The sequence below is a fragment of the Manduca sexta genome, chromosome 21 (genome assembly GCF_014839805.1).
Source record: "Manduca sexta isolate Smith_Timp_Sample1 chromosome 21, JHU_Msex_v1.0, whole genome shotgun sequence".
NCBI classification, from domain to species: Eukaryota; Metazoa; Arthropoda; class Insecta; order Lepidoptera; family Sphingidae; genus Manduca; species Manduca sexta.
In genome coordinates this window covers 13,654,997-13,727,085 of record NC_051135.1, presented here as the reverse complement: position 1 = coordinate 13,727,085, position 72,089 = coordinate 13,654,997, and the positions used below count along the sequence as shown (strand labels likewise).

At 35.5% G+C, this 72,089-nt stretch overlaps 3 protein-coding genes across 3 annotated transcripts; 2 read left to right on the top strand and 1 right to left on the bottom strand.

The window, feature by feature from the left end:
* Positions 1-24,041: 24,041 nt before the first annotated feature.
* LOC115442249 (carbonic anhydrase) lies at positions 24,042-39,614 on the top strand. Its single transcript, XM_030167257.2, has 8 exons — positions 24,042-24,267; positions 29,651-29,683; positions 30,483-30,650; positions 33,137-33,260; positions 34,519-34,621; positions 35,320-35,432; positions 36,766-36,889; positions 37,127-39,614. Exons 1-8 carry the CDS (start codon positions 24,222-24,224, stop codon positions 37,379-37,381), a joined length of 966 nt encoding a protein of 321 aa, XP_030023117.1. The 5' UTR covers positions 24,042-24,221; the 3' UTR covers positions 37,382-39,614.
* A 4,751-nt stretch (positions 39,615-44,365) lies between these two features.
* On the top strand, positions 44,366-54,304 carry LOC115442250 (carbonic anhydrase 1). The gene is made up of 9 exons (XM_030167258.2): positions 44,366-44,750; positions 46,747-46,794; positions 47,097-47,273; positions 47,510-47,636; positions 48,098-48,200; positions 48,954-49,066; positions 52,354-52,477; positions 53,633-53,805; positions 54,162-54,304. Exons 1-9 carry the CDS (start codon positions 44,714-44,716, stop codon positions 54,190-54,192), a joined length of 933 nt encoding a protein of 310 aa, XP_030023118.1. The 5' UTR covers positions 44,366-44,713; the 3' UTR covers positions 54,193-54,304.
* On the bottom strand, positions 54,277-64,178 carry LOC115442258. Its single transcript, XM_030167268.2, has 11 exons — positions 64,020-64,178; positions 63,656-63,812; positions 63,027-63,217; positions 62,163-62,390; positions 61,548-61,720; positions 60,100-60,325; positions 58,896-59,046; positions 57,831-58,070; positions 57,231-57,297; positions 56,761-56,866; positions 54,277-56,524 (listed from the first exon to the last, which is right to left on the bottom strand). The coding sequence occupies exons 2-11, from the start codon at positions 63,810-63,812 to the stop codon at positions 56,414-56,416; spliced, it is 1,650 nt and encodes a 549-aa protein (XP_030023128.1). The 5' UTR covers positions 64,020-64,178; the 3' UTR covers positions 54,277-56,413.
* Between the last annotated feature and the right edge of the window lie 7,911 nt (positions 64,179-72,089).

The following is a 72,089-nucleotide window of genomic DNA, read 5'->3' as shown; positions in this document are numbered from 1 at the left end:
AACGATTAGACGAATGCCGTTCTTTCTTGTACAATTAGTTATTTCAAGTTAAAATAATGTGTGAGAAACAGGTTGGTAGCAACACTGTTTCTATGTAAGATAGGGTTTCTTTATTATTTACCTATACAGCTATCAAAGGTGTCGTTCGATTAGAACGCCCGTAACAGCAAAAAGACGGATATTCTTCCGTAGACGGCATAGGGTCTCAACTGTATAGGATTTTCTTGATATCTATCACTATTTATATCATTCAGGTCCTATGTCTTCTAGATAGGGCAGAGGGCATCTACAGTGACTCTCCATCTCGCACGATCTTGAGCTGCCTGCTTAATTTCGGTCCAAGTCTTCCCAACAGTTTTCGGTTCGTCGATCACAGTGCGTCGCCACGTTTGTTTAGGACGGCCACGCTGACGCTTTCCTTCCTTATTACTATTTACATATCAACAATTATTTTCAATAAAGACAATCGGAAATCTTTATAAACAATTTACGTATTAACATTATAGCTATAGCTCCACCCGAGTATTTTCGTAGGTTATATTCCACAATCCCCTGCCTGTCGTAATAGGCGACTAATAGAGGCCATCGGAGGGTCGTGGGCGGTCGGCAGGGGGCCGTCCGCCCTTAGTGTATGCTCTGCACATTTCGCACATTCTGGTGACCGCCGGCATGGACAGTAGCGTGAGAGGTAGGCCTCATGCTGCTGTTGTAGCTGAGGGTGTCCTTCGACTGCGCGGGGGCTTCTGGGACCCCCCCTCCCCCAAAGACCAAAAGCTAAGCTGAGTTAGTATGAGTCGCATAGCGGAGATACTTTTCCTTGTGTTCAGACCGCAAACTGTTTAAACTAAACTTTGTTCTATATTTAAATGCCTTAGCTATAATAATGATAATGACAAGTATATTTCAAACGTATTTACGCATATTTTAAGATTACAACAAGAAAATTTAATCCTATTTACACAGCCAACTAACAGCCGTTTTCAACAAACGATCCCAATCTCAATCTTTAATCCGATTCCGAGAATGAACCAATCAAAATAATTTATTTGTAAGCATGACTTGTGCTTTGTGCTTATTGGTAAATGTTTGAGATAGATCGAAAAAAGCGATTTGCATCGTGTATTGAAAATGGCGATAAATCAAACTTAGCTTAGCTTTTGGTCCGCAAACGGCGATATGTGAATCTAAAAAAAAATATGGTTTTATTTTATTTTTATATATTTTTTAATTAAATAAACTCATCATTCATCATTTCATTTTCATTTATTTTCGATGAATTTTTGATAGAGCTGTCTCACTATATGTGTATAAAATAAAAACGAATTCCCAAGAGATAAACACACTTTATTAAAAATAGTAAGGATTTACCAAAGTAGTGTTTTCAGACAAGCAAATTCCCTTTATACAAATATTTACCAATACACATAAATATCTGCATTTATAAATGTTTTAACAACAGTATAAAATTTGGGTTGTTTCTTTGCAAATAGAACAGGACAAAAATTTAATAATAAACATTTTTATCAGTTTCTTTCGTAACAAAGTCGCTTACACAAACAACATGACTATATAACAAATATTGAATGAGTGCTCCCCAGTTCTAATTCTAGATGATGTAATGTGTGATTAAAATATCTAATATCTGCAATTATCCCATTCTAATATGAGACCGGTGTAACACACATTTTCATACATATCAGAAATGATTTGTCTTCGAAATGAAATGAAAATAAAATGAAATTAAATGATTTATTTGACTCTGTAAAATGTTATACATTATTTAGATTCCGTCAATATTTACTCTACCACCAGTTCGAAAAGCAGTTCTCACCAGATAAGAACGGGCAAGAAACTCTGGAAATTATTCGTTTTTATAAAACCATGCATGACGATATTAATCAATCTTATCCCATTATCACTTTTCCTTTCTGGAACCTCGCGTGCTGGCTTGCGGCTCCACAGATCGGTGGTGTATTCCATCTCGGCGCGAACCAAAAGGTTCGGTAATTCATATCTGAGCCGCACCATCACGCTGTGGAATGGTTTGCCAGCACACGTGTTAACTCCTTCCTATAACCTGGGGTCCGTCAAACGGAGCGTGAGCACGACTGTGCCGACCCTCCAGAGATGCTTGTATGTTTGGTCGGTCAGCACTTTCTTTGGTCTTCGCTTAACATCAGGTGCAGTGAAGCTTCTTTGCCGAGCCAATATAAAAAAAAGTTGTTAAATAATAAACAAATATCTTAATATTGCCTAATTATTCCTTCTTAAAATTGTGTAGAAGAGATTGCTCTTACAAACACCACTTATTACATAATCTATTATATAATAATAATAATAATATCAGCCCTGTATTATATACTTGCCCACTGCTGAGCACGGGCCTCCTCTACTACTGAGAGGGATTAGGCCTTAGTCCACCACGCTGGCCTAGTGCGGATTGGTAGACTTCACACACCTTAGAAATTCTCATAGAGAACTTCTCAGATGTGCAGGTTTCTTCACGATGTTTTCCTTCACCGTTAAAGCGAACGATAGATTCACAAAGAATACACACATGATTTTTAGAAAAGTCAGAGGTGTGTGCCCTTGGGATTTGAACCTGCGGACATTCGTCTTGGCAGTCCGTTCCACACCCAACTAGGCTATCGCCGCTCTATTATATATTAAGGAGTAAATAGTATTTTAATAAGTGTTGTATAAATTTTATCTCTATACTAATATATTATTTATTAAAATAAAATAACTTATTAATCACGTAGGCGAACAAGTTCTCTATAAGCTTCTATATTTGTTGGTGGTAGGATATATTTCACATCCACCCGGATAGCGACCACCGTAAATAAGGTGTTCAAACCCTGCCATAGTGGCCCGCGTAAGAGTGTCGCGTTCCGGAATAAGCCTGTGTTTATCCGGTTCCAACAGGCCGACATAACTGTGTCGACTGTTAAGAGGTAATCATCTCTCGTCAGTCGACATTCTATTGGACCCCACTCCACTTACCATCAGGTGCAGAGGGGCCACTTGGCCGCGTCCGTATATAAAAAAGTAGAGGAGGCCCATGCCCAGCAGTGGGACAGTATATCATAGGCGAACTTAGATGCACGTATGACAGGTCAAGATACATTATAATAATAATATTTAAGAGTTACGGACACTTAAAGATATTTAGTACGAGAGGTAAAATTAAATCAAAGTATAACATACGATTGTCAAAGTTATTGTCTACTTTGTCATAATATCGTTTAGTAATAAATTCCTATAAAAATCAAAGACACCTTTTAGTTCCCTTTTTTTTTATTTATTTTTTTAGACGATAACTGATAGTAAGCGATACGACCACCCATAAACAGTAGAAACACCATCCAACACCTTGAATTATTCCACTGCGCTCGCCATCTTGAGACATAATATTTTAAGCCTTATGTTCATTTAGAACTCTTCAATTTGACCTACAGGCCATGACCGCTAAAGTTAATTGATTAGGACATTTCTAACCTATTCCTGCTGACCTTGCCAACTTCCTACAGACAGACGGAAATAACCCGAGCTATTTATAACAATATCTCGGACGCAGACCTCTAGACATTAGATAGTATGGCACTGCATCCGCTCTCATGCGTCACAGATTATAGATAAAATATAGATGTAGAAGGGTAATGTGATCGACGTAGAATATAATCAGTGAAGGAATGAGAAGGACGGAACTCTTTGACAATTAAAAAAATACATATTAGTTAAAAGTATCTAAAAGTATTATGTGTTCAACGAATCGGTGTGCAGTGTTATCCATTTAACAGGCATAATCTGACACAAACGAATGATGCAATGTCTCAATGATGTGAACAGCATTATTATAACTTGACTAAAGCAATGGTGATTATCAGTTATGTGGATTGTGGGACCTGTGAATTCTGAAAGAAGGAGGAGAAGATGGTGGCGAATGGAAAAAGACTAGGGAAGATCTTGAAGAATGGATAGCGTGTTATCTGATGCATTAGAGGCTAAAAGTCTTTTCGAAGATGCCTATCCTGAAGCGGAAGTTCAAATGGACGATATCGGGGCTTAATTTATTATTTATCTTTAAGTACATAGTTCACTGAATATTCCTTAGGACTAGATTAACTAGTAGACTAATATCTCAACAGTATTAAAAAGTAACTTTTTACTTTGGAGGGATAGACCGGAAAGTAGATATCATTCTAATGGCCTTAAAGTGGAATAGTCCAATTGCTGTGCTAGACGTGTTAATGGCTGGCTTTGATAACTCGAGTTACTGATATGCAAATTTTGGTTACAGTAGTTTTTTATACTAAATTTTGATATCTTTTTGCAAGTCTTTTAATGTCAATGACCGAATATCTTTATCACGTTTATCACATACATTTAAAAACCCATAAATTAAAGTGAATTTAACGTATTATAAACCATGTAAAATTGGATGACACGACTCATTTATAAATCACTTTGAATTATATGTAACATTACGTGAGATTATTTAAGATTTTAGGATGTCAACAAAATACCGAGCTAAGTCGCAATGACGATGTGTACAAAGTTAAAAATACTTCGAACTTAAAATGGCAGATAAACATATTTTTGTAGATATAATGCCACTAGACGAATTAATTAAGTTAAATTGTAGTTTGAACTTTAGACACCTGATTTGAGTTAGTTATACTTATTAGATTTTTTAAATTTGATTTTAAATTATAATTTACAAGTTATCTGCATAATTCACTCGTAAATAACATACATAAATTATTGTGGTAATTCATTTAGAGTTAAGGAAACAAATAATGTTACTAAAGATATTATGTAATCTGTGTTATATTATTAGAACTGCATTTTGTGTATTGGTATAATTTTAGAACATGACGTATACTTAGTCATGATGTTTTTTAACACAAAGCCTGTGTAATTTCCACAGATGAAAGAAATCTAGACTCTTGATTAATAAAAAACAATATCGCGTAAAGAGACGCCAAAAGAATCATATCATATTGTTACCAATTTACAATTGTCATCTATATTTTTGATGTGATATTGGGATTTTCTGATCAATCAACCTGCAGTAAATCTGTGCCCTATCGCTATAAGCTCAAAACCTATTACATCACTGATTGGAAGTTGGAACACACATGGAGAAGAGTGGATGCCCTGGTTGCTTCTCTACTTATCATTTAAAGATAAAGGCGTGATGTGTGTTCCATTACGTTTACCCAAAAACGAAGCCCTCCTCTTATGCTGCAGCAAATAAATGTCAGAATAATTAATATTAAAGTTTATTAGTAGATTTTTAAAAATATAATAATAATTTTTTTTTAAATTATTAATAAAGTTTATTAGTAGATTTTAAAAAATATAATAAACTTGCTTTTGCCCGCGGCTCCGCCCGCGTTATAAAGTTTTTCGGGCTAAAGTTTTCCGTTATAAAAGTCACACTATATATTTTCCCGGAAGCCTATGTTCTTCCCAGGGTCTCAAAATGTCTCCATACCAAATTTCATCTTAATACGTTGGCTAGTTTTTGCGTTTAACACGTTCAGGCAGACAGATGTAGCGGGGGACTTTGTTTTATAATATATTTATGTAGAAATTTTTAAGAGGAAAAATCCCGTCATACATCATTGTTGCATAACTTTAACCGTTTACGCAGCGTACGCAATGGAAGCTCTCAAAACTAATAAATTTTTCCCGTTTTTGCGATATGTTTCATTACTGCTCCGCTCCTATTGGTCATAGCGTGATGATATATAGCCTATAGCACTCCAGAAACAAAGGGCTATCCAACACAAAAAGAATTTTTCATTTCGAACCGGTAGTTCCTGAGATCAGCCATTACTGCTCCGATCCTATTAGGTATAGCGTGATGATATATAACCTATAGCACTCCACAAACAAAGAGCTATTCAACACAAAAAGAATTTTTCAGTTCGAACCAATAGTTCCTTCAATCAGCCATTACTGCTCCGCTCCTATTGGTCATAGCGTGATGATATATAGCCTATAGCACTCAACGAACACAGAGCTATCCATCACAAAAAGATTTTTTCAGTTTGACCCGGTAGTTCCTGAGATTAGCCATTACTGCTCCGCTCTTATTGGTCATAGCGTGATGATATATAGCCTATAGCACTCCACGATAAAAGGGCTATCAAACACAAAAATAATTTTTCAGTTTGACCTGGTAGTTCCTGAGATTAGCGCGTTCAAACAAACAAACAAACTCTTCAGCTTTATATAATAGTATAGATTATTGTTGTTATCCTTACAACCCTTTACTAGCTATCAGTGTCATATTGAGTTGTGATAAGTAAGCTGTCAAAGTGAGTGATGTAAGACCATCGATATATAATATGTAGTACAATACGTCATTGATTTTTTTTCCATATGTACATAAGTATGCCAAGAAGTTTATAGTGTATCCATCTTACTTGATGTTGGCAAAATTTTCCCAAAGGACAGAGCTAGTTAGGAAAAAAAAAACGAAAGGATTGTTGTTTGGTATGACTGTCTTTTAAAATAAAGTACATTGGAAGAAAGAGATTTTTGATCCTTCTGGCTGATAAATTCCATACATATTTATACCTATTAAGCTATTATATCACTGTCTTATCTGTTAGTTTATTCTGTGTGTAGCCCTACGAGCGGCGACCTACGCCCATTGTCAAGAACTAGGTCAGCGTTCATTTAAACATGTAGCTAAACTGATGTTTGTACTCTCCGGAACTTCTCGATGGCGAATACTTCTCACGCTGTTTTTAGGTTAAATTTATTACACATCTGAGAAGTGTTATCTCCTAGTCTCAGATGGATTGAGTTTCTTGCATTTTTTAGGCGAATCTCACCTCTTAATGCGAGCAAGAATGCGGCAACTTTTTGTCCGTTCTAAAATCGCACATGCAAGGCGACATAATTGCTCCGTCTTATTTCAGCTTGCAGTTTCTCAGACGACGTCAATTTCTTCTGGGAAACTCTATGCTGAGTACAAGGAAAGGAGTAATTCAACATCTTTTACGCCCGGCAACTATCAAGATTAGGAAAAAATATGACGAAAGTAAATATACTTATAAGAAAAAAAAGACAAAGATAATAGCTTACCTGGGCACATGTTCCCTCCTCCATATAATCCTGGGCCCTTCTACCGTAATAGGCCGCCATCATTGTGTTGATTGGCATGAGATAGTCATCTGTTACCATTCGATACTTTATTTGGACGACATCATGCTTACCATCAGGTGCACCGCAGTCACTTTGTCGTAACAGGAAACAAAATGATACGACGATTCGCTTCTGATAATTAATAGATAATGATGACAGTATTACTATCAATAATATAATCAAATAGTTAATCGCTTTCGGTTTCACTCGTACTGCTACGAACTGGTATTTACCAGTGTTATCGGAATTAAAAATACCAGGCATTCGCTTTTCATATCACAATCTAATTCTGAATGTTTCAACGTCATCAAAATATGTTAATTAAATGAATAAATGAATTGGATAGTTACTATTAAATTCTAGTTGCAACCTTTTTTATTCTAAGTAAGTCATAGTATTTTTATATTGAAGTCCCAAACATCTCCCATCCCTTTCTAATTCCTATTGCTTTCTTGCACGCCCGGCATGATAACGCTTCCTTGATCTTCCTGGAATTGTAAAAACAAAACTCGCTATAGCTTCATGAAAAAACCTAAGACCACGAATTCAACTTATACAAATAAATGTTTTTAATCCATAAAATATATTTATCTTAGATAATGGAGAAGTCACGCGTTCCTGATACCCATCACATTATTTTTATGTAAGATGTTTGCATGTGACCTTTGGACGAATAATTATCATGAAACATTTCATCATCAGCCACATAAAGTCAACTGCTAAACATAGACCTCCCCTAAAGATCTGTCCAGACTGACCTGTCGAAAGCAGCCTGCATCCAGCATGTTGGCCAGTGACTAGGTCTCACCTTTGTCATTATAAAGATGGATTGTTTTTCATTGTTTCTCTGATACTTGTCTGTAAATCAAAATTTTATGTTGTACGGATTATTGGCCATTGCACTTAATTATTCTTAATTACCTTTTACTCGCGGCTTCGCCCGCGTGCACGAGTTTTCCGGGATAAAAGTCCCGCTATATATTTGCCCTGAATAAAAAATACCCTATAACCTTTCCAAGGTCTTAAACTATCTCCATATCAAATTTCATAAAAATCCGTTCAGTAGATTTTGAGAAAATCGATAACATACAGACATACTAAGGGGACTTTGTTTTATAATATGCATAGATAACCTTATTAGAGTGTAATTTTTGTCCCGAACTTATCTTCAGATCTTATCAGAATAATAAAAGAAATATCTTTTTTGAAAACAATGAGACGCCGCCAGATCTAGTGAAGTGATTGCCAGACCAGACCAACGACAAAATGGCAGCAGTGATCTGATGATATGATATTTTGTTTTCAATTTTGGAAAATGTTTTTAAATTGCTAATCATTTTATTAAAGGAAACTATGGATCAATTTAGTAATTAAGTTGATATAACTGTAAGTAGTCACTGTATCAATTTTACAATCACATATAAACTTAAACTATGGATAGGTAGGTAGGTAGTTGCATCCATCATACTTCTAAGTCTAAGTCCCTTATGGATACTATAGTTATAAAGATAAGAAACAAATGTCTTGAAATTCAATAAATAATAACTACAGCGCTCTGAGGTCCTGGGTTCGAATCCCGGGTCGGGCAAAGTGATATTTGGGTTTTTCTGCTCAATATTAGCCCGAAGTCTGGAATTTGTGCCCGATATGGCGATAGGCTCGCCCCCTATCACATCCTGGGACGGAACACACTCGGCGAAAAGTGGGTGCCTTGGTTGCACCTCTGCATACCCCTTCGGGGATAAATGCGTGATGATGTGTGTGTGTGTGTGTGTGAAAAACTTTTTTTTTCATACGAGAACGGCAAAGTGGAATGAGGTGGAGTAGTTGGAGTGGGATCCAATAGAATGACGACTAACGAGAGATGATTACCCCCCGAGAGTCGACACAATTATGCCGGTCTGTTGGAACCGGATATACACAAGCTGATCCCGGAACGCGACACACTTACGTGGGCCACTATGGGCCGGATATAGAATACTACTAGCAAATAGAACTACGTAATTATTGCGAGAATGAACTCTTAGGCACATGAAGTCATGAACAAAAGTATTATGTTTTGAATTAAAGATTATCACACTTTTGTAGATCGCAAAAGCAATAAGTCATCACAGCTCAATCACGCTCTATCGAAGTGTCAAATGACAAGAGGGAAATGGACTGGGCACGTGCGATTATATTTTTTGATTAGACAAAACATCAACGATTTAGATATCCACATTGACTTGCCAGTGATTGAAATCTAACGAAAAATATATTTAATTAATCTTAAGAAAAGATCATGGTATAATTGCTCTTTTTATTTTGCTAGTCAGAAGAGCGAAAATCTTAGATATAGTTTTACTAAAAGTGACAATGCTTTAGGCGATACAAACTCAGTAATAAATATAATAATATATGTTGTATTATATACTGTCCCACAGCTGAGCGCAGGCCTCCTCTGCTACAAAGAGAGATCAGACCTTAGTCCACCCTGGCCTAGTGCGGATTGGTAGACTTCACACACCTTCAAAATTCCTATAGAGAGCTTCTCAGGTATACAGGTTTCTTCACGATGTTTTGTTTCTTCGCCGTTAAATCAAGCGATAATTCACAAAGAATACACACATAATTTCGGAAAATTCAGAGGTGTGTGCCCGTGGGATTTGAACCGGCGTACATTTATCTCGGCCGTCCGTTCCACACCCTACTAGGCTATAGCCGCTTGTACAAACTCACTCATCGCAAATACAACGCCAATATTTCGAATAATCAGCCGTATTGTAGAGTCCTTCAGTAGGACGGATAAGTAACTAATACGTAGGAGAGAAAAGGGTAGATTAGTATAAAGTTAATAATTTCAAAGGTAGTAACAAGGTTTTGGAGTGGAGGCCACAAACTGGCAAAGGCAATGTCGGACGTCCACCTACGAGATGGACAAATGACCTAATAAAATTCGCAAGAGGTCGCTGGATGCGGGCCGCTTCCAATAAGACGATCTGGAAATCTTTAGGAGAGGCCCATCTTCAGCAGTGGACATCCTGCGGCTTATGATGATTATGAAATAATTCCAGAAATATAGGTAACATCTGAGCAAAAACTGCAATTTTTAAATATCAACACTATCACTCACCACTGTCAAATGTCAGTCTAACGAATCCCAATTGTCCAATTTATATTCAGTGCGTGATGAGATGTGCTTTTCCTCAACCTCTTCACTTGAAACCGCAAATATTTGTTTGTCTAAAGTAATGTTTAGATAATTTGATTTTTAAATGTAGTTTAGGAACCTTTCATTGTTATTACTTTTAAAACCTAATACCATGTTTATTTTGTTAAGAAGTTAAAATGTTTCGCAAAATCTGTGTGGTAGATTAGGAAATCGTTAAAGGGGCACTTTTATACATGTCGTAATATACTCCTAATAGAAATTTAGATTATGTCATACCGACGAGCACTCCGACGACAATCTAAGTAATACAAGAGGGGAAAGAATTTGTCATTGCTTGTTTTGAGAATCTATCATTTTGACGGAACCTCCTGAAACCCGCTTTCAATAAGTTCTTTCGTTTTGTTATCCTAATTTTAGATTGTGAATGTTGATTATAGCCAACAAATTACAATTTACTAAATTAGTCTTCTCATGATCAGTACCGGACGGCACACAAGTAAAGTCCTAACCTAGCCCAAAAAGTAAAGTAACAAAAAAACGACAAACTAAAATCACATTACAAACATAAATACATAACCTTGCAACTGCTGCTTTGATGGTTGTGCCATTCCCATTACATAAGTAATAATTACTATAAGTAATATTACTTATTAGTAATACTGCCGTGCTAAGCGCAAAAACGGTATGTCAGGGAAACTTTATTTCGAGATAATCGAAGTTTTGTAAATATAGTTTTATAGTTTTGTATGTAAAACTGAGATAGAGAAACTCTTTTAAGTTTTTTTTATAAGTTCTAAACAAGATACCGTTATTTAGATAAGTTCATGGGATGGGTATTTCTTTAAGCTATCTGACGACATAAAAATCAAGTTTTCCATTTTTTTGAGATACCGCGTTTGAGCTTAGCACGGCAAAATAGTACATGACGCAATAATCCTAGCTCTGCCCGCCAGGCGCAAGCGTATAAGTCCAATTAACAACGTCTGCTCATTTAATATACTCTCAAAGATCATTCACGTCGCTTCCTGTGACCATCTGGCTGCGAATGTAAGGATATTTATCGCCACAAGTCTAAGAATAGTCAGAGTTAAATGTTGTATCAAGGGTATTAGGAATTTCGAAGGATCTTCTATCATATCCTCAGTGAACGAATGGGCCGATCCACGAATGGAAAAAATCTTGAATAATTGCTACCAGTTTTAAAAATCCCCTAAGGAACTCCCAAGCATCGTATTCCTGTTTTTTTAAAATCGGAAATTGTAATTTGAAATCTGTACCAAAAAAATATTTTTCTAAGCTTTAGTTACACTGGGACTAAGTACAGTCCCATTTTAATTTGAGGATTTTAAGTTCTTGGCGACGATGAACGTCGTTGTGCAGAACATATTAATATTAAATATCAGACGCGCGCGTTCCTGTTTAGGTACAGCCGTCGTCAAAATTTAATAATTGTTTTATTATTGTTTCGTTACTAATACAAAGAATCCATGCGATTTTTAGATCACAGACCAAACTCTGTGGCATTCATTTTACATAATAATTTACTTTCTATAAACATAAACACATAAATTGATGGTAAAACTTATAAAAATGCAGTTGTCGTACAAAACATTTCTAAATATACCAAACAAAACAAAATAGATTTTAAACTATTAATAATAATAATTTATTAATAAAACTAATTCTGTTGTTGTCTTGATAATACTTACACTCGCAGCTAACCTCAACCGCCAAAAAGTTATATCGAAGTCTAAGTAAGTATGAGAAAAAAGTACAAACATTTGGAGATCAAATTGGCGTAAGGGTGTTCGAAGGCCACGTAGTCTACACGGAACTATGCTTTGATAACCCTTATCACGTGACACGCACTTTCTTTATCATTACCATTTTGTCAAATTAATTTCACATCTCTGTCATATATTAATGGCTTGGAAGGATTATAATTGTCAAAAATTTGTAAATTCTAAATCACTGAGCTTTACCCGGTGGCTCAAATTGTGCGATACTATCGATTCTGGCTTATAAGAGCTGCAGTGGCGTGTAGGAAACATGATAAATACATACATTGTATAGGTAAATCAACATTAGTCAAAAATTAAGAACATTCTTGGAGCAATTAAAAAAAATAGTACATATTTTAAAATATTTATCCAATGGAACGTCGAGCAAAGAAGATATTTTATTTCCATATTCGGACAAACAGTAACAGTACAATATAAATATACAGAATTTTAAAAATATACACTGCAAGAGCATTGCCCATTTCAGAGCCAATTAGTTACCATTAAACCGGGGCGGCAAAATCGCTTGTGCTACTAAGCCCCTTCTTAAAAATAAAAATAACGTTATATGACACATTTAGGAATTCAAAATGATCTCATGCATTATAAATATTATATTCTTAATATTTTTTCATAATTTAAATAAACAAAAACAGTCATGATTTCAGTGTTCGCTTCTGAGCCTGAACCTCTGAATAATTGTCTTTTGCAAAGACAAATCATCCAACAACTTTATTAATATCTGGTCACTCAACCGCTAAATAATATCCAGCCGGCTAAATCTAATTAATCTCGTATCATGACGTCTCTTGATCGGACAGTCTGCCTCAGTAGCTGTATGCTTTGTATAATTTAAATTGAGCCTTTTGACACCTGTCAAAGTGACGTATTATGAACGTTATGAATGTGTTTAAAAGAGATTATGAGTATCGATTAGTCATAATTTTATCCATTAAAAGTATGTTTGTGTTGGTTAAATAGTATTTGATTAATATTTTTAAAAGATTAACCGACGGTATTGAATATTAAGTATGTTTTATTTGTTAATGGTTGTTTTAAGGTTATAAACATTAATTTTTACTTTAAGTTAACGATTTACATTCGATTTATTTGGTTGCTAAGTCCTCAACTTATAATCTGTAGTCAGGAGCATTACTATTCCTGTTATTATACCAATAAAGTGTGCAAATTCAACTATTTTTCGAATTTTATCGCGGTTTTAATATTATTTTTTTGATTTCTCCCGACATTTTTTGGTCATCCGCAAAGTCAAAGTTACAATATCTACCTACATTGTACAATTATACTTACAACTTTTTAAATTTAAGCTGTTGGTGGTCCGATCTACGCAGAATGAGCTCACAGTGTCTTGAGGTCTGGCAGCCGGTCTTTCAAGTTCCGATTTAATTAAATGTAGAACTGGGTCCCAGGCTCGTGCAAGCTTCCAACTATCTTCCCTATTGAGATTAAGATGCCTTTTAATTTCAATAGCCTCGCGAGTCATCCTAGCCAGGAATCGAAAAATTAAAGTATATTATTGCGCGTAAATTGAACCGTTCAAAACAGGAAATTTTATAGGCGTGATGTGAGCTGCCAATTTAGCCCTACAGTAGGTACGCACCTCAATATAGATTAAAGTCCTGTTCCTCATTAAGACTACCATTAAACCGTAATCTTATTTAGGACCATCGGTGCGAAAGATAAGCTGCTAATCTTATGAGGTTGTGAAATACGAAGCCCAACACCTGCAAATTAGTTTAAGCTGTTTCGGCGATTGAAAACCTTCGACAAGAAATTTTATGAAGACGTGAACAAGTCAAATAGTATTTTCATCAATAACAACTCTATTTAATTTATATTTTGATGGCCTTTATCCGAAAACACACATGACAAAACCTAAGCAAATCATAAAAGTAACAAATCATATTGTACACTTACTTAGTTTTGATCGGGTGTAAAATCTGCTGCAGAAGTTTATTAATGCACTTAAAAAATTAAATTAATAATTAAAATATTTTCTAAACTAGCATATTACCAGGATAATAAGTAGCCTATATACTAATCTAGGACATATTTTCTATTCCCAAATTCATCCAAATTCGTTTAGCTGTTACTGCGTTTACTTCTAACAAATATACAAACATTTTCAACAACTTTCGCGTAAGATATCAAGACAAGAAGTAAACTGTAGCTTCCTTTGAAATACAACACATTTCTAATATCGTTAATGTGTTTAAGTAATGATTTTGCCAAACTAGTTATAATTTTTATTACCATAGGCCGGCAAAAGTAAACGTAGGTCAACAATGTCAAGTGTAATAAAACCATATACTAAATACCTTAAAGTTTTTTTTATTCGGCAAAGTGGCCAGGTATTGATTGGCGAGAGATGATGACCCCTCTCCTGTCGACACAATATGCCGGCCTGTTTGGAACGGAGTATACACAAGCTGATCCCAGACACCCAGAACCCGACATTTACGTGGGCCACTACGGCGAGTTTTGCATCTTATGTACGGTGGTAACTATCTAGACGGATTCAGATATCCCAATGCCAGCTAATGTATGATGACCCTAAAGAAGAGAAGTAGAGAACTGACGATGGTCACTGCCTCGGTGACGTAGTTGTGTTGCAATAGAATTGTCATCTCGGGTTTGATTCCGGGTCGGTAAAATGGTACTGGGTTTTTCTGCTCGGTAACCAGGAGTCTGGAATTGTGCCTGGTGTACTAGTTTCGCTCCTTTCTACACTGGACTTATGAATCTAACGAAATGTGTTATAACACAGCCTACCCGCGTCCCTCCGCCACCTACACGTGAACACACAATTAACAATTATTTGTAAAATAAAATTAGAAATTTGTAAAATCATAAAAAAAAAACACAATCTACTCCTTAAAGCATAATAATAAAATTTTTGATTTCGAAATAAATCCTTGATGTACCGGAGCGTGATGATTAAAAATCAGTAAATCATTCCACGAGCATGACTAAAGAGCGTTGTGTTTATGTCCTGAAGTAAATAAATCCTGAAGCATGAGCGTGATGTTCGGGTCCTCAAAAATCAATCCAACCTCGTTAAATCACTAAATCCCAACTCCAAGAGAATTAAGCCAGCCCGTAAGCCTAGAGTTTCGTCATATCGTATCTGACTGTGCCAGACATGTTATCCTCACGTCACACTCTGCAATAAACGATACGACAACATTATCGGATACGTTAATTTACGACACCTATTACTGAATTGAAGGTTATAAAATAATAAAATATGGTTTATGACCGACATCATTCATTATTTTTGGCTTTACATATCATTTTCATAATTATATGCGTTAGATTGCTTGAGGGTATCCAGAATATCAACCCTGTTGCATTTGTTTACTGCGTTAATAGCAACTACTGAGCACGGAATTTTACAAACACGAAAAGCCTTTTCATCACGTGGCAGTAGCCTAATGCAGATTGGTAAACATATCTCAGATGCAGGTATTCATACGATGTTTTCCTTCACAATCAAAACTATTGATAATAATCAATATACAATCCATTTTGAGATTAAGACGTGCGTGCTCTTAGATGCAATTCGCGACCGTCCGTTCAATATGTCACCATTATTTCTGGTTACAATAAACAGTTCCTTTATTTTAAAACTCTGAACACGATAATTGTTAATCAAAGTTTGAGCTACTGTTTACGGTTTCGTCGGTTATCAGACGAGCAGTTTGCTCGTCCCGTCCTACAGTTGCAGTACAAGCCATTGCTCTTTCGAAGCGTCCCACGCTGTTCTACTGAAGTATCATCCACTCAAATACTCATTTATTGCCATTTACAATTGAGACAACGTAATCAGCAATAAAGATATAAACATATACATACAGATACTAAGAAATATATTACTATGTTATAAACATCGAAAAAAATAATTGTATTTTTTAATACAATTGGAGAAAATTGAAAACTGTTAGGACTAACGCCTGTACGTAAAAAGAAGAAATATTGCTTCAAAGCACTTGTCTACTGTTCGGCAGCAGTTGATAATACGCTGGTATCTAGTGAAACGCCAAGCGGTGATAGCCTAGTTGGGTGTGGAACGGACTGCCGAAACGAATATCCGCAAGTTCAAATCCCAAGGGCACCCACTTCTGACTTTTCGAGAACTATGTGACCATTCTTTGTAAATTATCGCTAGCCCGCATGAAAAGCCTTTTCCACTTCAAAGTCCCTAAAACTTTATAGCAACCCATAGCGTCATCCGTACCAGCGACGCCAAAGTTATCTATTTATAGAGTATGATTTTAAAATCCTATCCTATTTCCCATGGAAGCAACGGGGATAAAAAATAGCCTATACATTAGTCGAGTACATGATCTACCCGTGTGCCAAATTTCATCTAAATCCATTTAGTTTTTTCTGCGTTTCCTCTAACAAATATCCAAATATTTTCACAAACTTTCACATTTATTAAAAAGAAGTAAGATAAGTTTTTACAAGGGATTTAGAACGTCAAATACACATACTACGTGTCATAATTGTAATTCTGGTGCGATTGCACTCAATGAGTATCCAAATACATCCTTGTTACCGCTGATATTAGCGGAACTGCAATTTTGACGCACTCCGCCCCTATTATATTCCCCACGCAACATGAGGAACACATTATTTTGCATTCAGAAAAAATAATAGTCACATCTAAGACGCAAAAATAAGGTTTCAACGAAAAAAAAAATGTAAATAAGAGTTGTCTAGATCAAAAAACAAACATTGAACTCGGCACTTAAAATCTCATTCTCCAAGCCTTACTGTGTATAACATCGAAATATTGACCGAATAGTATATAAGTACTTATAAATGAGAAATAAAACTTCAAAAAAATATTTTTCACCAAAAAATAATAATTCATTACAATAATTGTATAAATAAATGTATTGAGTGTGATCCCATTGCCTTAGTTGCAATCGAATAATAAATTAAAATAACTCAATAACTACTGGCCATCAAACAAGTTACGCGCCAAAAATACCAAAATTATAAAAAGAAAAAACAAATATAATGTGCATCGAAAACTAAATTAATGTGTAAATTTTATGCAATTTGCTAAAATATTTTTGATGATTATTAATACGCAAACCTGCAGTCAAGATATGTAACCCGGCAGTACTGGTTCGTTATATTTATCATTTGACTTTAACACTTTGATATTTACGAGCAATCTCATCTTGTTTATCAATCTTTAACCGAGATTTATGCAATATTTTCCTAAACGAATCAATCATACATTTATCTGTTACTTCATTGCTTAGTGATAGTGCCATGTATTGTCAAATGTAACATGTCTTCGACATACAGTAGGTAACTGAGCGCCTTGCATCTGATGTTATAAATTTATCCTTAAATATTGCATTAAATATCATTTACGTATATTCTATAGACACGAACGTCCGTGTAAACTATTTGTTCAAAATCTGGAGTTAGAAGTAAAGTTCGCTGCAGCGCTAAAACATCAATAGTCGTCTAACCAACTTTTTAAACATGCAGTGCTAAAGCGCTTTAAATAAAGTATAAGTAAAATGGCAACCAATACCGGATTGCAGTACACTTCAGTTGAACACAGTGAGTGTTCGGAATTCGAGATTTAGTACGTAGAATATATATTATATCGATGATAAAATATTATAAACAAACTTCATTATTTATGTAAATCTTAAAATGTTCATAATGCATTTACAATGACTGCTTTAATAGCATAGTTGTAGTAGTACAACAGCAATGTCAAGGTTTCGGGTTCGATCCCCTGGTCGACTAATGTGATTTTGTGTTTTTCTTAGTATCTATCAGTCCGGAGTCTGGAGTTTGTGCAAGCTAGGCTCGCCCCTATCACATCATAGGACGGAATACCCTTCAGGATTAAAAGGCGTGAGTGTGTGCATTCAATGGTCATTAAAAACTTCAGTCTGCCTTTACAGTATTCAAAATCAAACTTATAATTGTAATAATTAATATATTCATTATAATTATTTAAAGAATAAGATCATGTACATCATTAAAAATGTTAATGGACTAATAGAAAATTTGTTTATAAGAACAAAAATCCTGGTACAGGGGAGTACAGATTTTTGTTATTGATGATTAAGTTTGTCATATTTATTGTCATTCCCAGACAAATCACATCACCAAAGATAAAAACGAATTTCAAAGATTCCTCTGATTATAATTTTATGCGTTATTACTCTTTGGGTATTTCCTTATACTAACATTGTAACTAAGTACACAATACAAATAAGTATATTGACCATAAACAAGAAGTGTTGGTAGCGTGAATTGTCGTCAGAATTAATCAATGTAGCCGTCGTTGTACTTTGGCTGATCGTGAAACGTGGCTCCTGGATCATTATGCTAAATATCTATTCAAGTATTAAATAGAATAGACTTTCCCGCCCTCACACCCGCCACTACAACTCCTGTAAGCTAGGATCAGCAGTGGCATGCATTTTATGACACCGAGGGGTGAAGCTCGGCGAGTCTCAGGAAACAATAATTTGTCTTTATCCCGCAACGAAATTAATCAAATACAACAGTCCCGCAAAGATGGTCTAATTTGACATCCTGGGGAGTAATAATTGTCGATGAAACCAATGCATTGGCATGATAAAATATAACCCATGAAAATACATTATACTGAAATGTTTTAGAATAATCAAGAACTATGTTAAAAAAGACAACAGAATTAGCAACGCGAAATAAACAAAAAATACCATTGTAGAAAAATATCTTGAGTATTTAAATATCTTTGCCAGTGTAATTTTGACTTCGCTTGAAAATTTATTACATCATTCAACGATATCATATCATATACCCTATCACAATCTGGTATGGCTGCTTCCTATTTCTCTGATGTTAATTTTATCATGAATCTAATTAGTTCTCAAATCTGATTTTGTTTATCGAACTTTAAAGAAAAAGCCGTACAATCATTTTTTATTATGTTACTAACTGAGCCGACAAACGTAGTCCTGTGTCAATTATGAATTTGCAGCGAGCATTTTGATCACTGCTAATAGTTATTTAAATCAACTGACAGTTATGTAAAATTAACATTATCGTTTTCCTAAAATTTTTAATGTTTCGCTCAACTTCCTTATTTTTTCTTTCATAAGAACCTTCTGACAATAATTAACACAACAAAAAAAATTGCGAAATTGTTCCATCCGTTCACGCGTGATACGATGATCAAGGGAAATAGAGATTTTTATATATATTGTAAATAATGCGCATGAGAAGTTGCATAATCACGAAATTGAGTATATATTTGCTATGTAACCTTTTAATGGGATGTAGGGCACTGAACAGGCGGCGCGCAAACTTTTTAAACCAGATCAACGTCAGAAATGGCAACGAGTTATCATTTTCGTTTTCATACGCAATACGATTATTATAAAACAGACAGTAGCTTATACTACAGTAATTGGCAGATATGACAAGTTGTATAATCTGGGAAGATGACGTTGATACCTCCGCTATTGATACGTGCAATTCGATCACCTCTACACATCTTACCGCTGTCTAATAGTCTCACTCCAATAATTAAATATATCATCAACCAGCAGTCGTTTGAAGATTTGATTTCGATGTGTCGCATGGATCGTATCGATTCGAAAATAACCAAGTCATGTCTAGTAGAATATTCATTTCTATATGAGATGGTAGATTAAGCTAAAAAAAAATTTTTGTGAAACTTATGAGGCAGTAATTCATATTTCAAATATTGTATTGCGCTGAAGTGGGCGCATAGTATTGATATCACTCTCTTACTTTCGCACGCATTATAATTCCCAATGACGTCACATGCGCGTATTTCGTCACTTTTTTCATTCTTTGCCGCTTACCCCTTCTACAGAAACTCGAAGGCTTTTAATTTGTTGATTTTTTACCAGATTTAAATCGTTCTTTCTGTGTTAGGATTTAACAGACGTAAATATTTGCTAAATGTAAAGAACAGGAATTACTCAAATACCATCATTTTTTTTATTTGTCTATCATGCATGAGACTGCTCATACTTCGACTGCGTGAATATTAGTGGCAAAGGGTCCATATAACTCGATTCTTGTCGACTTCTCTTTATAGCGAATTTATGTAGAATCCAATTATCATAAGAACGGCTTGCAGACTGCATACATGCGTAATAGTATTTAGTACCTATATGTTGTGTCGTGTTCCTTTTCGGAAAATTTCACCGTTCGCCCCTAGACTATCCTTTACACATCGATATATATATATATATATATATATATATATATATATATATATATATATATGTACTACGTACAAGATTTGGCACTCCGAACATTCATTGTGTTCAACTGAATTGAACTGTAATCCATTCAAACTGATTTTACCATGGTATCAATATTGATGATTTTGGTTGTGTACGGAGTGGCGCTCATGATATAAGAACTCGAGTCTAAAGGCAAACCTGAATGTGAATAAAAAATATTAGTCAAATAAGTTAAATTATTTGGTGTTCAAGTGAATAAATAGGTTATACCAGTGACGTTTTCGTTGCCTTCTAGTTCAGATTTTGAACAAATAGTTCAGATGGACATTTGTGTCTATAGGAAATACGTTAATGCCTTTACAAGAATAATTGTTTCTTTTTACACTTTCCTATGTAAAAACCAACCTATAAGTAAATTCCGAATTAGTTCCATCCGTGCTTTTAAAAACCTTCCAAGCATATTTACAAACTCATCTATTTACAATATTAGTAACTAAGTCGCATTAAAAAAGTAAAATAAACTTAACTGGAAAAATCCTATTCGTTCCTTAATTAAACGACGACAACGCATCGACAATTCCTGATCAAGCGACCTGCTTGTTCGTTGGCTAAAAAAAAAGCATAAATTCTATAGCTATATGAACAGTTTCAACAGCTATGGATCGGCTCATCTGGTATGATATTATTATCTTCACCGTACAAAGACATTATTTGTTGCAAGCTGCTCGCCTGATTAGGAATACGACCACCAATAAACAGTAGCAACACCAGCCAGAACGTTTTTGAAAGAGACCCCACTACACACGATAGTAAGTGGAGTGGAGTCCAAAAGAATTTCCACTGACAAGAGATGATTACCCCTCAACAATCGACAGAATTATGCCGGCCTGTTGGAACTGGATATACAGAGGCTGATACCGCTGATACTCTTACTTGGGCTACTATGGCGGGTTTTAATCTGGCGGGTTTTACATCTTATGAAGGTGGTTACTATCCGGGCGAATATAAAATATATCTTACTACCAACTTTAATGTAGATTAGCTGTTATTCTACTGTTATATTGGTTATGAATAATTCCATCTTCCGAAACTTGTATTCATTCCCCCTCCTCTTTAAAGGTATAGGAATGATGACTGTGGGGATTCGTGATTGGTGTGACATAATTGCTAAAACTAATAAACATCAGCAATGGAACGGCTCAATTATTGGTGTAGTATGTCTGCGTCGCGGCATTGCTGTTTTTTACGGTTATGTTGTAGAATATTAAATCCGGTTGCAACCATTCCGTCCTTCCCGCACTCGAAAGTAGTGGAACGATAACTCAAACTAGATAATTCATGAATGGTTGTTTCTTGTAGTCAGTTTTTTCACATATATTTTTTAACAGGGCAGCATATACATCAACTAGCAAGCGATGCAACGGTCTTGCCATTATTCTTGTACATTTTGTTCCACACATAATAATAACTAAAGCCAGTTCGAGATATAAAAACAACTTGATTAATACAGACTGACAAGTTTATTGTCAATGTCATACGGATTTACTGCATTTATCGGGTAAGCCTATAGTGACCTAGGCGAGCTAGCGCGTCACTCAAGTTGTCAATATACGAGCTAAATAAAGTCGAGTGCTTCCCTCAGCGCTTGATTAGTAAATTAGCTGACACGGTGCCGGTGGCGTTGGACGCCGTGGGTTCGCACATACTGCCGACAACATGCGCTAACATCTTCAAATAATAATTTTTCATTAGTTTTCTGTCACCAAAGCTACTATTACTAATATAATTTCCCCGTTAAAGTTTAGCTTACGATTTAATTAATAAATCTTTGTGTAGCAAAAAATCTTTTTATTACTCTTTAAATATTGTTTAGCGAGTCATTAATAAACCGCAGAATAGACTTTAGTTTGATACACGAATAGCATACTCCCAAGTTAACTCTTATATGATACATGCTTCATTTTATTCTCGAAAATGCACATTAAAATTTTTATTGCAGAACAAGTAATCTATATATTCTTCAGGCGCTCCCTTCAAGCTATATTATCCACAATCACTCGATAAATATATTTCGTCATACATCTTTCATCCAGCATCTCCACATGCCCAAACCATTGCAACATTCTTCTTTCAATCTTAGCCACCACTTCATCCTTCAGCTTACAACGATCTCCTATAATACTATTTTTATGCGACCACCGATAGTGACTCTATCATTAGAAGTACATTTCCACCGCATTTACTCGCGATACATGCATATTCTTGTGTGTCCAATAGTCCTCACCAGTAAACCACTGTATATAGCTATTTTTGTCGTTCCAAACCACCTGGAAGCTAACTATTGCATCCAAAGCGCCTTTAACTTTGTTATCTACTGGGGCCTTATTCTCTATCCCGCACGTTATTTTAACAGTGTGTAACAAGCATGGAACACAACGCATCATGTTTAGGACTGTAGAAATTTGGCTTACAGAATACCATTCCACGCACATTTCTCGAAGATAACATGACACGTCCGCGTTACGCGTTTACACTATCATACAGAATAAGGGTCCTGTAACCCTTTAATATCCACGTAACACTTTCCATCATTCCTAATCGTACTTCCCACATACAGACTTATTCGGTAGTTCCACTTGCTAACCATCTATATTTTACGCTAAATTCAGCAGCATTTTTCTCTTTTCCTTATATTTTATTATTATGCAATATAATAAATAAAATTATACATTCGCAATTAATTATATAAAGTAGGAAATAATATTGAAACTGACATACGCTCGATTACGATTCTGAATATTATCAGATTAAAATCCACACTGCGAATAATTTTGAAGCCGGTAGTAATTATCTTGATATTAATTTTAGTATAAGTTAGGAGTTGTATAAACTTTTTAATTGTTTATTGTCTTCGTAGCTGGCAAGACAGTGACTAAACAAGTGACCACATAGTATACTAGTCCTTATAGTAACGAAATTGCAGTCCAAATATAATATCTAACAACTAAAGACTGCATCGCTCGTCGGTCGTTACAATTATGCTAGCCTATTAATTAATGAATACCACCTTGCCCCGGTCTCAAGCTACTGCTCACCTGAATGTGCCACAAAATTTAGTTTTTCACTATAATATTTAATAATATTTTACTATGCAAAAATGTTATCTCTTTTCAATTATCAAAACGATCGTTATATTTAAGTATCATGAAAAACATTGGTAGTGAAAATACTGGAGATCGAGAAATTATAACTAGAGTTGATGTAAATCGGTTTCTTTAGAATGTTCCAGTGACACACTGTTTAAGTTTTTACGTTTTCCATACACGACGTTAGTCTCTGGAAATCAAAATCGTATTAGAATAAAAATTAATAATGCCAGCCTATTATAAAAAGTATTTAATTCTAAAGTTTTTCAGGGATAAACCTCATCCGTAAACCTCGAACGTGACTTAACAATCGACATTATGAAATGGTATAACAATGAATGGACTAATTTAGCACGATTTCTTTCAATATAACTGTGTATAACCTAGTAAGAGGCATTATAGATCAAGGAATTTCACCTTGACACGGCAAGTTTCAGCAAAATACAATCAAAGTCACGGTCAGACGGTAGTGAATGAAATGCTGTACGTTCTAGCGGGTCGTGTGTCGCGCGGCGTCTATTATCGCTTCATACTTCGTGTACAATGCTAGTGTAGGTCGAACACCAGTGTAGACATGGCTTGAAAAAAAATAATAAAATATATGAAAATGTATAAAAACTTGTGCTCTATGGCTCACCTCGTAGTACTTGTCGGTGTGTGAGTGTGTGAACATCGGGGTTAAAATTTGGTGGGAAAAAAATAAAAGATGAAAATGAAAGTGTTTTTGGCGGTTCTTTTAATTTGTTTAGCCGGTGAGTTTTTAATGATTTTATAAGTGACATATATTTAAATCATAATACGTTACATAATATAATTAAACTGAGAAACAAAAATATTTTACGCAACGAAAAAAATAGTAACCCAAAAAATCAATAATATTGTGATTATATTAAAAAAAATAAGAATTATGATAACACAAATAAACTCAAATTAAATTTTACATGAACAAAACAAAAATATTTATCAATAATGTGATTATATTAAAAAAAAAGAATTAATAATACATATATTATAACACAAAATAAACGCAAATTAAATTTAACATAAACCAAAATAAAAATATTAATTTATTTACCATAAACAATTAATTACCAATAAACTTTAATTTCTTAAAACATAAAACTAACAATTTTAAAAGGCCAAGTACTACGCTTCAAGGGTAATAAATAATACTAATGTAGGTTATTGAAGTGCATATTTATTAAATTATTTAATACATACGTGAAGCCCTTAATTATTATTTAATACAGTCTATAGCTAAATATCAAACATTCATTAGTCAAAGGCTAAATTTCTAAAATTATATGATTCACAAAACCCATGGTCTATGCAATAAAAATAAACAGAATCATTTGCATGAAATTAAAGTAAACATTTTAGCATTATACTATCTAGCGTTATAAATTATTATTCTTTCATTCGGTCCTCATTTATATTTATGAACGGGACCTTCATTCTACCACGCTGTATGTTCCATGATGATGGCCTTTAATAATTATCTTTGACATGAAGCAGTGGAGAAGTGTTCATATAAATTATAAACCAATGTCTGCCGGCTTCCCTTTCTTAATTTAAATGTGTGAAATCTAATTATCATTAAAACGATTGGCAGACTAAATGAATGCATATAAATACTGCCTATTCGTGTACGGACGCTCTTTCAGTATATTTCACTACCGATCTGAAGAACTTCCAAGTGTCTTAACTATATTTACCTTCACCGTTAAAACTAGTGATGCAATATAAATAAATAGGGAAATACATCCTGGAATTGAAGCCGAAATCTACATTTGCAACGAATAATAAATTAGAAATCAAAAGTAAATTTTTGAATATCTTGAAATGTATAAAAAACCATAGTTGACAATACCCATGTAGGTCTGTAATATTTTATTTTTAAACATTGCTAATAATAAATATATTGCAACTTAAATACCAATGTGTAGCATTTAAACTTATCTATAAATATTAGTTGACATAAAAGTTGTTTTACGTTAAAAAGGTCGCTTTAAAGTCGTATCTTCTTATTGCCATTTCAATATTATTACCTACTTAAGGTCTGGCGATGTTTTAATCCACATTTCTCTCTAAAGGTCGATCATTCACTCTTCCTCTGTTGTTAATAACCGGTATCAATTACTATCACTTGATGCAATTATTTCTGCCCTTTTGTTTATAAATGGTAAACTGCGTCCGCACCCTGTTTAAAACAAGAAAAATCAGTTATTAACTATAATTATTATATTTTACAAAATTAACAATTCAATTTGTTTTTAAATAATTTTTTGAATCAAGTAAATGACAAAATTTATATTTCTGTTTCAACTATTAAATCAATGAAATTTATAACCATATTGTAAAGACAAAACTGACTTGAATATTGAATATGAGATAGCGGTCACACAATAAATAAAAACTTGTAATGTCACACAATACACATTGCAGGAAAAGTTTGCATTATAGTATTCTAATCATGCCGGCTATGTGCAATGAAAATTACAATTATTTGGACCCTATTAAGCAGGTACTATTTTTCATTAGAAAACTAGTTGACCCGACATTATGAATTTGCAGCATGCATTTGACAGAATGTCAATCGCTGACAGTTATTTCAAACAATTGACAGTTATATAAAAGTAATATTTTCGTTAAGTTTTTTTAAATTTTCTAATTTTCCACGCAATTTTATGATTTTTTTCTTTCATAAGAACCTTCTCTTGACAATAACAAACACAACAACAAAAAAAAAGAAATCGGTCCAGCCGTTCACGCGTGATGGCGTGACCAAGGGAAATAAGGATTCATTTTCATATATATATATATATAGGTAGAAGATTGACTATGTAGTTACTTTCGTAGTTGTGTCATGATTCTGATGATCGTGTCAATTGATTCGGAAAAATATCAAAAAAGAGTAGGCAGGGATACAACCTATGCACATATATTTCGCAGGGTCACATGATAGCCCGAACGCCATATCGATCAGAGATACAATAAAACTGACAGGACGCAGTTTGATGAATGAATATTTAATCTCATAATCCAAATAGTGACATATAAAGATGGACGAGTGGTAAATTGTCGAAACTAAGTTTTTATCGCGGTTTCACTCGTGTAATATCGTTTCCGATGTGTAGTGAGCGATGAGACTAATAATCCTCATAACAAATGTGTGTATAATATCAGCCCTGTATTATATACCGTCCCACTGTTGGGCTCAGGCTTCCTCTACCACTGAGAGGGATTAGGCCTTAGTCCACCACGCTGGCCTAGTGCGGATTGCTAGACTTCACACACCCTCGAAATTCCTATAGAGAACTTCTCAGGTATGCAGGTTTCCTCACGATGTTTTCCTTCACAAAGAATACACTCATAATTTTTTAGAAAAATCTGAGGTGTGTGCCCTTGGGATTTGAACCTACGGACATTCGTCTCGGCAGTCCGTTCCATAACCAACTAGGCTACCGGGCACAAATGTGTGTGATATCCGCAAATATTTGTGTAAGAGCAGGGTATTGTGGGAACGAAATCTTCTGGTTCATACAACTCATACAAGACTTATTTGCACGTGGAGTCAAATTATATCTTCTGCTCGAAAACCACAAACGTTTAAGAGAACGAATGTTTGTATTTCTGATTTTAATACCAATTTAAGGACTTCAGGAATTCTATTTACCCTCATGAAACAATAAAATTTTCCCAAATTGTCTGTTATCAAATAAATAAACACTGTTAAACTTCGTACTGGCACAAACAAACAGACAGACATTATCGCGTATATAAATATGATAAAAGCAGCTACTGAAATATTGAGCGCCTTATCAATGAACATAGAAGTACGCATGTCAATATTGTAAATTTTAAGACAAATTAAACTTTTTTAAATTGTATCAACTTATCTTTCATAGTCATCGTTACTTTGTGAAGACATAAACAATTAGCTTAACTTAGGCTGTCATCCCCCCCAAGGCAACTATTGTGCACACGATCTTCACACCAAATGCGTGCCCATACACGTGGGACATTCAGCGCGGCCCTACGAGCACAGTCCAGTGTATATACCTGATGCCTGTAACTAGCCGTTGAGGCCTATGAGGGCTCACGAACATTTCCTGGCCTTCTCTCTGCACATCGTAAGAGGGTTCCTTTTCCTTCTCCCACACTTTCTTCCCCAGCCCTGCAGTGGCTAAGCCAGGGATTCCAGTATCTCATTAGCAGGTTTCCCCCGGTGTTGACTGCGTAGTCGGATTCACAAAAATAAACTTAAGCTGGCATCCATCATCACCTATAATCATAACATCCCCCGTTTTCGCCCTCCACTCACGAGAGCCGCTGCGGTTGCTAAACCAGGAGACCACTTGTATCTTAGTAACAGGGCTACGCGGGGATAAACGTAACGGTTTCCCAAAAAAAACTTTCCTGGCATAATTGTAACAACTGACGACATGTTTAATGTAATTATCGACAAACTCTATACGCCACTCAATCTACCATCGAGTAAAATAGAGTCCCCTTAACGCTGCAGGTTTAAAAAATTAAAATCAAACTTTATTCAATTGAAAAAATGCCATAAACAGATAATTTACTACAACTACTAAAACTTATAACAGCTTTTGTTGCAATTCCTTAAAATTAACTTCTTCTGTCAAAACAAAACACGTTGATTTATTAAGAAAGTTTTAGCATGCAAAGCAATTTCGAACTGACGTTTAGTTTCAATGTTAAAATAAAAGTAATGAAAGTTTGTTCAAATAAGTCACGAATTGTAGGTGCAGCATAATATCGTGTTGAAACAATAAAAACAAACTCAACACGTTTATTCCCGAAAGAGTAGGCAGAGGTGCTACCGCGGCAACCACTTTTCGCCATGGATGTCTGTCGCATCACATTGTGATATCGGTCACAAATTGAATACTCCGGTCAAATAGGCAGTAGTAAAATCAAATGTCACTTTGCCCATCCGGGGACGAATCCCCGGATGGGCAAAGTGACATTTAATTCCTGGTTCGAAAACCAGGAATCTCAAAGCGTTAGTCATACTACACACGCAATACAACTACGCCACCAAGACAGTTGTATAAAAGTTACAGCTATAACATAGGAAACATCGATAAAACTTCTATGAACCTTGTAATTTCCGCTAGCAGCTCGTTCAGCATTATTTTATAAATTAAATTAATCAATAACCATTACTAGCCTGATGTAGTTCTCTATAACATAAACCTAGAGTGGCAATAAATTAAAATCAACATAGCACGCGCTTCATTTTTCACATCTTGAAACTAGAAAGAAAGAACCCATTTATTTTCATGAAAACTACACCTTCAAATCATCATATCGATAGCAAGCCTTTTACATATCAATTGAATTAATATAATAATAATATCTCTGTAACACAAATCGGTTAATTTGCAATCGTAATATCAAGATAACTGGTGATTGATAACAGAATGATAACGACCGCGCCGCACGTGGCAGGTTATAATAAAATAGTTAGATTTTAGGTATTTTCATATAGTACGAAGCACTTCAAGTATTTCCTGATAGCACCCAGTGCTGCAGTCAAGACGCTGACTATAATAATATTTATATATATATATGGTGTTCTAAGTGTAGCTAAACTAATAGACAACATTTCCCATCCTTCACCGTTAATTTTCCAAAAAATATTTTATCAAACCTTGATAATTACAACAGCAAACAAAGATTCAGCCAAATATGTGCAGCCGTTCGGTAAAACGCTTACATACATTGCGAAAATTAAATTTTATTTATATAGATTATGTTTAGATAATAGTAATACATATACATACACTTTAATTTAACTTAAGCGGTGTGCATCGTGCATGTAATGTATTGTCCTGGATTTGGAACATACTGTAGTCCGTGCACTTAGTTGCTCGACATTGTGATATACCCTAATGAGCGCAATGTCTTCAAATACAATTTTCTTGGTGGCACCTTTATTTATTAGAGGCAACCTTGACGCTTACAACAGGAAAGTCAATAGATCGTCTCGTCGTTCCTTAATGTTCGAGAAAACAGTGACACAAAGCATTAAGATTATAGGTACTGATCCAAACGTCGTCGCAAAATTTTATGCAATAAAGTTTCTATATTTTTTTATTGTTTCAGATGTGAGCTCGCAACTGGAATGGTCATATAGCTGTAAGTATAAGTACCTACTATATCATAGACTAAGAGATATAATACCAACACTATATACCTACTAGTGGTAGGTCTTTCATATGTGATATCTATTTCTGCCGCTAAGCAGCAGTGTGTAATCACTGGTGTGTTCCGGTTTGAAGAATATTGTAGCCAGTTTAACTACCGGACATAATAAGACTTAACACCTCATGTCTCAGGATGACGAGCGCGGTGGAATACCAAGCGATACTTTATAATTCAAGGTGTTGGATGGTGTTTCTACTGTTTACGGCGGTCGTATCGCTTACCGTCAGCAAACGGTAAGCCTGTCTCGTCACTCAAAGCAACCAAAAAAGGAATAAATCAGTCAGTCAAGTTACTAAAACCGGCGGTAACTTAGACGGTGGTGATACTACTTGTTCAAACATTTCATAACGCACAATACTAATACTACATTAAAGTACTTTTGATGCTTGAAGATCAGTGATCTATCTGAACCACCACGAGATATATATATACATCACGCATTTTCCCCTTTTCAGTGGTAGGCAGAGGTGTAACACACTCAAATTTCGCCAGCTATGTTAGGTCCCGGTTTATAGGGGCGGACCTATTTCAATTTACCGTGCACATTTCCAGACTCCGGGCTAATACTGCGTAGAATAATGAAATATCACTTTGCCGACCGAGAATTCGAACCCATCTTCTCACATAGTCGTACCGCGCACACAATACAACTACGCCACTACGACATACCACTAGATAGGTCCAATATTAAGTTTTATAGTATACAAATTTGTTTATCTTCATCCTATAGACCAGACGCAATGGCCAGGAGCATGCAAGACTGGGAAACAACAGTCACCCATCAACATCATGTCCAGACAGGCCGTCTTCGACAAGGAAGAGGGTCACATTCACGGACCGCTGGTCTTGCGAGGGTACCGCGATGTCACCGTCACATCTGTTAACAACGGACATACATGTAAGTTCTAGAGTACGTACAAATGAGAAAGCAATTAGACTAACAAGTTCTAGCAGCAATATATTGCGCAAGAACAGTAGGTACAAATTATAAATCTCATTTAACACTAGCCTATAAATATTATCTGACTGCATTGATAGGCGAACTCAAGCCATCGTTTTAGTTATTTACTATCGAAACCAGCAACATTTTCGTGGATGATTGTGAACCCTGATTTTTTGGTCACGCCAATATAGACTCCCGTCGAATCTCCCGTGGACCCCTAGGGTTCCACCTAGACCACTTTGGGAATCAATGCTTTAGCGTAACGAATACTCAGCTGTAAATTCACCAAATAAGTACTACTTACGTATTCAGCTTTCTTGGTCACTGGAAGAACTGATGTATTAGTCGTTCGAAAAGTTAGTATTACAATATCTACTTACATTTACATTTTTTCTCGTCAAAGGTCCGGTCTACGCAGAGCGAGATGACTATGTCTTGAGGTTTTAATATGAAACGATTTTGATGAGTTTCATATCCAAAACTTCAAAGGATTTAGGTCTGGTTTTAGTTTTGGAAATAACATAATAATATCTTTCCTTGGATGCCGAAGTTGTTAAACTAGTTAATAGCTTTTCATTTCTCAACATGATTGCCTTGTAAATATAGCATGGAGGCAAAGCACCGTCATTTAAACAAGCAGGCTATATATGATACCCAAGTAAATTAAAAGCAAAGTCGAATAACTTTAAATATTTAACTAAGCATTTACAGACATATTTACAAATCCGTAGCTAATTATACGTCTTAGGTCTTGTTTGTTAATTAGTGAAAGCACTAAAATGCAATTCGTGGAATTAAAGATAAAATATCAATGATTGTTAAAATACTGATATAACTATAATATGACCGATTTAAACAAAAACAAAATTATATCTAGATAGTATGATAACGTAATGAAACAAAAGGAATTCATAAAGTGAGAAATCAACATAAATTAAAAATAGCAGATACAACTGCATAGCATTGGTAGTCTCTGTGCAATACGATATCGCGTAACTAGTTTTGGTAAATAGGTCGTAGGTACCTACTAAGTGACTAGCATTGGTAAATAGTTACTTACCGAGTATGTTACAAAAAAAATCCAGGTGGTAGTTAAAACTGAAGGTATCGATCATTGTATTTTATATTTACCAGAGGCCGTAGGCCCGTAACCAAGTTGCTTTTTACAATCGTTACATAAAAAACAAAAAAGTATAGAAGGACGTATTGTAACGATAAGTCTGTCGCCAAGATCCGTGATTCCTATACATAACGTTTACGTTAACGATTGTGGAAAGTCATCGTGACTGCGTAGCCAATGCTAGTTATGGTATTGTACCATCTCTGATGATATAAAATTCCGATGAATCCGTAGAATCATTATCAACAGCCACATAAAGTCCACTGCTAAACACAGGTCTCCCCTAAAGATTTCCAGACGGACCTGTCATAATCGAGTAATCCGTAGAAAGAACGATTAAGTATAATTATGTAAAAAAAAGAATCATCAAAATCGGTTCACACAGTCAAAAGTTGTGAGGTAACAAACATAAAAAAAATATAGTCGAATTGAGAACCCCCTCCTTTTTAGAAATCAGTTAAAAAGACAAATTATCTTTCTAAGTTTTTACTGTTGGAATTTAAACTTCTTTTTATGTATTTAGTCACAACTTGCATAAATTATGGTATCGTTAGTAATTATTTTACAGATAAAAACAACTTTTTTACACAATTCAATTAAAGACGTGTTATAACAACGGATATATTTCGTTAAAAACAAGAAATTTCAATTAAACCTATCAGTTTATAACTACTTGTAGCCATTTTAAGAACATTAATATTATCTCCTTACACCTTAAAAGGAGTTGGATGTCTTATTAAACAATGTAAAGACAAAAATGTCTGTACGATACTTTTTTTTATTGAATTCTTATACCAGAATTTGGTCTATATTTAACCGATTTCAACAATGAAGAAGTTCTCTGTGCGATGTGTTTCTTTTTTTCCTTTAATGTTTTAACTCAGAACTCAGTCGCTTATTAACCATTTTACAAAAAAAAATCTAAAAATAATTTAACAACACCAATTTTGGTGTCGGTGACTAATTAAAATTGCTAGCTAAGTTAGATAAAAGTATAAAAACAATATTTGATTTAAATTAGTTTTTGATTCTTAGTGGTTTACGAAGGCGGTCTATTTTTTTTGGCACATTTTTTTTTAATAAACTTTAATAAATACGAAGTATAATGCTCTTAATGATATACGGACCTACGGAGTAAGTAGTGTCGACTGCTTAGGTAACCATATCTCGTTAATCGAAATTCTATTGGACCCCAGTCCACTTACAATCACGTGCTGGGATCACTTTGCTATAAAAAAAGCAGCTTAGTTAACCTCAGTTACATCAGTTTGCTCAACCTGTAAAAAAGTTTTTTCTCTAAAAACATTTTCTCTATCAACAGTGAGATGGGACGCCGTACCTGATTTAGTAGCGCCCGTTATGTCTGGAGGGCCGCTGTCAGGAAATTACACATTCATGCAGTTCCACTTACATTGGCTCTCGGAACACGCCATCGATGGCATGAAGTGAGTATGTCACTTAATTTAATTTTATATCCGCCCACATATCGACCACCGTATACAGCCGTATCAGTCCACGTAAGTGTGCCGCGTTCCGGGATCAGCCTATGCATAGCTGGTTCCAACAGGCCGGCATAATTGTGCGGACTGCCGAGTGGTAATCATTTATGATCAATCTACGTCTATTGGACACCACGCTTCTTACCATGTGGTGCAGTGAGGTAATGTTTAAAAATATATATATGGCACAATGCTTGGTGTAATTCTTAATTCTAGAATTAAAGTGTTTTCATGACGTCAGCATCGGTGATTGCTATCTCTTTATCAGCCTTGAAAACAAAGAAATTTTGTCAACCCTTCATGTCTTATTGAAATGTATTCTTATTTATCGATTAATTACATATTAATTATCATAAAAAATGATTTTTGATGATAAAGATCTTGCAGATTATATTGAAGAAAGGTTGATAAATTTGAATTTATATAACTTAATCTTGATATATTTGGAATGTTAATTTAGGAAGTGATATTTACTTTTATGACGAAATAAGCAAACGAGTCTTTCTTAAACCCTAAAAATATTGGAAGAATAAATAAAGTCTGACACATTGTTTACAAAACGATCGTCAACAAGTAAAAGCCAGTCAAAACTAACCATTTCAACTGACCAAACAGTAAGATTAGATTTCTGTCTGATGAATTAAGCTACGCTATCAAAATACAAACACATCCGCATTCCGACATGTAATAATATTTGGACAACTGTTGTGAACATTTCTGCCTGTCATATGTGGACGTCGCCCATGGTAAATTAGGACATCTATTATTGATTCTCAATGTTCCTAAATAAATTGTTTTGGAACATTATGAAATGAATATCGCAGAGACAGACAATAAAGAAATATTTAATCAATTTACTATAAATGCTATATTTATAGACTCTTTGGTTTTATGAAAGCGTACATAACCAGAAAGTTCTAAATAAAATTCCCAGCTGGGATTTATGCTTTAATGCAAGGCAATGTGACCTTACTGCCCCTGATGGTATGTTTGGAATTCAGATACAATGTGGACTGACAAGAGATGTTTATACCTCCCCAGTCAACACAATTATGCCGGCTTTCTTGAAACCGGATATATGTACATTGACTGATGCTGGAACGCGACACACTTCCCTGAGCCTCTATGGCGGGTTATATACCTTGTGATATTGATTGAAAAGGCCATTATTAATTTTCGATTAAGTCGTGTACCCTCTCAACAGATACCCGCTGGAGATCCACATGGTGCACATGAAGACCGGACTGACAGTGGACGAGGCTGTACTAAGACCCGATGGACTCGCAGTCATTGGTGTCATGTGTGAGGTAATACTTATTACCAGTTTTAAAGTCTCCCGTTGTCTCTATATAGTAGTCATTTTTAAAGGCTTTCTTTTTTAATAAACGGTATCATGACCTTAAAACGTTGGCTGAAGGTCCAAGTCTAGGATTCTTAAATGCAAACTCAATTCGCTTAAAAAATTGCATTCGAAAACATTATCTTTGTACAGCGAGTTGCAATTTCAAGCAATTATTTAGAGTACATCTCGAATGTCTCCCGACGCCCGGATTTAAGACATTTGCATCTAATAGCGACTACCCCTCTTCCGGGATTTGAACTATTTCCTGGGCGACCCCAATCCTGCAAGTCCTAGGAGCTAGGCGTAATTTGCATGGCTTTTTATTGTAACAAAATTGAAGTTTAAAACAACATGTAATGTTGGTGAGGGATTATCATTGCCCATTAATAATCATAGTGCCACAGGAAATATAAGTTCTTCACTTACTATTGATAAGTATAGGAACGATACTAAAATATATTCGAGCGCATTGGAATACCACACCCAACTTTATAATTTAAAATTATGGATAGCATTGCTACTGTTTATAGGCGGTCATATAACTTACCATCTGACGAGCAACATGCTCGTCTGATCATTCAATTTCAATAGAAAAAAACCGCTGACTTCAAAACTGCACATATCATTAATTGCTATATACCTATATAACCTATCATTGTTTAGATCTACTCTAAAAATGAAGAAAGCGAACATGCTTTAGAAGAGATCATGCCAGCGGTGCCTGGACTCATCGACCCGCAAGCGAGGATGGCTGAACCCACCAGTATTGACCTCACGTGAGTGGAATCTTTGATATTTTAAAGCAGAAGCAAATAAGGAAGTAAGCTCCGTCGTACCTGGAAAATGAAATATATTTAGTTTTTTTTATATTATAATTGATATGGGAGTTTATATATATCTATACATATTATTACATAACAAAGTCCCCAAAAGCTGTCTCTGTGTGATTGATTTTTTCAGAATCTATTAACAGATTATTGTACGGCTTTTTCTAAAAGGTGCCATTTCTTATATTTATGAATCTGAATTTTTTGTTTCCAACGTTTGGATTTTTCTTAAACAAACATGCAACTGTCAGATGTATTTGCATGAAATTTGGTATTTGCATATAAGTCCTGGTTTAAGATAATATTTAGGTTACTGTTTTAAGTTATAGTTAAAACCGTCCTTGATATTTTCCTGAAGAAGCACATAAGGTACCTTTTCATCATAGCTGTTTCACTGACTCTTAAGAAGAGAAATGGACACATATCCTTAGGATGTCGAATATGAAAAAAATCTCGACAGTTCGGCTTTCGTTAGTTGCGCCAATTTATTACGCTTGTTAAACTACTGCTAGTTATATGCATATCGAATTCCTTAATTGAAGGGCCCTAAAACTGATTAGTTCTTACAATGGCTTGACGAATTGTTGTCGTTCAAAGGGTCTGTAATTGAAGGAAGTTTTAGTCACAATTGAATTTTTAGACGGTAGGTCTCCAATATACAAGTGGACATAACTTTGTACCTATGTGTTTTTAACTTTAAAATTAATTGTACTATCATAGAGTGAAAAATCCTTAGTAGGATCAAATGGTGTCCCCGAGAACTTAGGCAGAGGTGCAACATCTACAATTATTGTCAGTCTTTTTATCGTGTTCAAGAATAAATCCTATAGACATGCTCGTAAATTTCTATCTTAACAAAATTTCATTATAAAGATCGAAATTACTGCACAGATTTGTAACTAAATATGCTGTTACTAAAGATATAAAAACACACAAACTTAATTTTTACCACTTAACGATAGAAACAATATTAATGATATACTACCATGTAACGTCGTGAATCATAAGGCAGTAAACAACGAATATATTTTTTTATTATCTAATCTTTACTTAAATGCTTTATAGGCCCTAGAGATTATCTATGTCCAAATTGTTTTATAAGTTGGATTCCCTCTTTACCATGATCAAGAATATTGGATCTTATTTTAATTGTTCTATATTGTAGACAGATAATTAGTGGCTTAAAATATGTGTTTATGTTTGAAAATGTTGAAGTATGGAACCCTCCACTCACAAACGATTTATTCTTGATCAATGTTTTAAAGTGTATTTTATCCCATAGCCGCCTCCTGAGCCCAGATCCCCAGTCGTACTACACATACCACGGCTCGCTCACCACGCCGCTGTGCCAGGAGGCCGTCACCTGGATAGTCATGGACAAGCCCATCACCATCTCCGACGATCAGGTAAGCAGGAAGGAAACCAATATTACTTAGGGGCACAGCAGTGCTGACTAAATTTATCCATAATATGTAATGTTTTTAAATGATAGGTTAATAAGTACAGCACCATGACTTATTTGAATTTTAAGATCAATCTTCTCGTTTACCATCTAGTGAAACATCTTTTCGTCCTGTCATATCATTTTCAATGATTAATAAAATACCTATGTAAGCCTGCATTGTAACAAATTTCTTCAACAGTACCAAGAGATCACGAAAGCCGACGTTGGCGGGCGCGACAACTACAGAAGCTTGCAACCAGTCAACCGCGTGGTGTATCGCTCCCTGGCCTCCTGTTCCTCAATCATCGCTCCCAGCCTCATCGGTACTCTGTTCGCCATCGTGCACTGCCTCTCGTCGACCTTCGGCGCCGGCGTCAACAAGGGTATCTGTCTCATCGGCAACTTCAAGAGACGGCTCTTCGGAGACAGTGTAAAACAGTGCGCCAAGTTGTAAGTTCTACTAGTAGTTACTGATTAAGTCAGGCCATTTTAGTTCTAAGGGAGTTGTTTTTAGGATTCTTAGGTTCCTAAAGGAATGTTTAAGTAATCCGTTATGCTCAAGTTGAATGTGGCTTTATAAGGTAAAGCTGTTTTGTTACATATCTATATCGCGTGACACAAAATTGAATTGAAAATTTATTTGGATCAAGGAAATTTTGTCTTTAACAAGTGTGATAGAATAGCTCTTCCGTCTCTAATATAGACTGTGCGTCTCACACATCTAAGTCATAAAAGTCGTCATATGCACGATAAAGGCGCATATCAGGCAGAATGCAAATGGCAGAATAGTATATTTTATATGTTCTGTACAGAGTTTTGTATATCCGGTTCCAACAGGCCGGCATAATTGTATCGACTGTCGAGGGGTAATCATCTCTCGTCAGTCGACTTTTATTGAACCCCACTCCACTTACATGAGGTGCACTGTCACTTTGCTGTGCATATATAAAAAAGAGTGTAGTAATATGTCGCAGCATCCGGGCGGCTCAACGTCGGGCCGTAAGGCACGGTTACCCCAGCATAACCGCTCAGTCGCCCCCCACGAAGGCTGGGCGGTAGTAATAAGGGACTGTCACCCCGAAACCAAAAAAAAAGGTCATAAATTGTAAAAGAAGATTCTATTATGCAAGCTGTCCAGCTTTGTGTTAAAGGCTCAACTACATTGTAAATTAGTCCGTCTCTCATATTACAGCTTATTTCACTAAATCCACTTATAAATTAGAATAAAACGATAAATGATGTGTTATCTCATCCGTCTGCTATTGTAAATGATTCTTTATTAGGAACACGATAGGGATCATCGACGATTGTGTCATAAATCGTAGAATCTAATTAGTGGCATTTATTAGAGTCAATTGGCTGATTTTGTAAGCTTGTAGATATGGAATATTGCCTCATAATTTCAAGTTAAAAAGGTATTTTTTCAAGTGATTTTTTTTATATGACCAAAATATTGTTTTAAAATTACATATTTCAGACATTCCGTTAATCTATGTGTACAGTTAGCAACAAAAGTAACTAAACAAATTCAATATTTAAAATCGCCTGAAAACTTTTCTTTTCTTTTCTACAATTGTTTTGTCTGTACTAAAATAAATATCATAAGCTTTACTTTATTTTAGATTATGAAAAACTAATATTTCGATTTAACTCAATGTGAAAGCGTTTTGAAGTTTAGAATTTGTCCAGCTACTTTTATTGATGACTGTATATACTAAAAAAGGCTATATTTACCTACTAAAATAGTTGATGAATTTGATAAAGTTTGCACTTTAGTGAATTACTTGAAACAATAACTAAGATAACAATAACAAGTAACCTTTGAAAGAGGAAGTGTCTGATTTATTGAATAACTAAAAATATAACACGTGATTTTATTACTTAAGAAATCGCAATTTAAATAACGTAAATGAGCAATTACTGTTACGCTAAGGTTAAATTTAACTTAACCTTTAAGTAGCATGTTTCGTTGCGTAAAATAATTATTCACTTTTTTGCGTATAAAAAGCCATGATACTACTATCTATGTGAATGCCACATTTTAATTTATAGTCCTGTAAATAGTTTAGTGTTATTTGTGCTAATTAGTTAGCTATTCTCTATTAGTTAAGTGTTCTAAATATTTTGAATTTGACGTATTGCATTTAATATATTTATTATAGCTTTAATGGTATTTTAACATAGAAGTTTTTAGGTGGTTGTCATTGAAATAATTTTGATTCTTGCGTCAAATATACTGACACGTACTGACGCTTACTGACACGTCAGTGACACAGCAGTGCCTGCGCGTTAGCACTAGTAAAGCCTTGAGATATGTCAAATTATCAGTGTTGTTTATAGTTATTAGTTACACCGCGTACTGATGTATTTACTGACAAATGCAGGTATCACTCACTGTACCTGACGCTTAGTATAATCAAAATTCAAAAGGATACTATAATGTTTTTAAAAGTGATCTAAAGGTATCGTTTGCGCATACTGCCAACAAAATATATTAAATTTATTTATTTTAAATGTAAATTTTTAACCATTATAACCTTGCAAGGATTTTCGACGCATTCTATGTTAAATTATTTCGCAAATTTTCTGTAAGGATGTACTGAAGGACGCAATGGTATCTGATATGTGTTTTGTGAGTGAGCACGGTTGCATTATGCTGGCCGGTGCAAATAAAAATGTTAAATCAATTCTTTTTTTTATTTATTCCCTGTTTCACGTTTTTAAATATATAATCACGGGCCGGTTTACTCTTATGCAAATTATGCAACTGCTGAGGGGGCCAGGGGCCCGTCGTTCCGAGAAAAAAGTGATAATTAAATTAAATGATCTGTATTTAATGATCCCGTTAACCGATGACAATATAGTCTTAGTTATCTCTTACACTATATTTCAGTGGGTTTCGGAACGTATTTAAAGTTATTATAATAGATTAATGATAAAGATCTTCATCAGTTCCTAATATAATGTATTGTTAAAACTTCTCTAAAAAAATAAAAGGAAATCGCAATCATACAAATATTTTTATAATACATAATCTACTTTTTTTGAAGTCGGTTAATTGGGTTATGGTTAAAAGAAAAATTAGAAAGTCAGGATAGGGGAAAGTGGCGCCTAGATGTAAAACAGCTAGGGGCACCGGCATTTTTATTTTGGCCAGGTGATAGCCTAGTTGGTTGTACGACTGCCGAGACGAATGTCCGCAGGTTCAAATCCCAAGGGCGCGCACCTCTGACTTTTATGTGTGTATTCATTGTGAATTATCGTTTGCTTTCGGTGTAGGAAAACATCGTAAGGAAACCGCCATACCTGACAATTCCTCTATAAGAATTTTGAGGGTGTGTGAAGTCTACCAATCCGCACTAGGCCAGCGTGGTGGATTAAAACCTAAAAACAATAGTGGCGGAGGCCCGTGCCCAGGAGGGGGATAGTATATAATACAGGGCTGATACTATTATAACCTGAGACTGAATCAGATTCAGATGGTTTCTAGCGTCATACTATTAAATAGTTGAGGGCGATTGTAATACATTGTTTTTTATGCATCGCTTCTTTGTCCTGATATACTATTTAAATTGTAGCCAGAAACCATCTTAATCCAGTTCACACTCCCTAAGATCAAGTTATTAACACCTTCCCAAAATTTACTGTAATTTACTATCCACGTTACTCTGTCGCTTGATGGAATTTTACAAGATCCTCGTCCTAGGAAGAATACGTAATATTAAAAAGGTCAGCACCGAATATATTTTGTACAGAACGGAATAAAGTTCATATGGTGAAATTCTTACCGTATAATAATAATTAAATCGGGTACAAAATATATTCGGATAAGTACTTTTATCAGTAAATTACCTTATCCAATTTTTTTTTTTAAATTATTATCCCAATAATATAAATAAAATAAGTTATAACCTTTTGAAATCTAGTGAAAGACATCATCATCATATACAATGATACATTGTGACATCACCAAGTGTGACATGCAGGCGTAAGAGAGAGATAAACAGATAGCCCGCCACGCGCTCAGTTTAGCTCATGGAAATATTTGAAATATGAATTAATGACCTATTTGTTTTACCAATCTTGGTGGCGTTTCCCCAGAAGTTATTCTTTTGCGTAATATTTCCTGTTCTATATACAATAATCTACAAAATCAAATAGTAATTAGACAACCGCCATGTCTAGGCGAGCAACGTGTGAAATACATCGAATTCCGTTCAGTTTATTTTTTAATTCCTATATAATGTGCAAACAAATTAACAGAAAGACTCTACCGTATTATAAAATGTACTTAAATTCTTATCATAATTTATAACACAATACATACATATGGAAGTAAAAATTTTATTACGTTAAAAGCAAAGCGCTGCAATAAAATTACGTATGTTATGGCACAGTTTATGTTATAGTTTTAAATAATACAGTATCTTTCATATTTTCTTTGCGACAATGATAACAAAGTCGTAACTCGCGTGCCATCAGCTCGTGCAATAAATATATTTTTACCCGCTGGATAGCAACATGCATTATGAAAACTAAATAGAGAATCGTCTCGACAGTTAAGGGTTTAACTGGTGTAATCACTTCACGAAATAAAAACAATAGCGTGCCCTTAACTTTGTTACACTAATTGTAACATCAGAAACAGATTTTGTTGCTAATTCTAAAGGGTTTTAATGGGGCTTTATATGTTTTTGAAATGTGAAGTAGCTTAAATGTCCATTATCAGCTACCTATCCGTGAAAGTCACAATAAGGGATTATGGTTTTGAAATCTGAAGTAGTTTATAACTCACTATCTGTCCGTCAGTCATATCAAAATCCGTCCAGGCGACAAAGAGTGCAGTTTGTTGCATCTTACATAAAAATAATCGATGCAACCGGATTTAACTAACTAGACGTCTAGATTTCCCCGGCGATTAACACAATAGAGCTGGGGGACTTGAGGTCTATTATCTAGTTGTCCAAGATACGGCACGGCCGGCCTGATTTAACGAGTGGGCTGAACGAGGTCGCATCGAGTGTGCTATAGCCTCATCTTGGAAGTATTTTATTCAATGAGATAGAGTTTCTTGTTTGAGATACCCGTGACTGCCTAATAACGGAAACAAAAATAAAGATACTAGTGCAAAAGTAGCAATACCATTCAATTACAATCCATTTTTTATCGCTGGTGGTAGGATATATTTTATATCCGCTCGAATTGCGACCACTGTACACAAGGTGTTAAAACCCACCATAGTGGTACACGTAAGTGTGTCGCGTTCCAGGATTAGCTTGTGTGCGGTTCCAACAAGCCGGCAAAATTGTATCAACTGCCGAGGGGTAATCATCTCTCGTCATTCGACATTCTATTGGGCCCCAATTCACTTACCATTAAGTGCAGGGGGTCACTTTGGCATGCTCGTATAAAAAAAAATGAACTTTTTCTTAATCGTATTCTTTATCACAGATGATCATGTCCGTTTTGAAATGCTTTGACGGAGTTGAAGAAATGAAATGATTTATTTGAATCTGTAAAATGTTATACATTATTTAGATTCCGTCAATATCTCTACCACCAGTTCGGAAAGCAGTTCTCACCAGAGAAGAACGGGCAAGAAACTCTGGTTGCTCTTTTCAATCAGTTTAGTTTAGGAAGAGTTTCCAAACCCCCTCTCTTCGGCTTACCTTAGGGCGATGGTAATAAGAGGTCCCGTTATAGTTCTTATTTGTTCAGACCAGCGGGTAGGTGATTGCATACAACAACGTCATTTAGTCCCGTGACATTTAATAATTACACTTGAAACATGTCCTGCAAACCGGAACACAGCAGTGTTTACAAAATATTGGTCGGTGGCATATTTAAACATGCAGTGCAACAGTGGAGCCTGTTCAAAAGTCACATACGATCGACCTACTAAGTGTACTACCAAGTAACTTTAACGCAATGTCAAGACATTTTGATGACATAAAAACATGAATACTGCAAGCAGTACTCATATTTTAGGAAGAATAAAATGATTAAGCACTCTTGACAAAATATTACAGATGAGACCAAAAACATAATTTGCAACAGCACTTAATAAAATTTTACATAAACGAAAATATTTTGTGATTAATAATTATTAACGACAAACATGACGTTTATCATGAGCGATGGATCAAACCATCTCGATATAAAAAAAAGTATATCGGCAAGCATAATTCCGAAAGATTTACACGATGGCAACAAGACACTCACATAAATAAAATTACTTTACCACATCGATAATTTATTTATAACTCAAATATTGATATATTCAATTACAATAAAAGTTATTCTTGGCGCCCTAATCCGAAGCTTCTTTATCACCTAGATAATCGGATGTTTTCAACATAATTTAATATTCTTTTTTATTATTAACCTTTGAACACGAAGTCAGTTCGTGCACACACTCGCCTTTCAACCCTGATGGGGTAGGCAGTCGCGTAATATATACATCTGCATCCATTTGGTAAGCATATGGCTTCCTATCATAAGATAGGAAGCAAACCTATCACAATATCGGGGATAAAATCCAAACACAGAAAGGCAGGGTTGTTTCATTGAGTGTAAATACTTACAGACCTTTTACTTACGTATGAACTTAATTATCTCTTTAAGCACAAATTAACAAGACGACAAAATGGCTAGTCTCAGCCACTAATCAGCTGCAATTGCGTTTAAAATTTCTCTTAGCTATAAGTAACTTAAATTCAAATTAGAACATGTCTTGGCGTTACACCTTTATCACCTGGAAACATTAAATTATATAACCATTTTTGCCCGCGGCTTCGCCCGCGTGAAGAAGTTTTCCGGGATAAAAGTCCCGCTATATAATTTCCCGGGATAGAAAGTAGCCTACAACCTTTCCATCGTCTTAAACTATCTATAAAAAATTTCATAAAAATCTGTTCAGTAGATTTTGAGACAATCGATTACATACAGACAGAGAGAAAAGGGGACTTTGTTTTATAATAGGTATAGAGTAAGTAATCTTTATTATGGGCAAACGAGCATACGGTTCTTCTAATGATAAGTGATCACCGGCGCCGATGAACATCTGAAATACTAAAGGGCGCAGAGTGGCATCGGCTGCCTTGTAAGAGGAAATATGCTCTTTTTTTAATATCGCCAGGTCGTATCTGTCTGGAAATGCTACTGGCGGCGCTTGGTTCCATAGTATGATAAAAAAAAATACAGATGCCACTTAACTCACTGACGCTCTTAATTCATACACCTAGTAAAGACAAGACGAGTCTTACATTCTTAATCTCTACTTTTTCTAGGTAACTTAATAATAAAAATATCAGCCTTGTATTACTGTCCTATTACTGGGCACGGACCTCCTCTACTACTGAAAGGTATTAGGCGTTAGTCCACCGCGATGGCCCAGTGCGGATTGGTAGACTTCACACACCCGCAAAATCCTTGTAGAGAACTTCTCAGGTACGCAGGTTTCCTCACGATGTTTTCCTTTACCGTTCTAATTTACTTACTGATACGATAATATAACGTTAAAACAAAGTCGGCTTCCTACTCATTTATTTCAACTTCCTACATTGTTCATCGAGAAAATGCCATTGTGATTAAGTAAGAAAATCGCCAACAAAATATGCGACGAATGTAAACAACCGAACGTTACATGATACAATCGAAATCACACCAAAAACCGTTACAATAACATTTGTGACAATGGTTGTTTAACAAACAAATTTTATTTACACTACGCAAAGAATATCAGATCATCTGATATCAGTCGTGGTGCATCTTGCGCGGTAGTACGATGTGCTGGTGGATCGTGATTATGGCTATGGTTTTGGGTGAGTACGCATTTTTTATATGAACAAAGTGACTATACCTGATTGTAAACGACGTGGGGTACTAATAGGATGTTGACTGACGAGAGATGATTATCTCTCGCCAATTGGCACTATTTTGGCAGCCTGGTATTTCTTGATATAGTAGCGATGAAAATTTAAATATGCTGAGCAGAGATGGGAATTAGTAGGTAGGACTGCAGTGCTGAGGTCTCGGGTACGGTTCCCAGGTCGAGCATTAATATTGGGTTTTCCCACTCCGTATAAGCCCGGCGTCTGAAATTTGTGCCTAATATGATGTTAGACTCGGTCCGTATCACATCATAAGACGGAATATATGGGGAAACGTAGTTTAGGTGCCACTGGTGCACCTACATCTACCACTTCGGGAATAAAAGGCGTGAGTGTGTGTTTGAATAAAGTTTATTAGACACGCTTACAGATCAATTTCTTATATTGGTTTATTATAAGCATTAACATGTAGCAGTCGGGACAGCTTATAGAAATTAACCCATAGTGATGTCTAGTATTCGTTTATTATTTCTTTATTACTTTATTCAATAACACGCAGTCATTACAAGGTACACCCAATTCGAACTTTGGACTATCCACAACAGCATACAACATAAAACATACAACTATATACTATAATTATTAATAAAATAAATTATATAATATGCATTAAAACTAATTATAAATACAATGCTGCACTTCCCGAGCCTCGAATATCTTATATTAAAATCTGCCAATCATAAAGATTATTAACGAATTGCAAGATAATGAGCTATTTTAAATGTCAATAACAAAAAACAAACCTAGATTATGACGTAAGGCATTTCGAAATATCTCTCTTTATATTGGTTATAAATAGTATGTTTATGAGCAGTGTTTTTGCATAAGAATTTGGCTTCTTTGTGTTATTTGTAACAGGTAAAATATAAACACGTGTAGTAAGTAATAATAAGTAAAACTAAAAATTCTTTAACCATAATCCAGGGATAATGCAAAATCTGCTGTGTACGCAAACACATCATACAAGTCTACAGCAAAAAGTTAGATTACTGAGCAATGGGAAATCGGGGATCAGTTCCAACATTAAAATGACAGTTTGTGTTTATATAGGTATCTTATCACTATCATGCCCAGGTAAATTATTGTACTACTGTGGCTTGCTTATACCCAAAAGTATAAAACAAAATTGTTGTCATTTATAAACGGTAAAGCCCTGTTAGTTGGTTTCGGCAATATTTACCGTGCTCTGTATGGTAAAGAGCGATGGTCAGTGGGATACAGCAATGGTTTTCAAAAATATGTTAAGTTGCTTGTCTTTATATTAATCACAAAAAAATGCAATACGCTTAATTTATCACTAACCCGTGAAAAGTTTAATACCTAGCAATTTTAAACGATCTATTTATTTATATGGGAAACATATTAAACGCTTTGACTTTAAACTATATAACTATAAACTAGTTAAAACATTTAAAATACATAAATAATAAAGTTTCCACTTATAGAAAGCTAACATACATTAGCTAGAATTGCAATGGATGAAAACTTCACTTTTGTCGCTATTTCTTAATTCAAATCAGTAATATCTATGACACAATGTCTTTATGTTTAAACGTATCGCAGTAAATAAACAATAAATAATGTAGTACATCATAAAAATATAATCGCAAACACTTTTTACTGTTACAAACAACACAACATAATAAAATATAAAAATTAATAGGTCCGTGAAAGTGTCATCTTTAAAACGCAAAAGAATGGTTATTTTGGGTGGACTTCTTGCAATTAGATATGATTACAGTTACTATTAAGAGTTCCTGTTTATATTGCCTTGTTGAAATAGAAGTGTTCCCATAGATTTCAGCCCGTGGACTAATGATGTCTGTCTATTACTACAGATATCCAATATGGATATGGATAATGGTTTCCTAGATTATAATATATTACGGTAAAGGATATGGGTATTAAAATTAATTCTCTTTCACAGAAATTGCGTCTTCAGTGTCGTACTACGGTCCGGCATGGAGCTACGACGGTAATGTCACATACTTAGATATTTCTACTCCTATATGATGAAATAGTTAATTGAAATCAGCTTTTGAGCTCAAAAATAACAGTAGATATTTAATGCTCCTTAAAACTATCGTCATTACACTCGACTTGTCCGATTTAAGAGAATACCCACCCTCCCCCGCGACATCGAGCGGTAATCTAGATGAGGTCCAAAAGAACACCAATCGGTCTTTAACCCGAAACGAAATTAATAAAATAAGTACCCAAATTAATCAGATATACCTGACCTAAGTTACTAACCTTCTCAAACTATTTTACGTACAGACGAGACGAACTGGCCCGGCAGTAAATGTAGAGAAGGCGGAAAGAGACAATCGCCCATAGACATCAGAACTACTGACGTCATTAAGGACTTCAACAGCCACTTCATCAAATACGGAGCGTTGAAGTTCATAGGATATCAGAAAGTCCTCCTGACTGGAGTCAATAACGGACATACTAGTAAGTCTCGATTATATTCATTATATAGTACGTTCCTCAAATGCTAAAGGCTAAATAGGTGCTACTGCCTTATTTATTTCTGTCACCTAACAGCAGTAGGCAAGCAATAATGTGCTTTATTTCAGAGGAATCAATAGTTACTGGACATTTTGCTTATGAAATCTTTAAAATCGTTGCTTACAATTAGCGAATGTATATAAGTAGTCGCTGTCATCTTCTCAAGCATAACATTTCAGTACAATTCAGCTGCGAAGGCGATGAGACGATCCATCCGGTTCTCACCGGCGGCCCTCTCAAGCATCAGTACAGGCTCGAACAGATGCATTTCCACTGGCTGTCGGAGCATTCTATTAACGGAATGAAGTACGTACTTTAATTGATGCTATGTCATAAGTTTAAAGGGACTTGGAGAAATGATATACCCAGGATTCGTTGCGTTGAAGATTCTGTCACTGTCATTTCTAGAAGCTATAGATATTGATTAAAAAAATGTCACAACTTAAAAAAATGGCAACGCCTGATAATATATAAATAGCAAACATTTAAAAACAGAGATTAACGTGATATCAATAAATTCATCATTGTAAAACTTGACTTCATAGTCAATTATAATTTTTCTATATCTCTTTTTTTTCTAATTCTTCTTTTTATGTCTCAACGTTACGAACTTAGTATAAAGATATGCGCTATTTTCTAATTTAACCTTCTGTCTAGTTGTTTTAAATGCGGTCTACTGTATGCCGGCGTTACTAAACAACAAGAGACTTGCGCAACTCGTTGATTTAGTTTTGTAAAAAAAATAAGAATTTATATTGCTATTACAGGTACCCGATGGAGATCCACTTCGTGCACGTGCGGTCTGATCTCACTGTGATGGAAGCATTGCAGAAGAAGGATGGTTTGGCCATCGTCGCTGTGTTCTGCCAAGTGAGTGAAATAAAAAATACTATGTCCTCTATTAGCGACGTTGCTCGCAAATTCAGCACATAGAACAATGATTTCTTATGTTTACGCAAATATTAGACATTACAAATGCAAAGACTTGGCAGCCTTCAAAACGTCGGGAGAATACTAAAATATAAAAACGATAAAATCCGAAAAATAATTTAATTGTAACAGCACATAGAAGTGGAAGTGGATCGGCCATGTGTGCAAACGGACGCACGGTCTATAGAGCAGACAGGTGCTGAAGTGGAGACCGCGATTAGGTAGACGTAGTGTAGGACGCCCTGCTACACGATGGACCAACGACTTGAAAAAGCGACGACTTGAAGGAGGCGGCAAGTATGCAGGCTGCTCAAGACCGTGATGGTTGGTGCTCACTTGAGCCTACGTTCAGCAGTGGACGACGACAAGCTGCTTGATCGATATGTCCCTTGTAAATCTCTATTACGGTTAGATGTTGTGGAACTTTAGTTCCTCATAGTTACTGATAATGTTTTATTTTACTCACTAGGTTGGACTCCTTTAGTAATGTCACCAGTCACCCAAATAAGTAGCCGCACAATTTCCAAACTTCAAATAGCCTACATTATTGTATTCTAAAACTTATTATTTTCTTCGCAAATATAAAATAAAAAGGATCTACATTACTTCACTAAAAAAGTTTAAATTCAAGTTAATGTGTATGGGAGATTTATAGTTTTAAATTTGTTGAGCTACTGAAGTTTTTATTTACAGGTGCAAAGTGACCTGGACGACTTCGACACGGAGAATACCGAGGAACTGGCGCAGACCATCCCGAGACTCCTCAACACTGGAGAGAGGCTCAGCGGCGTGCTGCTTGATATGACGTATGTATATTACATTTTATAGGGACAACGACGCATGTCAAGATTCTAAGCACTTTGATTTCTGAATATTTGTGTATACAAATTATTTGTAAATTTTGAGCTTCGTATATAGGTAGTAATACAAAATATACCTGTTGGTGAGATAGTCGCCAACGTGAGTCTATCAAACTTAGGAAGACGCCACGCTGATGACATACTTATGACCCCCTTTTTCTCGCATCCATATTTCTTTGCACCTTTGGATTATGGATATTTATAAAGAGTGAAAGTCATAATGATTCCTTACTTTTACGCGAATGTGATACATCGTTATAAGGTTTTGAGTTTTATCGCGGCTTTTGCATTGGAATTAGCAGTCGAAATCACTCCACACCAGATAACACACATCATGTTTGCCAGCACGTGCTATAAAAACTAAAAAACATTAATCACCGTGAGTTTTGATAAGAGTATTGATTAGTCGTGGTCTGCCCGACATCCTGGATTACCCGTCTCTATTGGCATGTGGGCGGAAATCGAATACTGCAGGAATTCGCGGGCCCACATCTTATAAATTTTGGGCAGGATACCGCTCATTACATGCGGTAGTACTTCATTACCAAAACCGATTGATTGTGCGTGGGTTGATTTCCACCTTTTATTCGGTTTAATTCCATTTTTGTATCTTACAGCTATTTTGAATAAACGATCCCAATCGTTTTTTCCGATTTTTCTCAAAAAACGACCAATCAGAACAAAGTTACATTTGACACGTTTACAAATGACTTATTTTGATTGGTCCTTTTTCGGAATCGGACTGAAGATTGAGATTGTGAACGATTATTGAAAAAGGGTGTTAAATGTGTTGTTTATTTATTATAAGGAACAACTCACAATACATATATCAATGCCTGATTGATACAAGGTTTCAAACAAAAATCTAAATGTTATTTCAATTACGACTCGTCACAGCATGCATTTAATACAAAATGAATGAAAGGATAAAACAGGCTAAAAAAGAGGGAGGTGATTAGCTAGATAATTATAATAAGTAGATTATATACAAAGACACTAACATTAATAATAATAATAAACCATACAGACACGAGCGCGATATCTAACGCTAGCTTATGCTAGGCTGTAGGGGAGACCTAGGAGGGTTGTGACAGAGGAGAGTTGTGACAAAGACGATTTCTCAGAACCTCCGACCGTTAGGGAACTGGCTACAGCGCACGATTGCTTCTTTAGAGAAACGCTACTCGATACTGTAAGCGCCAGTGGCGCACGGCCAGCGGTTTCGTAAGTACGACGTCTGCATGGAAAAAAAACTGAAAAGTAAGTTTTATATCAAAATTTTGATTGTATTTATATCGATACATATTATGTTCTGGTGGATTTGCAATTTTTCTTATATTTTGCGGTTTATGAAGTTTCTAAGCATGGCACTGTATTTTTGTGTTTGGATCTTGTTTCGAAATTAAGCAATATTATTTTGACCAGGTCACGATTTCTGGCACCTAGGAAAGTTGTGACAGCGTGTCACAACTCTCCTAGGCTAAGTTCATTTTCTGATTACCTTGTTTTACATGCTTTTTGCAATGTTTGTTTTCTATTTATATGTATAAATTCGTTTGTTTTATTTAATTCTTACACCCTACTTTGCCTATAAAATATGCGGTACTTAAAATTCGTCTTTAAAATGATTTTTTTGTTAGGAACTTGTTTGGGTATGGGGTTTAATGTTGAATGCTGAATTATCTATTTTTTTGTTTTAGAATGCCGTATATTTACACGCAAAGACTGATATGGGCCTCGCTAGTGTCAATATTTATGAATTGGCCTTTGAAGAAGTTGCTAATAAGAGGTCAAAGTCTTCCAAATGCCGCATCCTCTTACAATCTCAACTACATGTCTTTACATAGGTTTATTAAGAAGAAAAAGGCTTTTCAAGATAATGCAACTGATGTGGCTCCGTCTATGAGTTATATCAGTCATACGTTATTTACAGAAGACGGAGAAAATATATTATGCGATTATTTATTGACATGTGCAGCATCCAATAATGGGCTAAAAGAAACGGGAAGTATTTAAGTATTTTGCCTTTATGTTGGCACAAAATGAGAAGGCAGTAGAAGTGTAGCTCAGTGCCAGATCAAATGCAAAGTGGGTCCAGTGTCTGAAATGCAGAGGCTGGTCTCACGAAGATTGCACTGGGGGCGAGCTGCGATGTCTGTCATTTATTTATTTTTGCTTATCAGACTAGATTAATATTTTTGACTGAATTTAAAACGACTGATCTCATAAATATGTCATAAATACTTACAAAAGATTTAATGCTTGTTATGTTAATGTTTCATGTTATTGTAGTTCTTATAATTCTGTCAAAAATAAGTAAAGTATTTTTATGAAAAAAATGTTTATTTTGTTTATAATACATACAGGGTCATTTTGCCATTGCGAATGAAACCACATACTCGTCTTCATCTTTGCTGACATTGTGCCAAAAATCACACATTAATAACTAATATTTTCACGAGTAATCCTGGTTTTAGTTATCTGATTATTTGATCATTTTGTACTTTAATGCGAATATGGCGTGTATGGGGGTGTATTTCTGGCTGGAAGTATGATGTTGCCGCTGCGACGAATTCTCTTAGAGTAGTAGTAGTAGCTTTAGGACGTGTAAAATTGGAATTGCTTTTTATTAATATTTATTTTGTTCGAAACTTATACTTTTTATTTTACATCTACGGCTCAAGTAACTTACTGTAAAGTGTTATTTCCAAGTAGATGAGTATGTGGTTTCATTTAGTAAAGCGTTGTCAAAATGACCCTGTATGTAAATCTACTTGTCTATCAAATATAATCCAGAAACACAGCTGTCACAACTTACCTTTGTACCTGTCACAACTTACCTCGGTATTAGGAGAGTTGTGACAAAGGGAGTAGTTTCAGTTTTCATGGATTTTCTCAGAAATCATATACCTTTTATTTACTTTAATGACTGTTTTAAAAACGGTAAGGACTGAGCTATGATGAGGCATACAGTTCATAATCGTGGTATATTTCTTTCTTGAGATATGTTCATTTAAGTAAAAATTGTCACAACCTTCCTAGGTCTCCCCTAATAGGTGCTATTCAGTATTTTGTTGTAGTAGACGCAATCAAGGTTACATGATAATATCCATGATATTATAATATGTATCACGCCGACTCAACACTAATAAGTTTTATTAATAAACATGATAAGAAAGTAATTATTGTCTACAACGGCCACACGATGCCTTATCTATCTAATATTTTCGCAGGAAGCTTCTAAGTCCAAACAGATACAACTACTTCACGTATGCGGGCTCGCTGACGTCTCCGGAGTGCAATGAAGTCGTCATTTGGATAATATTCGAGTCTCCGATCTACATGTCAGATGCACAGGTAAATTTACAACTGCCGTCGAGGGCAGGTATCTAACACGACTATGTCTGGACTCTGGAGCAAGCATCTATCTTGCTTAACGCCAGGGATAGTCAAGTTGTGAAGATTCAAAGGGGTAAGGCGAAGATCCATAATTGTTGATGATATTATTAAGAATCTTTTGTATGGGAATATATGTAGAAAAGTGTTGTTTTTAGAATTTTTAGGCAATGTTTTAATTTTTCTCTCCGCACAAACTACCTCGTACTTCAAGGAATATTATAAAGAAAAGAATTATCGAAATCGGTTCAACTGCTCCCGAGATTTGCGCTTGCAAGACATTCAGCGATTCATTTTTATATTATAGATATACCGAATAACCTTCTTACCTATAAAATACCTAATTAGCAAAGCCAAATACCAAACAGATTATAAATAAAATTAACGGATAATGAGCAATGAATAATAACTTATTAATTTGGAAACTGATTAAATCTTTTTGACGTCAATCTGATTTTTAGCCACAAATAGTCTGATGCGCGATATGTAAACTTATAGGTGACTAAAGCAGTCATTTGATTTCGTCATGATTAAAAATAATACAAAGATATTATGAACTTTAAACCTAATCAAAACAAGGCACTGTGATTTAATTATTTATCTATATATATAAAAATAATTGGCTAAATTAAACTCTAATTAATTTGTGTCCTTTATATGTTAATTTGTAGATTTAAGTCCATTACCATTTCGAGTATATTCAAATTGTAAGTCCGATATTGATCTTAATTTTGTATTCATCGACTCGCCACGCTCATCTCTTATCACAGAACGGAATATTATATACAAAAAAAAACATGGAAAGTAAACAGGAAGATGAATGCATTAGTTAGCCTCTATCTGTCCTTTTGAGAATCTTTGAAGTCGGTCCCACATGACTGAGGATCGTGGTCATCATTGGATATACCGCATCTAGAGCGGATTATTTATTTCCACCGCTTTCTATTCGTTACATCTTCAACTAATTTGTGGAACTTGGTGGCAGACGAGTCTTTGATCTGGTCTGTTCATCGGGTTGGTGCTCGGCATCTAGAACGTTTGTCTTCGGTATCGCCAACGATGACAAGTTTCTCCAGAAGGATAAAGGGTGTGGACATACATTGTTGATACTTTCAGTACCGCATGTTCGGCAAGGTTGGCGTGGGTCGGCACAACTTCCGCAGCCTGCAAAAAGTCAGTAATCACCTGGTGTTCTGCCCGCCCGCCAGCCACATCAACACGCCGCAAATCGTCATCTTCTTCGAGAGCGTTGTTAAACTCGTTGCTGAGTTCTTCAAGAATGTTACAAGGTAACTCTATATTTCATACTTACATGTTATTGATGGTATTTGAAAACAAAAAACATACATCATAGCTTTATCCGTAAGGCAAAGACAACTAGGGTACCCGCTTTTCGGCGTTCCATTCCTTGAAATAGGGGAGGTCTACCAGCATTTCCGGAATATTGCGACGAAAATCCCCATATCACACTGTCCGACCCGAGATTCTACTTAAAGAGATAGATTTAAAACAGATTTTGATTTAAAAATCTAAGGAATTAGTAAATAATATTGTGTTAATTGAAGGTCATAATGTAATCTCAGTATGAAATCAAATTAATAGGTGTAAATCAGATTAATATATTAATCCCAATGTTTTGTTACAGTTATATGGCAAAAGGACTTAAATCGCGATAACGAAAATTAGTTTGTATTTTTTTAATAAAAATATAAAACCACCTCTTTTGTTTAATTTTACCCGAAATAAAAAAAAACACGTTATTGTATAATTATTTATTTAAATTAAATTAACTTTACACGCTCTCACACTCGCGCAGTTATGCTAACAATTTAACAAAAACAAAGTTATCACATACATCCTAGCGGTATTTTATACGGGTGCATGTCCACGCGGAGAAGATAAGAGAGGAGCAGAGCTGTGCAAATTTGACCAATAGTATAGGATAGTTGAGGACTTTTTTCATTCAAAATTAATCTGAAAAAAAATCAAAATCCACGCAATAATAAAAAAGTTATAAAGCTTTGAAATTTGGTGGAAAGGGAAGCTGTCAAATGACATGGTAGTGAAATGTGACGTCACCTAGTACCACCAGCCATAACGCTGCGTGAGTGAGAGAAGGACAGCGCGATATCCCTACCACGCGTCCACTTTTGCTCACAACAATATTTCAAATATGAACAACTGCTTTATTTTTCAACCAATTATGATTCTGATTTCAGAGAAGAATTTATTTTTCATATTATTTTGTTACAATTATAAAATAATAAACTAACTCAAGCACAGGAAATTACCCTACTGCTTAAAATGCAAATTTTGCTCCGATCAGCTTCAGCCGACATGGGTTTGCGAAATAGGGTTTGGGAATTGATATTATGACATGGACGTGGTAGTCTGATTTCTGATAAAAAGATTTTATTATTTAATATATCATGTTTGTCACTCTCCATCTCGCAATAAGTAAGTATGCAAAAATATGTGAACATGCGACACCACTCCGACCGACATGATTGCAAGAAATAAATTATAATATTTCTGACCAACTGAGTAAACCATTTCAATGTAAAAATAACAATTTGTACATATAAAATCATCGACAATCATTCGAACATACTCGTGAATCGAAACAAAATACTAATGGAACTACATAAATACATTATAAATATTGATAGCAAGTGATTTTACTTAGCATTTTGATAATTTTATCTATCTTGCCCCGAACACAGTACAATAACATAGCACCGTGTATTTAAAAATGGATGACGTTGCTATTTTTTCGGACAGGCGTCACTTACCATAATTTTTTTTTTTTGTACAGTCTCGGCTGGTTCATTCAACTGCACCTGATGGTAAGTGGAATGGGGTCCAATAGAATATCGACTGACGAGAGATGATTATCCCTCGGCATCGACATAATTATGCCGACCTATGGAACCAGATATACACAGGCTGATCCCGGAACACAAAAAACTTACGTGGGTCATTATGGCAGGTTTTAACACCTTGTGTACGGTGGTCGCTATCCGGGCGGATACAAAATATATCCTACTACCAGGAACTACGAGTCTCCTAGTTGTATCAGGCCTACTGACCACGGACGCATGTTCGTCATTATACGATTAATGTACGTCTACTTGCAGCTTACATAAAAAAACTATGAAATTGTCGATAACGCGATACAGACGCCCGCGTCGCGAAGATCAAACTTCATGACGCATGCCGAGTGCCTCATCGCATACATCAAGTGAGCCCACGTGTGCATTTTTTATTTATTTTTTAAATCCTTCCATATGGGCTAACACATTCTCTCATATTGATGTTTCGTTTTTGTAATAGTGGTGATATACTTTGCAATAAATTCTGTAGTCTTACTCTTTCTATAAAACAATCTACAGTTTATGTTTCGTTCTACATATAGATACGCCAAAATAACACCATCGTCATTCAAAGGCATTGTCACAAATGATTTAAACGTACGCATGATACGCTTCGTGGACACACTTCAATAGGCTGGTCTGTAGAAGCTGCACGGCATATTTTAAAGCGTTTATGAAGCTACGCCTCCGTGGACAGTAAGCATAAGGATCCATTTCGAGTTTGAAATTATCGACAATTTCGTTCAACATAAATACACCACAGAAAGCCTAACATGTTACACGGTATAACACTTTATCTATAGAATAATATACAAAATTATCGATAAATTTGCATTTATAAAATACATAGAATGATTTTATACACCATATTAACATATCATCCATTAGCATTACAAATTGTCGTCAATTTTATCGATAAAATACAAAAGTATCGATAATTCTGCACATTAAATACCCCTGATTATCTACGTAAGAAGGAATACGTAATTTATACAACTATACACATTATGTACAAAACGGATGACTACGCGCTGTTGACGAGATCTTTGAGTTTCTTCTCGATGTACTGCACGCGCGTCACTAGCTTGTCTTTAGGGTTGAATTCTGTGTACGGAATCTGTAGTACTTTGTAGCCCTGTGGGGGAAATTTTAGACGTTAAATACCTAGGAATTGGTTTTATTTTTATCGATATTAATCTTTGGAGTGCTTTTAATATTCTACTCCATCCTAGAAAGCAGGGTAAATTATTGTCATATATTTACCGTCAATCAACACAGAAAACCATATTCTTTGCTCATTGCACTTTCCTAAATTTATGAGTGACATTAAATAAAAACTTAAGTTTTTGTGCAAATTTATATAGTGTTTACCTTAAGCTGCAATAGCCTGGTGTAGAACTGGTTGATGCCGAGCGGTACCGCGGTCTTCCGCGTCATGTCGTGGTAGTCCAACCCCAGCACTGCTATCCGGAATATTCTGTACAAATTAAGGGCATATCACAAACATTTCAAACCATAACACTAAAGTTTCTTGTCCATTCTTTAGAGAATACTGCTTCCCAAACTGGCGGTAGAGTAATTTTTTTTTATCTTTATTTAAGGAGCTTGGCCGTTATTTCACGACTACTCACTTTTGGTGATATCAAAATATTTTTTTTAATAAAACCCTACCTTCTTCCGATAGAGGAACCGAACAAAATACTATTTATGCTGCCCACATGTAGCATTTTAACAGTTAAAAAAAAAGGTATTTTTTTTTAATAAAAGGCAATTAATTAGGCTATGATATTAATTGTCAAGTTGATGAACAATCAGCCATTATATTGTACTATAACGTATACCTGTCATCATTAGCAGCTTTCTCTAATGGCACCGGATGGCATTTGGCGTCAACGGCGAACTCGGCGTCTGAAACCAATCGTAACACGATCACATTATCTGTATTTACGAACATCAAAATACTTATCGTCGCAAGAACCCGAAGCCGTCTATAATGTGTCAAGAACCATGTATGAGGTGTACGTGTACATATTGTTAGGAAAACCCTACCGATCACCGAATGTCTATCATATCTCAGACTAGGTTGTAAGACTGATGAACCCTAGCAAACTACTTATAGTCCATGAATATTAGTCAAATGAGAGCAAGAATCTCGAAATGAGAGATAGTCAGCTACAAACTTGTATAAATCTTTATTTACATATATTCCAAGGTCAAAGGTAAAAAATCGTTTTTATTATCTTTGACCTTGGAAAATCTGTAGTCGCGGACACCCTACGATAAGTAGGTTTTGAGATAAGTTTTAGGATACCAAAATAAAGGTATATACAAGTTTATAGCTGACTACCTTCCATTCCGAGATGAACCCCTAATATTCCTGGACTATTAAGCTAAGTCATTATTTCCCTTTCTCCACAACAATAAATAGCAGAACGGCTCACCATACAAAAACCCCATGCCGGAATCGCAATTCTTCTTCAAAAACGCCTCGGCAGAGACCAAGCTTTTGAAGGTGTCCATGATCGCGTGCACGTACAACGCCTTCTCCTTGGTGTGGAGCAGCGGCACGCCCACCGCCACGTCGGGCGCCAGCCGCGCCTCCGCCCCCGCCCCGCCCGCCGCGCGCAGCTGCAGGCACGCGTCGATCGACATGAGCTTGCGGCGGGACGGGATCGGGATCTCTGGAAGTTATCGAAGGCATTCATTTAGATCAGCGGTCGGCAATCTTTAGGTAGGCAAACGCCACAAGCTAGCAAAATTAACTAAAGGCGGGCCATAAGTATAACATTAAACCTAGAAACCCTTTAGATGCGCTTACTCTTAATTTAATACATTTGTTTTGATGTTTAAGCCTTATTACAATTGATTTAGATAATTGCAATATCAAAAATGTATATAAAAAGGTAGATATGTCATTATCGACGATAGCCTATTTGAGAGTCGAACGGACTACCAAGACGAATGTGGGCAAGTTCAAAACCCAAAGGCACGCACCTCTAACTTTTCAAAAGTTATGTAAGTATTTGTTGTGAATTATCGCTTGCTTTGACAGTGAAGGAAAACATTGTGAGGAAACTTGCATACCTGAGAAGTTTTTCATAATAATTTCGGAGGTTTGCCGTCACGTCGGCGTCGTGGACTAGGGCCTAAAGCCTCTTAGTAAGAGTGATATTATTATTATACCATTAGAACGAACAATTTCGACTAGAAAATGTCCCTATTGGAATGTTTGCGTACACCATATATAAATGACAAATACAAGATGTCTTTGTTTTTTGTGCTAGTTAAAAATCACATGACGCGGCAAAGTCCAGAGTAGATCTAAAAATAAGTAATAATATGGGCCAATGAAAGATCTAAAAATCCGAAATCATGATGGTATGTCTTATAAAATGTGGAATGGCTGACGCCGAGCACGCTGGATGAGTCCTGTATGACAGGTATTTTAACAATGTACAAGTCCTACTCAGTTCTGTACAAGGTACGAATGTTCCCCTCCCTTTTACCTCCAGCTGACAACAACTTCTCAATGAACTCCGGGCGCAGCGTGGAAACCAGGTGATGCTGCTCGGCCTTGTCCAGAGTTAGAAGAGAGAACACCAGGTCTAGCCACATTGAAGGCTTCACCATCTCTTCCTCTTTGAGCGCCAGGGCTGCCTGAAAAGTCGACACAATAAGATGTATTCGAATAGAGGTGTGATCGCGTTTTTATCGATACAAAATCAATGTATCGATAATTGAGAAACACGCATTATGAAAGCTAGTATGTTAGTTTTCATTTAGTAATGACTTAAATATACATGTAGGTCACAATCAGTGTAGAGCAAAAAGTAATTACAAATTAACGATTACGATTACAAAATGTAATTCGGACTGTGATTACAAATTTCTCGGAAAAGTAATCCCAAAATTCGATTAATGTTTACTATAATTACCGATTAATATAACAAAATGTTATTGTAAACGTTAATGGATTATTTATTTGATTATGTCTAGTTTTGTTTCTCACGTATGCATCTTGAGAAAGTGAAATGGAACAAGAATTTTTCACAATATACGAAATAGAGTATAGAGTTCGAATTTTTATTTTAGTAGTGAGATTGTTAACCACATACTTTTATTTTAATTAAGCTTTCGGGAAACATACAATAATCAGGTTTTAGGCAATATACTAACACTTTAAATTAGATTTTAAAACAAATAACTTTTCAAACATGAACAAACGTGGAAATAACACACAAAAGTAAACATGTAATTGCAATTACTAATTGAAATTACGAAGTGAAAACCGGTTAAAGCGACATTGAAGGGACCACCGTATCTCGACGCTATATCCGATAGTCGTTATAAACGATACTCTTTTATGCATTTATTTAAAGGGACCTTACTAATCAGTTTTTATAACCGATGCGTCGCTATAACCGGAGTCCTTATAACCGGTTTCTACTGTACATACATAATTACAAGTAATTGGGTTTAAACATGTTATCCTGACTAATAAGTAATCAATTACACCCTACAGTGGACTCACTACCAAACACCAACAATTTTATTCCAACCAAGCAAAAAGAATGAAGAAATATTTGGTCCGATTGTAATCGGTACCTTACTTACGTAATAACAGTAGCAACAATGCATAACTTTAAATCACACAACACTGCAAGGCACTTTAAACCATAATGCCTAGTTATTATACTGACTATCCCTTACCTCAAACAGAGCGTCACTCTGAGGCGGCACATAGTCCACGGTTGCCAGAGTTACCACGGCGGAGGCGATATCACTCGGTCTGCATATAGTCAGGTTGCTCTGTAACCAATCCGTGATGGCCCCCAGCGCGGCCTCGTGCCGGTACTTCATCAGCCCGAGTGAGACCATCACGGAGGTCACCACTGCTGGACGCTCTTTGTTCGATGGCAGACAGGTCATGACGTCACTGAAATATAAGTTTTGTTAGCTTAATCTTATTGTTGCTCATTATGTATCCATACAGAGTTTTTTTAGACTTAGATCTTTACAATCTAGTTAAAAAAATACATCTTCCGCCTTATTACAAAACAAAGACTAACTATAGTACCGGGTTTAGTACCAAGTTTAAACTATGGACTAAGAAAAATGGTATTACAAAACCGAGTTTATCGCTAGTCCGAGGACTATCTGTGGTACTAAAGTTAAACCGCCGTGACCCCTAGTTTAAGTCCAGTACTAACCTCGAAATATCAAATTTCAAAGTTGATAATTGTGTTTAGAGAACCAAATATAAACTAAAATAGAAAAAATAAAAAAGAAAAATTTTAATTGGTATAACTAAAATATACGTAACGTAAGTGATTCCACAACAAAAACAATTACACTTGTGATGCTGTTGCCGTGCCTAAATTGTTTTAAAAGAACAACGTTTCTTTATGTTACTTGAAGTGATATTAATCAAAATCATAAATAAACCGAAATGTAAACATTTTGATAATGTTCAAATATGCGCGCCGCACACTTCATTCCATTGTACACTAGCTTAACAAGCCAACAGTGAATTAACACAAAACCAAGCCATTTTAAATTATTCAGCTTTAAGATATATTTAAATAGCAAAATAGTATATATTTAGCATCATCATCATTATCTAAATCACATTTTATTAAACATTTTGCCCTTCGTTTTATACATACTTATGTTAAAAGGAACGGTGCGTCAAACGCGGAGTGAATGAATCAATGAATTACGGTAATTTTTTGCTTATACTCTGTGGATACGAATTAAATCAGGGACTATCTTCGGTACTAGTTAATCCTCGGTTGATCTTGGATTTGTAATAAGAATGAATTTTAGTCCGAGTACTAACTTTAATACCGTAACAAACCTAGACTTTTTAGTCTTGGTTTAAACCCAGTACTAACCTATCTTTTTGTAATAAGGCGGCTTATGTTCAAATCAGTTTTATTTGCTTATGTATTCATACTATCAGTATAATATAGTTCAGAGGATTTCGCAAAAGAAGTACTTGAAAATATTTTCACCTTCTATACAACTAAATTGACTCATAGAAAAAATTATCTTGAAACATACTACCATACCTTCAGTGCAACTACATTTGCTTGAAGGAAAAGTTATCTTAAAACATACCATGATATAATTATTTGTACAAAAATATCTACACATACTTGCATATCCTATCCAACAGCACTGGATCTGGAAAGTTCAATGAAGCCATAGAGAACAGTATATCAGCTGATTTCTTGAGGTCAATGACTTCCACCTGTTTGTTAATGTTGTGTGATAGCGCGTGCAGCAGCGGCGTGCTGCGGCGACCCTTCTGCTGCAGAGCTTTCATTACCTAGAGAAGAGTTTCATGAAGGAGTTGTAAAACAATCTTTATCTTCAAAACTGCAATACTTTAAAACTTCATATTGATCTCTCCTAACCGAAACACTTTTAATGGTCATAGAATTTCTTAAAAAATGACAGCAGCATTTACCCAAATGTAAGCATTTATATAATATGGTCTATAGTTAAGTTATTTTAAATATATTTAGGACACGGCCTTGAATAAAATATCAATTAATACAAAATACAGTGCAACCGGTTATAGCGACATCGAAGGGATCACCGAATCTGAACGCTATATCCGATAGTCGTTATAAACAATACGCGTATCATATGCATTTATTTAAAGAGACTACTCGTTATAACTGGTGTGTTGCTATAACCGAAGTTGTTATAACCAGTTTCTACTGTATATAGATCTGAAGTCCTGATCCAAAAATAGAACAACAAACCTTAACCATCTGAGGTAAAGTCAGATTGGCGATCAACCGAGCAGCCTCATCATCCCCAGTGATGCCTAACACCGTGCTCAGGTCTTCGGCCATGGTGAGGGAGCTGACAGCCTGCGCCGTCGAGGTCCTCGCCAAGATCCGACACAACTTGAGGAACCGAGGGTCCTTCTCAAAGTCTGTTAACTTCACTTTGTTGACGCTAGACCATTCTGATAGCATTGAGACCATCTGCAAAAATATGTGACCCATGGCAAACAAATAGTATTTACTTTTATGCCCTATTGTATCCCATTGACTTTCTTCTTTCTCGGGCATAATTAGATGCTGGTTTTGGTGGGGTATGGTATTTAAGTGATCTAGTTACACTTTCATATGTTTTCAAAACCTTTCAACTTCAACTTCAAGTTTAATGTTCAACTAGCTTTTGCTCGCTCCCGACCCACAAAAAAACAGGATTCAAGTCACACTATATATACTCTTTTCCCAGTATAAAATGTAGCCTATGTCCTTGCCAGGTTCTCAAGCTATCTCAATACCAGATTTCATTGAAATCAGATGAATGGTTTAGCTGTGAAAGCCAAACATACAGACGGACAGAGTTACTTTCACATTTATAATATACATAGTGATAAGTCTCTCCTTGTAAAGTATACCGCTTATGATAACCTAGAAAAACATTAGTAGTAAGCAAAAATGTCACTACTATGGATTCAACAAACAACATATAGAACTGCCAATTATACATAGAAAATATGTAGCACCCAGCATGTTCAAATTATATTATATTACTATGTGTAACATAACAGAAAATAGTCTATACAAATGATTTCTACTGTACCCTCAAATTTCAAATACCAAAAATACCTTTAAAGCGTGCCTCCGTGACACTACAGGATTCTCAGCTATAACCAGCAGACTGTTCACATCTGACGCATTCGCAATCTGACCCTCTATTATCATCTGGCGGCTTTGCTTGACTGATTTGGGGCTTGGCTTTTTCGGTCGCTCCTCCGTGTCTATTGTATTTAATGATGCAAATGCTGCTCGTACTAAACCTGCAATTTTTTTTTTCTTTATGAATACCTAGATGAATTTCTTAATTAATTTATTTCTATTTATGAATGAAAAAAATGATGCTAAAAGAAACTTTGAATAGGAATAATTTCAAGATTGAAAGTTCTTTAGATTAAAACTTTGGCCTAGTTGTATACATCACTTTTCTTAAGCAAATCAAACTAAAGTTGGCTTGCACAACCTGTCATTATATAAATTTTAATTAAATGTGTTTAGCACTAATTATGTTTAATAAGTCTTTGTGCAAGCCAGCCTTAGTACTTTAAACTAATATTTCTTATACATTAAAATTAATATAACCAACCATTTGATATAAATTGCACTATAATTGACATAATAATCAGAAATAGCTTAGAGGTAGTTTTGGATTTGTTTTAATTTATATCTAACCCAAACTGTTTAATTGTGTAAGAAATTACCTGAATTTTCGGTGCTTTCTGCTTTAGAGTTATTATCTGCAAAGTTTTTAGTTTCTCCTTTATTGGTTTTATACATCTGCGTCCCAGGAGTGGTATACTTTCTTACGTGCGCTCTGGTACCTAACCTCCAAATACTTGAACAGCTGAATTTCAACATCTGCAATTAATAAATATAAATATAAACCTATATTATTCAAGAATAGTAATAACAGGGATATTACTTAGTTTTTCTACACTAAACGTTAGAGAATCAAGGTAAAACCGATCAAAATACACTGTCTTACATCACGGCACAATATTAATTTAAGTAATGATATCATTGGTCCGGTGCATTTTATGAGTAAATACGTTATCATATATGTACCTTTTCGGTAAAATATATTAGTTTTTGATAAAAATAAAGAGTTTTTAAAACATTTACAGCACGAATTGTATTTATCTATTTGACAAATAGATGCCAGTGTTGCGAGTTGCATAATATTACATAGTTCACAGTGGTCAAGTTCACATTATACAGCTCTCACAAATGATCAACTTATGGACCTTGCAAACACAAAACTATTTTATTATGTAAAAATAAAACGCTCCTTATAGGTGCATTCAAACTATGCAGTCGTAATCCTGCCTTGTACTATCATGATGCTCCGAAATGGCTATGCATTTCATATGCTATTCATTATAAATTTCATTTTTCATGTTATTCTTTGCGATATTTTCCATTTCTTAGCCTTTCAACATGATTTCCATTGATATAAATTGGGGCATAGCGTAATCTGAACGCAACAATAATCCAATTATATTCAATATTATTTATCATTTTATATTTTAACTGCGAGGTAATTTCCGTACTACCCGAATATAAAATAATATATAGAATATATATTTTACCCTTTTATTTCTTTTTATTTGTAGTAAATTCCATATTGGACGTTTATATCAATTTCAAATTACTGATTGGATGCACAGACTAAATTTCCGCTGCACATCCCTAGTTCTGAAAATTGCAAACGGCGGTCGTGGGTGGAAGTTTTGTTGTGATATTTTGTTGTTATTTTGCAATCATCGACAAGGCCGGCATAAAAAAATACTGAAATGGTAAGCTAAAACTACATTCAATATGTAAAACATAGATAGTGGTAAAAATTTCACGAAAATCATACACTAAATCACATTTTCTTCGACAAGGCTTTATGTACGAAATTCTTGATATTTCGTACAAAACCGTCGCATATTTGAAAAGAAAAGGTTCTTAAATAAATAAGACATCATAGTTCATGATACAATGCCTTTCTATGATTAAAAGATAGAGCATTTCACCATAAATTCTCATTGGTAATATACCAATAGCTGAGTTCGTTAACTACCTGCGACTGATAAATTGTTAGTGCATAATTTCTTCTGCACGTTATCTTGTTGGATGTACGGCCGTGCATTATTTGTATTATTTGATTATCTACTGTCATATATTGAGATGTTTGCATCTTGTTTATTAATTGGAAGCTGATAATGCGTCGTTGCCCTTATTATCGACACTATATTATCTGATGTAACGTGCTTTATCTAATACTTAAAGAATTAGAAATGAAACATATCATATGTATATTCAAGTGATTTATTATAAAGTTTAAATACAATATTTATACTGATGTTTAATAAAATATTATGATCTAGATATTATTCATCAGCATCAACACATCATTTTTGTTTAAGAGTATACATCGTCTAAAAAAGGGCTGCATTATCTGGTTATGTAGATTTAAAGATTTTATTACACAGTAAAAAGAATTGTTATGTTCCATTACTTTCTCACTTTTGTATATCATAGAAACAAAATTTTATAAATGTGATACATTTTACCTTCTTAGGTGTAGATACCAAACAATATGTGTGCTAGACTCGTTTAAAAAATGAAGCATTCTTTGCTCTTGATATCTTAATGGCTCTGCTCTTTCCTTAGTAATTTTACTAATGTAAATCTTAGCCTGAAGATATAATTTTAAGAGGAATTGACAATACTAACTAGACCAACAAGTAGGTACAGAGTGGCTTTTAAAAAACTCAATTTGTCCCTAGAATTTGCACTAAGTGCTCCGTCAACTAATGTTTTTGTTGCTTGAAGTTATTACAAGTAAATTCTTCTCTGTTTTTATCATTAAATGTTAAAAATCAATGAGGTGCAATTCTGTAAATGTACTGTTTATAAAAATCAAAAATAATCTTAATTAAAAAGCCATTTTGCAGTTAAATATCAGAACTCTTTTTACATTCTTAAAATGTTATCTAAGGTTTCAATGAAATGTATGACCCAAGTCAGAACTTCTTTAAAGTTATTTTTTATTAGTACTCTCATTATATAATTCCTATAAGTAGCTACTCCGTAAAATCTAAAGCAAGATTTTGCAGAAGTTATCTTCTGCATGCGGTTTCTACCAAAATTGTATCTAAGAATCACAGCGAGTTAATTACTATTTTGAAATTTTGCAGGACTTGCACCAAGTATAGAACTATACACATGTTTTTTTTTAAATCGAGCAGTAAGGGCAGCTTGTCTGTTATTGCTACAACAAAAAAACCTAATTAGGAGACAGTCCATCATTTTTAAATTCATTAAACTGGCTTTGGGAGATTTAAAAAAAATGTACATTCAGCAAATAAGAGACAAGGTATTTTACTTTTTCATTCTGTTTATAAAAATTGAGCATAAGTAAATTTTTAAACAAATCTAAATAATTCTGATGAGTTTTTACTAGATCGAAATGCATGTTGGTCACGAAATTCATTGTGACCAACATGCATTTAGATCCTCTTGAACATGTATCACTGCTTTGCCTATTTCTGTCATTAGACAATATTTTGTTCACACTAACATGTTCTCGTATGATGGTCATCACAATCCATACAATTACTGGGCAGTGTTAGTTCAAAAACATCTATATTTTATACAAACGGGAGCACAGCGGCACAATCTAATAATTATAATTAAAATTTATGATTCCCTTAATAATGCTCGTCGATAGTTAGCATACCATTATACAAGCAGCCATCTTGTGTAAACATTTTAAAAAAGAACATAATTTAAAGTCAAACTTGAAATAGTAATCATTATTCACTTGTCCTGAAACAATTAACCATAGTCAAGTTAATTGCCTATAAATACTTCAACTCTTAAACAATGACCCCTATGAGAAAACTTATTCAAATAAACCAAATATATCTGTTACGTTTGAAACAAGATGGATTGCGTGGTTTGTCATAATACTTATAAATAAATTAAACAATACTGAAGGGCTAATATATATTTGTCCATGCGTCAGTCATCAAAAATAGTTACCGAGCCCCTACTACGTGTGGTTGACGCATTCACGGAAGTAAACTATCGTGAACTGTGAGATAGTAATAAGTAGGCGATTTTTATTTAATCTGTTGACTTGAACAAACCATTGGCGCACGAATTTGACTAGAGCATTGATTCCCAAAGTGCTCCAGGTGAATCTCCAGGGGTCCACGGGAGACTTGACGGTGGTCTACCTTGAGGAGACTAAGAAATGGGGGTCCACAATTCGTAAAGTACTAAAATGTTAGCTTGACTTCACCTATCAATGTAGGCAGGTAATATGGATAGAGGTCGTAAAAGACACGGAGACCCCAACATAACCCCCGTGATGACTGGGCGGTACGTCCACCCGAACCAGCAAAATGTTGAATGAGAAAAAAAAGTTTAGAAACCTCTGGACTAGAGGGACCGGCTGGCAGGAGCAAAAAAATTTCGATTTTGTACCTAACAAAAAGACAGTCCTAACCACGGGAATCGATCGTATAAGCGAGGTTTTTTGGGTGTACATTTTTGGACTGAGTAGTGTCCATCCTGGACTCCACCCCTCCAACTACGCTTATGCAAACTGGTTCAATTCGAGCTTCGCACGCGTATAAGTCTGATGCATCTTCCTAATTGATTAATTTCAGTAGTTCCAGCGATTACTAAAAGCCATTTACCATTCGACGCATTGCAGTCTGCATAGTTCATAAATTTTAACCTTGTGATAAAATGTCGCCGAGGTTTTAATAAGTTTCCAACTTGTACCGACGGTAGGGGTTTAGGGATATTTTTTTAAAATTCGGTTAATCTTGCTAAAGTTAATTTGGGCGAGAGATGGTCCCGCTGATGAGACACAGGAAGTCGCGTCTACTGACAAAAGTGACATTTTAAGAGATAGGATTAGCTAGTTATGGGAATCGCTCTTTCATTCGACTGCTTCGGTCATTAACGTGTATATGTCGCTGTTGGCTACAAATAAAATTTGTATTTTCGTTCCTTCGGGTGTCGTTCAACGAACAAAAGTTTTTTAGATGATTATGATTTAACTAGCGTTTGCGAAAAGAGAGAGAGAGTTTTCCGTAAAAGTAAGTTTTTGCAACATTTTTCATTGATGATCCTCTCCTATAGGCCATAACATGATGTTATATAGCCTTCTTAGATGAATGGGCTATCCATCATTAAAAGAATTTATAAATTCGAACCAGTAGTTCTTGACATTAATGCGTTCAACCAAATGAACAAAAACTTTGTCAAATAATAGGTACAGCACGAAAGGAAAAGGACTATGAGACGATACAAAAATAACCCGTTGTTTTGTTTTCATTAAAGCAACTAATCGATAAGCTTAGCTGTAAGCTATAAATAGATGCCTCTACATAGAGTTCAATACTCTACCAAAATTTACCACCCCGTAAGAGCCATCTATTGATTGACTAATACCTGCCTGTTTCCCTATACGTAGTATGAACATTCTCTGTCGTGGCATAAGGATTACTCCATCTCTCCCACAGTTTTCTGCAATTATGCAATTGGATAAGAACGTCAGTGCCATCAATATATATGTACTACGTAGTAGATTTAGCGTTACGAACATTCACTCTGTTCAACTGAATTGAACTGCAATCCATTCAAACTCACTATTATGGTCAATATTGACAGCTTGTGGTTGTGTACGGAGTGGCGCTCATAATATAAGAACTCCAGTCTAACTGTAAACCTGGATTTGAATAAAAATACTAGTCAAATAAGTAAAATTATTTGTTGTTCAAGTAAATAAATAGGTTATAACAGTGATGTTTTGATTGCCGTTTTAGTTCACATTTTGAACAAATAGTTTATATGGACGTTCGCGTCTATAGAATATACGTCAATGATTATAATAGTGACGTTTTGGTTGCCATTTTAGTTCAGATTTTGAAGAAATAGTTTATATGGATGTTCGTGTCTATAGAATATACGTGAATGTTCAGTGCACTATCTACTGTTAAGTGCATTGATAGATTGGGTGCGTATAGTGTAGTTATCGATTCGTCTGTAACACGGATTGTTTTGCTGCAGGCGGGGGCTGCCGGCGTCGGTGCCGCTCTCTGAGCGCGCCCCGCTCCCCGCCCCCTCCCGCGTCACTTGCCGTAAGTATACGATTTTTTTTTTATAAGTTGACCAAAGTAGTGACATCTTGTGGTTAGTAATCAACTTAAAAAATATATTAAAAATTCTTTGTTGTTGAGTCGGTTAAATAATTATGTTTGTCTTATAATAAATTTACATAATATGCCAATAGTACCAACCCGGTTCATCGAAGAAATACGGTATTAAAAAGAACTCGACGTTAATAAGAAAAATGTGGTTTTGATTCGTTGCCCATTTAATTGATTTTAGGGGAATTGAACCTGTTTCTTTCCTACAGGCTCCCGAACGTCCAGTCTAGCGCGTTCATCATCCAAGGAGTACCAATGGATCGCGAACCGACTTGGTCAAATAGGTAAGTTTTACTTCCTTTAAACTTTAAAGTATATAATAACGCGTGTACAAAAATCTGAGCCAATTTATGGATTTTAGTGATGGTTATTTTGAGTTTTAAACCTAGGCTACATTAAAAAGGTTTCTCGAATAATAGAGAAACTAATATTTTAGCGAAACGAGTGCAGTATTGTATTCATCATTCTAGATAGGGCTATTGTTTCGTGGTGCATCAGGCGAGTAATTTACTCATTTTTTATTATAAAAAATATAACAAAATAGATACAATAAGTGTTAGAAGCGCATAATGAGGCTTTGCAAATTAATTTTCATGTAATCTCGTTCCTGTCGCTATTGCGAAAAACTTTTGTGAACTAGGGATTACTGCGGTATATTTCAATGCAAGCTGCACAAGTTCGTCACTCGGAACAATTGGAAATTCAAAAACACATATCAAGGGAAAGTTCGGTCGCTTTTCTTTCCTCCATTTTTTTTTGTTAACATTCATTCGAATTCATTTGGATTATGGACAATATTCTAAATTTAAATAAGTGAATTAAAAAACTAATTAAACCTCCTTGTTGGGAATGGAACGGATGTCCGCGAGTCCAAAACCCAACACATTTACCTCTTGACTTTTCAAATTATATGTGTATTGTATCAATTGTTCACTTTAACGGTGAAGGAAAACATCGTGAGGAAACCTACATACCTGAGAATCCTTCAAAAAAGAATTATGAAGGTATGTGATGATTTTTTTTTTTTTGTTTCTCGGTGAAAATCCCTTATTACTACCGCCCAGCCTTCTAGCACCTATGCACTAGCTAACCTATGCACGGCCTACCAGCTAAAACTCCGCGGTGGCCCTCTTCGGCGCATTAGGGACGACTGCGGGCTTCCTCTGACGGAAGTGTCTAAGTCTTCGTCCGCAGTCGCCCCTGCGCGGTGCCGCCTTGCGGCCCGTCTCCTATGGGGGGGGGGGCTCAGAAGCCCCGCGCACCGAAGAACGCCCTCGGCGTCTACGGCAGCATGAGGCCAACTACACACTGCCGTCCATTCCGGAGGTCAACCGAAACATGTGCAAAAGTGCACAAAAATGCACTAGGGCGGACAGCCCCCTGCTGCCCGCCCTAGTGGCCCTCCTTCGTGGCCCCTATTAGTCGCCTTTTACGACAGTCAGGGGATACCGTGGTGGAATTCTCCAAACGCCCCCATTCCACAGGGCGGAGCTATGTGAAGTCTGCCAATCCACACCGGGCCGTCAGTAGTAAAGGAGCCCTAGGTCCTGCAGTGGGCAGAATATAATTCAGTCAGTACATTATTATTGCAAGATTAATACATAAGCTGTAAATACTTTTAAGTTGTTCTCCTGTGCATTACACATTGTAATAACATCCTAATATAATAACCACAATTTAACATTAATTACGAACATGTAAAATAAATACTACCCTGTCTCCGAGGAACGCGTCGGTAAATTGCTAGTTGGGATCCACTTACACAAATTGTAATTAGTGGTTGTACCTCTATTCAACAGCCTCGGTGTCCCCAATGTAATGTTCCCAATTTGGACGTAAATATTAAGCTTGGTAACGTCTGTTTAAAGATATGAGTTGGACTAGTTGTATTTCAGAGGAACTTCTAAGCGATGACAATCTGTAGACATTAGATTTTTTTGTAAAGATATCTGCGGCGATAGCCTAGTTGCATGTGGAACGGACTGCCGAGACCAATCCGCACTAAGCTAGCGTGGTAGAATATGGCCTAATCTCTCTCCCTAGTAGAGGAGGCTCGAGCCTAACAGTGGGACAGTATATAGTACTGGGCTGATATTATTATTATTGCGGTAGGGGGTCTTCGTAGGTAATGGGGTGGCTTGTGGAAACAACTTTAAATAAGTTGTCGTCCATAATTTGTTTCCAAAACATCGGAATAACAAAAAAAGAATGAATTCGGACGCCAAAACGACCTCGCCCCTTCCCTTTCAAGGTCGACAACGCATCCAAAATCCTTTTGGTATTGTTATGGCCAGTAGGAACTATGTAATATCAGATGACCCATGCGGTAATAATGGACCTGTACTATAAAAAACCTAATAGATTTGATCTATCGCATTGTTAATAAATAGCCAACAAAAGGCTTAGCTTCACAACACTCAACAGAGCAGGCACACCTCCCTCCCCCGAAGTATCGGCCGAGCACAGGCGGGTAAGTGCATGTAGTTGCCGCGACGGATCGATATCGCGCGCCGCCGGGTTCGATGCCGAGGCCCGTGCACGCCTGTACACTCCCTAGCGGATACTCGGGACTTTCCGGCCCCGTTTGGGTAAATTGCGTTTAAGGGTTTTTTCGTGCTATATTGTGATGGATAGGTTTTAAATAGATTTGGAAAGGATATTTATGATATGAAATGAGTGATGAATAGTTGCAAAGATTTTCCTATTGGGAAAACGACACAACATATAGGTACTAATATGCATAAATGCATGCAAATCGTTCGAATGATAATAAGATTCTACATCAAGGGAAGCCGGTAAGTAGCGGGTTATACAGACCCTTAGCTACTAGTGATGAAGTTGCCAATTATAAAGTGACTTTATAACAACTTACACAACATCTATAATGAAAGTCGTGTGAAAGTAATAGAAATCTAACTAG

Coding starts and splice junctions, on each gene's coding strand:
- LOC115442249 (XM_030167257.2), top strand. CDS start 24,222: ATGAAAATGAAAGTGTTTTTGGCGGTTCTTTTAATTTGTTTAGCCG. Junction 33,261..34,518: donor CACGCCATCGATGGCATGAA/GTGAGTATGTCA, acceptor CCCTCTCAACAG/ATACCCGCTGGAGATCCACA. Junction 36,890..37,126: donor TCACCATCTCCGACGATCAG/GTAAGCAGGAAG, acceptor TTTCTTCAACAG/TACCAAGAGATCACGAAAGC.
- LOC115442250 (XM_030167258.2), top strand. CDS start 44,714: ATGTGCTGGTGGATCGTGATTATGGCTATGGTTTTGG. Junction 44,751..46,746: donor GATTATGGCTATGGTTTTGG/GTGAGTACGCAT, acceptor TCTCTTTCACAG/AAATTGCGTCTTCAGTGTCG. Junction 52,478..53,632: donor TCTACATGTCAGATGCACAG/GTAAATTTACAA, acceptor TGATACTTTCAG/TACCGCATGTTCGGCAAGGT.
- LOC115442258 (XM_030167268.2), bottom strand. CDS start 63,812: ATGTTGAAATTCAGCTGTTCAAGTATTTGGAGGTTAGGTACCAGAGCG. Junction 62,391..63,026: donor CACGGAGGCACGCTTTAAAG/GTATTTTTGGTA, acceptor ATATTTTTGCAG/ATGGTCTCAATGCTATCAGA. Junction 56,867..57,230: donor AAAGCTGCTAATGATGACAG/GTATACGTTATA, acceptor TAATTTGTACAG/AATATTCCGGATAGCAGTGC.